The sequence below is a fragment of the Cupressus sempervirens genome, chromosome 10 (genome assembly GCF_028749045.1).
Source record: "Cupressus sempervirens isolate cs-2001-9-10 chromosome 10, ASM2874904v1, whole genome shotgun sequence".
NCBI classification, from domain to species: domain Eukaryota; kingdom Viridiplantae; phylum Streptophyta; class Pinopsida; order Cupressales; family Cupressaceae; genus Cupressus; species Cupressus sempervirens.
In genome coordinates, this window is record NC_143127.1 from 496798062 (window position 1) to 496870150 (window position 72089).

Genomic DNA, 72089 nt, shown 5'->3' on the forward strand with positions numbered 1-72089 from the left:
GAGTGAAAAGTACTCCCCATCCATACCCTTACCCCTAGGGTACTTAAATTTAGTGTTTTTAGGCCTTAAAGACTTAATAGGAACAATTAAAAGCTAGGAGAATAGTAAGACCAAGTAACAACCTTCAAAGAAAGATAATGCAAAGATAGCACAAAATTAACAAGTGGTTTAGTTCCATCCTTCCATTGGTTTTTCCCAACTAAATTTATTGCACACTCATTGCACACATCAATAGATCAAGAAATCACATGCATTTATGTAAACTACGTATCAAAAAAATCATACAAATTAAAGCATCCATTTTTCTAATAATCAATTGTTTATCTAATTCTACTCATATTTTTGACAATTAGAATTGCATAATCAAGGTGTTAGTTTGCATTCATTTACTTCATCATTACACATGTTCATAAAGCATTAAATGACAAAATCAAATAACTAAAGTAAAGCATCACACAACGTAAAATAGCATAATAATGTTCAGTTCATCAAATAATGTTCTGACATATCGAGTCATGAGTATCAAAATAATAATGTATCATCGATGCTAGGATGGTCTGGGCGAGGCCTCACAATTAAATACTTTGTTGGTGCCCCTACACCAACAAGGGATATTAATTTCAATTAACAAAGATGACTTGCAATATAAAAGATAAATATAGTACATTAATTGGTATTGGTACAAGGAAAAGAGGTAATTTATTTTAGTTGATTCATACTAAAATGGCATGTTTAGTTTCTAAGGTGGATGATAGTTGGTTATGGCATAAGAGATTTTTTCATATCAATTTTGATAATATTTTGAAGGTTAGGTTACATTTGTAGTTAGATATTTTTATAAGATTTTGAAACCTACTAACATGGTACGTAAGGAATGTGTAATAGAGAAATGGAAGAAAAGTTCATTTCCAAGAAATAAATTTACCACTTTAGAAAGTTGGAGATTGTGCAAACATATTTTAGTGATCCTACAAAGATGGACATTCTACAGTGAAAGTTATTTAATAATTATTGTTGATGATTTCACTATAATTATGTGGATAGAATTTCTAAGAGAAAAAATTGAAACTTTTGAGAAATTCAAGATATTTAAGAGTAGATTTGAGAATGAATCTAGTTTGAAGAATAGATGTTTGAGATCTAATAGAAGAGGAGAGGTTACTTCAAATGATTTTACCAATTTTTGTGAAGATAATGGTATAAAGAGATATCTTTCAACCCCTAAGACACATGAATAGAATGGTGCAATTCAAAAACAAGGAGAAAGATAACAGTAATAGAGGTAGCAAGAGAAATGGTGCTTGGAAATAATGTATCTAAGATCTTTTGGAGAGAAGTAGTAAATACAACAATATACACAATTAACATTGTACAAATCAGATAAGGCACTAGTAAGACACCTTATGTATTGAAAATTAGCTAAATGTGCTACATATTTGTTTTCATTAATGGCAACATATGATGTACATGTTGACAAGAAACCTTAGAAATAAAGATACATAGTGCTTGGTTATTAGAAAATTGTCTAAGTATAAAATTTGGTTTATAGTAATGTATTATTTTGCTTATAACATATTGATCTAGTGATCTGAGATCGAGCTAAAGATCAGAGATCAAACAAGGAAGGAAAATAATAGTAAATTACTTGTTTAAGCAGTGAGCTCTTCATGTAGTTGAAATTGCATGTTTGGGTAGTGGGCTCATCTTGCATAGATTATACCTCAACCTCTAACAAGGTTGGAATCTCCTAATAGGGATTTAAAGTCTCCTAACAGGGACTTCTTATACTAAATTTTCTCATTAACTCCTAATAGGGTCTATCCTCTAACAAGGAACTTATATATCAGTATATTATCTAGTGGGTATCATCCCCACTAGTGTTTTCCCTTGGCCAGGGTTTCCCTAGTCAACAAAATATGGTGTCATGAGCTATCTTTATGCATTGTTATTATTACTATTTAGAATTACTTTATTGCTTTGTTATGCATGGTTTAAAGCAAGTAATAATATCCAATTGGTGACTAAAGTTTGTAGATTACTGATTCACCCCCCCAGTAATCCCTATTTCTAACAATTGGTATTAGAGCATAGTTACTTTGAAGAGGCTTAACAGCTTAGGTAAGATCCCTATGGATATGGAAAATTTGATGAAGAACATTGAAGAAGCTCTTGAACAAATTGATCTCCTTACTAAAGAAATAGATAAGCTGAAGGATAGATATGAAGACTCCAAAGTATACATTGGTCAATTGAAGGAAAACATTTAACATCTAAAATCAAAGCCTGAATCTATTGAATCTGAAACTAGTGATGATGACTATTCAAAGTTGAAGACAGAGTACAAGATCTTGAAGCATGAATTGAAGATTAAAAATTTGAAGTTGACATTGAGAAAGGATCCTAGCAAAGTTGAATATGATTTGAAGACTAAAAATGAAAATTTGAGAGAAAGTCTAGTAAAGAAAACATCTGAGTTTGAAACATTGAAAGAGGATCATGAAGAACTCCATAAGAATAATACTATTGTGAAAGGTGAACTAACACAATGCAAACAGTACCTTGAGAAATTTTATTCTAGCAAAGAAAATCTTGATGATTCTATGTGTATACAGAGACCTTATGATAAGACTGGTCTTGGTTATCTAATTAACATGTCTGTGAAGAAACTTGAGATTAGACTAGATTGAAAAGAAAAAGACAAATCTGATAATAAGATTAAATCCAGTCAATCTTCTGAGAAGCCTAAAGAAGTTGAGCAAAACAAGAAATTTGAAATCTTGGATGAACCTAAGCAAGTGTAGAATCCCAAAACAACCAAGTATGAATTTAGAGGTAAGTGATTTTTATGTAATAAAATAGGTCATATGAAAAGAGATTGTACAATAAGTCATTTAATCATGTTAAGGACTTTTATTGTCATAATTGTCATGGTATGGGTTATAATGCAATTGATTGTAGGAAACTTAAGTATGATAATGATAGAAGGAATAGTAGAATATCTAGAAACACTAAACCTATAGATAGAAGATGATCTAATGAAAGGACATCGAAAGAAAAAAAATCATATGATGATAGAAGACATATCATGTGTTATAAGTATAACAACTTAGGACACATCAGTCATAATTATCATGCACCTGATAATCAGCAGAATCCTAGAAGCAGAGCACCTGTATTTCAGTTATGCAACAACTTTAGACATATAGCGAAGTATTGCAGAATGGATAGAAACTTTGGAGATAGAAGGAACAATGGAAGAAACTTTAGAAATAGAAGGAATGATAGAAGGAACCATTAAAGGAACTCCAGAACTAACAGTGAAGAATAAAGAAACATTGTGAGTAAACATCAAGAAGAACTTAATGAAGCATTCATGAAAGGAATAGATATCTAAAAGAAAATTTGATGATGATGAGACAATAAGAACGAATTTAGTTGTTGAGTTTGATTCAATTAAGTTGAATTAAACTTGTTTATAACATACAAATTTGAGAATTTTAGTCAAAGACTAGATTAGAGGTCGTGAAGTTGGGAAAAGGTGTATCCAATTATGTTTAGATGGTACCTAATAGCACTTGTGATTTGGAGCTCATCTAAACAAGTGATGATGAAATTTAGAGTTACTAGCATTGTAGTAAAGGGTGACTCTATAATAGAAGATGAAAAGTATATTTTTGTAGATAATTTCATGATGTGAAGTTTTGAGGATGTTTTCCATGATGGAAGGAGCTATAGTAAACCTCGGGTGGCATCTAAAGATCAAATGGATGAGTTTGAGAAGTTATCTGACTACAGAATGTAATTAATAGCTTTTTTCATATTTGTGAAGTATTCAATTAATGCAACTTCAAGTTGATGAATAAAAGGAGTACAAAATTGAATTTTACTTCATTGTGAACACATTAGAAGTGAAGTGCAACTAGAAGTGACTTATCAGAGTGATTTTGTAGCAAACCCTATTTTTGTAAAGAGGTATTTTATCATTTTTTTGCAAATATTCTCAATTAAAGATATTGTTTGATAAAGATCATGGATATGGTCATTGTTTATAGCGTTGAAAATGAGTATAGACTTGAGTTTAAGGTAGTTTCCATAAAACCTAGTGATGGAAACCCTAACTTTGCATTGTCTATCACTCTGAACAATGTAGTTTACCTTGAAGACATAGAAAATTATTTGAATTGCAAGTTTAAGTCAATTGGTAGTGAATTATGAATAAATATATGGAACTAGTCTTTAAGCACAACATGACTATGAACCTTGGATTTGATCACTTAATAGAATTTGATTTTTTTTAGTATCATTTCTACCATGAGTTAGATATAGATGAATAGACATAGATTATATTGAGTAGGGTTCATGATGTTAAATTGTGGATGCAAGATAATGTAGTAGACATTTCTATTGACCTTATACATGAGGTAACCAATCTTAGAAAACAAGGCAGTGTAGCCATAAGAGAGAAGATGGTTAAGAAGAAAGTAGAAAGTTACACTAACGTAGTATACAATGGGAAGGCTAAGGTAATCAGCTCCATCAAGTAGGATGATGTGAGATTTCTTAGCAGAATTATTGCTTATTTAGTTTGTGCAAGTTCTAAGATAGATGAAATTTTAGCAAGATTTATTTATGCATCTTATAAGAAGGTTGAGTCAATCATGAAGAAGGCATTATCTAAGGCCAAAATGATAGAGAGTGAATTTGAGTTCGTGAGATAGACAATGAAACAAGGTTTACTAAACATACAACCCTTGTTAGTTTCAATTGTTGGAACAACTTTGGAATAGAGCATTCCTTATGTGGCAGTGTCTGATGTTCATCCTAGTGAACATAAGAGAAAATAAAAAAGATTAGTTGAAGTAGTGTCAACAAAGATAGAGAGAGTCAAACATATGGCTACATGACCTGGTAAGAGGTAGAAAGAATTTTTGACAATTGAATCTAGTGATGATGAAGAGGTTGAGGAATAGGAAACTGAACAAGCTGAAAAGGTGACTCCACCTAAGCAAGCAGCAGGCAAAGCTCAGCAACCTTGGAAGTCAAAGATTGAGAAGATAAACGCAAAAATTACAAATGAGGGAAACTTTGTTCAGTTGAAAAAAATTTATGATCCCTAAAATAATTTTGAGAAGGATCAGATTGATATATCTACTATTAGACATATCATTGTAAATAATCTTAGTATGAAGGATATCAAAGGAGTAGTGAACCAAAAATTTTGTGAGAGATGCATAGATAAGAAGATTCATGCAAGGGCAGAAGACCTTGAAATTCAAAAGTCAATGCTAAGGACCATTTTCAAGACTAATAACGAAGATGAAAATAAGAGATTGTTGAATAACCTTGCACCATACTTGAGGAATAAGTTGAGACCATTCTTATTTATGGTTGGTGAGAAATATAAATTTTGATAGGAGACTGCAATAGCTATCAATAAGATGTTCTCAAAGACACAGGCAGCATCTCCTCCAACTCCTAGAACCTAGGAGTATCAATAAGTGGTGACACTATGAAGATTGATCAAACCAATGTTACTCTTAACATTGATGATACCAATCCATTTGGTGGATCTTAACCAAAAGTACTAGACATTGAGGATGTTGAAGAAAAGTTAAAAAAAATTGAGGAAGAGAAGAGGCTAATAGGAGTTGAAAAGAAGAATATAGAGGAAGCCAAGTAGAAATTACTTGAGGAAGAAAGGAAAAGAAAGGAAGATGAAGATAAGAGAAGGATTGTAGAAGAAGAAAATAGAGGAAGAAGAAAGGAAAATATTAGAAGAGAAGAAAGAAAGAGAGGAAAAGGAAAGGAAAGAAGAGGAAGAGAGGAAAACTAAACAAGCAGCAAAGAAATAGAGTGAGATAGTATACATGTTGGTGATGATGTGTATAACCTTGGAAGTTTGTATGTACTATAGAGAATAGAGTTAATCATGTTTGATGAAGCAAGACAGTAGAATTGAAGGAAAGAATTGTTTTGGTTGCAAAACAATTACTTTTCCAATCAGGGTTGAAATCCTATATGTTTACTCTAACTTGGAAAAGTGAATTGTGGTCTTAGCTGACCTAATAGTATTTTATGTAATGGCATGGTATTTATGCAAAGGACTTCTTGTGATAAGAAGCATGCAATCTTGGTGTATTAGTGTTATCTAGTAAGATTATGAAGTGAGCAAACTTTTGTGAAAGTGATATATGCAAAGTTTTATTTGGTGATCTGAGATTGAGCTAAAGATTAGAGATCAGACAAGGAAGGAAAATAATAGTAAATTATTTGTTTGAGTATAGAGCTCTTCATGTAGTTGAAATTTCATGTTTGGGTAGTGGGCTCATCTTGCATACATTATACCTCAACTCCTAACAGGGTTGGAATCTCCTAACATGGATTCAAAGTCTCCTAACAAGGACTTCTTATACTAAGTTTTCTCATTGACTCCTAACAAGAAACTTATGTATCAGTATATTATCTAGTGGATATCATCCCCACTGGGGTTTTCCCTTGGCTAGGGTTTTCCTAATTATCAAAATATGGTGTCATGAGTTATCTTTGTGCATTTTTACTATTACTATTCAACATTACTTTATTACTTTGTTATGCATGGTTGAAAGTAAGTGATAATATCTAGTTGGTGACTAAAGCTTGTAGATTACTAATTCACTCCCCCCCCCCCCCTTTGTCGTAATCCATATTTCTAACATTATGAACTTTGGTTTGGACATACACCATCTATTAAATATTTTGGAATCTTTGGAAGTAAATGATACACTAAAAGAAATGATGATATTGGAAAGTTTGACTCAAGAAGTGATGAAGGTATGTTTCTTGGATATTCATTGAAAGAAAGGCATATAGATATTCTAATTAAAGAACTAAAACTATTATAAAGAGTAAAAATGTGAGAGTTAATGAAAAGTTTAGAATTCAATAAATGATACTTGATTATAATTCTAATGAAGAGACTAATCCAAGGACTAACAAAGACAATATTGAGTGGGAATTATTTTATGAGACTGATACTGATTTGGAGAATGCAATTCAAATAGAAGTATGAAGAGAAGAGTAGAGATAATAACTTAGATCTAAACCTAGAAAAAAAATCAAAGTTGAAGTAGTGACACCTAACAAAAATTTGATAAAGAAACATCCTATTGAAAATACCATTGGAACTAAAGATAGAGGAGTTATGACAAGTAACAAGGTACAAGAAGAACTATGTTTAATTTCTCAAGTTGAACCTAAAAGTATTGATGAAGCTTATAAGGATGACTATTGGAATAAAGCTATGAATGAACTAGAGAAAATTGAGAACAATAAAACATGGGAATTGGTTCCTAGACCTAAGGATAAGAATTTTGTTGGCACTAAATGGGTATTTAGAAACAATATGAATGAATAAGGTGAGGTTGCAAGAAACAAAAAAATTCTATTATGTAAAGGTTATTTGCAACAACAAGGAATTGACATTGAAGAAAAAATTTCACCTACTACTAGATTAGAAGCAGTGAGAATATTTTTGGCATATTTAGCTGAAAAGATTTTTATATTTTATCAAATGGATGTCAAATCAGCTTTTCTAAATGGTGAGCTAGAAGAAGAGACATACATTGAGCAGCCTGATGGTTTTCCTTTAATAGATAACAAGGATATGGTTTGCAAATTTAAGAAGAAATTGTATGGATTGAAATAAGCACATAGAGTCTAGTATGCAAATTTGATAAGTATTTGACAAGTTTGGGATTTTTAAAAGGTAATGTTGATATTGATTTGTATTTGGGAAAGAATGATAGTGGCTTATTGATTGTTGAGGTATTTGTGGATGACATTATTTTTGGAGCTAATGATGAAGAAAGTAAGGTATTTTTAGAAGAAGTGAAGAAGCATTTTTTGGAAGATTGGAAAGATTTTTGGGATGGTTTATTACATTCATGATTGAATTTATCATTGATGTCAACATAGCATGATGTCTTCTTTGGCATCTGATAGAAGAACAACAAAAAGATCAAGTTGGTACGGACATCTAGTTGATCATGATAACCATCCAAAGTTATGAGAGATACTTCTAAGTATCTAGTATATGAAGTTAATGTTATAAGTAGAAAGGATAAGTCTAGAATAACTTATGTAAGTTTTGGTGATGTTTGTTTTGAGATAGAGTTTACAGAGGCATGTTTCGATAAAAATTTTATATCTCTTAGTAGAGTTGATATATTCATAATCAAGATTTAGGATATGAACAAAACATGTTGAAGATGAAATGGCTAAGCTCACTCATCATAATATTGCATGTACAAAAATTTATTCAAGTTACAAGGTAGATGATTAAGGTTATCGCTAAGTGTAACATGTTCTTAATGTGGTCCTATAATAATTAATTGAGAAGGACTAATAGTCAACTTAGGGAATTGTTTTATGGAATTGATATAAAGGAAGGACATTTTCCTTTATCATGGGATGTAAGTGACATGTTGATATGACTGGATGATTGATGCTAAGAAGCAAAGAGTGTGGAATGTGAAGTTAAGCAAAATAGTGCAAAAGTGAAGGAAACTTCATTGTCAAGGTTTTTCTAAGTGATTCAAGGTTTGGTGTTTGAATCTGAGGTTTGTGACCTAGTCTACAAGGTCTAATAGTGATTGGTTAGTTGATAGGATAGAGTAAAAGATAGAAGAAAGAAGAAGATACCAGTAAATTACTTGTTTGAGAAATGAACCCTTCTTGTAGTTGAAATTGCATGTTTGGGTGGTGGGCTTTTGTCACACACATTGTAGCACAACTCCTAACAAGGTTGGCACAACTCCTAACATGGTTGGAAGCTCCTAATAGGGATTCAAAGTCTCCTAATATGGACTCATTACACTAAATGTTGTAATATACTCCTAACAAGGTCCATCCTCTAACAAGGAATATTTATATTAGCACATCATCTTGTGGACATCATTCCCACCCAAGTTTTCCCTCTAATCAAGTGTTTCCCTAGTCAACATATTTGGTGTAATTGCCTATGTACATCTTACTATGGTTGTTGTTTACTTTGGTTGAATGGTTAAGTTTGTTTAAAGAAGATAATTTTTTTAATGGTGGACTATTATTTCTAACAATTGGTATTAGAGCATTAAGTCCTTGAAGAAAAAGTTTAACAGGTTTAGGAGATCCATTGCAAAAATGTTTAGGAAAGATAGTATGAAGTTTGATGGAATAATCTATGATAGCTAGAAGGAAAAGAAGAAGACACATTTATTGTGTATGAGTCTAAGATATTGGATCTTGACAAAATCAGAGAAGAAAATCATTGAAGAAAAGGAATTGGAAAGTTGCTCCGAAGTAAAAAGAGATCTTTTCATGTGTGACATGAGAGCTAGGGAAGCACTATTGACTGCACTTCTTGAAAAGGAGTACAATTAGGTACAATCACTATGCTACTTCAAATTTGACCTGGAAAGCTTTGGAAAATAGTTTTGAAGTGATGCACATTCTAAGAAGTTGAGGCTACAAAGTTGGATTTGTGCATTTCAAGATGTTAAGATGATGGAAGATGAATTTGTAAGAACATATATAGGCTGGATATCAAAAATTATTGTAGGTACTAAAGCTCAAGTAGAAAACAAAGAAGGTGATTAGGTCATATGAAAGATATTAAAGACTCTAACAACACCATTCGAGTCAATAGTTTAGATGATATAGTTGTTGACATCCTGTACCAAAGATTTCACAAAGGAGACATTGCTTAGAAGACTTGAAATAGTTGAGAATGAACTTAGATAATCTAGAGAATTGACCAGAACAAAGATAGTATTTAATGCCCTGAATATTTGACCTAACCTATCAAGGAGCACAAGTGCTAGATGAGATTTTGCTAGTAGCAGAAAATATGAGGAAGATAGAAATAATGATGAAGTAGTAGCCCTTCTAGTAAGAAGAGAAAAAGGAGTTAAGAAAATCTTTAAATGTTGGACTTGTGATGAATATGGTCATTAGGCATCTAAGTGTCCTAAAAGGGAGAAAAGGTATAAAGGAAATCACAATCCTAGAAAGGATAGAGATTATTTGTATGCAAATGAAGATTATGATTCTGATGAACAAGCATTAAGTGTTATTGATGTTGAAATTGGATTTGTGTCAATTAAGCAATAAATTCTAGAGAAGGTAACTTTGGTATCATAGGTTGAGAAGAAATCTAACTGGATAATTAATAATGGTTGTTCAAATCATATGATTGGTGACATGAACAAGTTTGTCAACTTCAAAATTTAGGATGGAGGAATTGCCAGAGTTGAAATAATGCAGGATGCCAAGTAAAAGGAATTGGATCTATAAATCTTGATGGTAAAACTAATGCTAAGGATGTACACCTTGTTGATGGTTTAAAGCACAATATTTTGAGTGTTGAACAACTAGTAAACAAAGGCTATTAGTTACAATCCATAGAAAATACATGTATGATCAGAGATAAAGATGGAAAGGTAATTGGAACAGGAAAGAAATCTAGAAGTAATGTATTTCAATTGAATCCTACTGATTTGGTTGCAAAGGTAGATGACAGTTGGTTATGGCATAAGAGATTTTTCATATAAAATTTGATAGTATTGTTGGGACAAGGAGAATGTTTGATGTTAGAGATTTTCCAAATATTGTAAAGCCTACTAACACAATTTGCAAGGAGTGTGTTTTGGCAAAGCATAACAAAACTTCTTTTCCCAACAAGAAGTTTACCACTACAACAAAGTTGGAGATTTTACACATAGATCTCAGTGGTCCTACAAAGACTAGAGGATTCTATGGTGAAACTTATTTTATGATTCTAGTTGATGATTTTTCTAGAATGATGTGGGTTGCATTTCTTAAAGAGAAATATGTTGTGAAGAAAATGGAATTAAGAGTTAGCTATCAACTATGAGAACCCCTGAATAGAATGGTATTGTAGAGAGAAGAAATAAGTTTGTTACAAAAGTTGTAAGAGCTATGTTAGCATAGAATGATGTATCCAAGACATTTTGGAGAGAAGCTATGAATACAGCAATCTACACTATGAATAGAGTGCAAATTAGGAAAGACACAAACAAGACACCTTATGAACTATGGTTTGGTCAATCACCTATAGTTAAGTATTTTAGAATATTTGGTAGTAAGTGTTACATAAAAAGAGGTGATGATATTGGTAAGTTTGATGCTAGAAGTGATGAAGGTATGTTTCTTGGTTATTCATTGAAAATAAAGGCTTATAGATGTTATAATCAAAGAACTAAGACTATCATGGAAAGTGAAAATGTGAGAATTGATGAGAAATTTAGAGTACAAGACAGAATAGTTGATTATCATTTAGACGATTATGTTTTTATTACTAAGCCAAGGAATGATGAGGTATTTCTTGAGACTAACAATGATCTGTAGAATGAAGGAGAGCAAAGGAAGGAACAAAGCTTGAAACCTTTAGTAGATTCAAGAATTGAGATAGCAACTCCTACTTTAGAAAAGAACATGATAAAGAATCACCCATCTGAATAGATCATCAAAAGCAAAGACAAAAGTGTGATGACAAGAAGTAGAGTGAATGAAGAACTGTGCTTGATATCTCAAGTTGAGCCTAAGAATGTAGGTGAAGCATGTAAAGATGAATATTGGAAACAAGCTATGAAAGAGGAATTAGATCATATGGAAAAGAATGAGACATAGGAATTGGTCCCCAAACCAACAAAAAAGAATGTGATAGGAACTAAATGGGTATTCAAGAACAAGATGAATGAGCAAGGAGAAGTTGTAAGAAACAAAGAAAGATTGTTATGTAAAGGTTACTCATAGTAAGAAGGAATATATTATGAGGAGACTTATGCTCTAGTGGCTAGAATAGAAGTTGTAAGATTATTCTTAGCCTATGCAGCACAGAAGAAATTTAGAGTATATCAGATGGATTTCAAGTCAACATTTCTAATTGGAGAACTTGAAGTAGAGGTATACATTGATCAGCCTGAAGGATGTCCTTCAATGGATAACAAGGACATAGTATGTAGATTGAGGAAAGCATTGTATAGATTGAAGCAAGCACCCAAAACCTGGTATGCCAGGTTGGACAAGCATTTGAAAAAGCTCAAATATAGAAAAGGTATGGTAGATAGCAATCTATATTGGAAAGAAATTGATGATGATTTGATGATTTTGGTAATATTTGTTGATGACATTATATTTGGAGGAAATGATGAAGAAAGTAATAAGTTTTTAGAAGAAATGAAGAAAGAATTTGAAATGAGTATTGATAGGAGAGATGAAATATTTCCTTAGATTGCAAGTAGTATAGAATAAAGAAGGAATCTTTATTTCTTAGACTAGGTAATTGAAGGATTTACATAAAAGGTTTGGTTTGGAAACATGTAAACCTATTGGAACACCTATGGTAACTAGACACAAGTTATCTACAAAGGATGGGACACCTACTATTGAGTAGAAGAAGTATAGATCTATGATTAGAGGTTTTAAATATCTAACTCACACAAAGCTAGATATAGAAAATGTAGTTGGAATTATTACAAGATTCTAGGTTGATCCCAGAGAAGCACATTACACAACAATGAAAAGGATATTTAGATATCTGATAGGAACATCTGATTTTGGATTATGGTATGATAGATCTAATGATTTTACTCTAAGTTCTTATACTAATGTAGATTGGGTAGGAAATATGGATGAAAAAAAGAGCACTAGTGGAGGAGATTTCTTTCTTAGAGGAAGATTGGTTTCTTGGTTAAGCAAGAAGTAGGATTGTACATTTCAAAGTACAGTAGAAGTAGAGTATGTGATAGTAGTAAATAATTGCAATCAAGTAATTTGGATGAAGTAGATATTGAAGGATATAAGGATAGAAATCAATGAACCTATTGTTATTCATTGTGATAGCACAAGCACAGTAAATATGTCTAAAAATCTAGTATTATATTTGAGGACAAAGCACATTTGGATTAAGTATCATATGTTGAGAGAAAAGTTGTAGAAAAGGAAATAAAATTAGAGTATGTGAGCACAAAAGAGAAGATTACAGATATATTTACTAAGCCTCTTCCTACATCAGAGTAGAAGATGCAAGAATGCATCAGTCTAGGGTAACAGAGCACCATTGTTTGTCTAGACTAGATGTTGATGCTTCTTGTATGGAGGAAGTATCCATGATGGACAATGTCATCTAGGACTATTGTTGATATTTTTTTGAATAGTGTCTTTTGACACTCGAGCTAAATAAGTATCAATTGTGGTAGAGATGCTGGTTGTAGAAACCTTTGACATTGATGTCTATGGGGGAGAGTTTGGCATGAAAACATCATATGATGGTGGAGAAGTTTGGCATCTTACTATGGGAAGAAGTATTGTAGGAAAAAATAATGCTAAGGAGAATTTTGGAAATATGTTGAGGAAGATTTTTGGCATAAGCACAGTATTTGTAATGATAGTTTGGTATAGAGAACATTGAGGTATATCAATGGGAGAGTATGATTGATGAAGTGGATTTGAAGACTGTCTATCTTTTGTTGGAATTCTTAGAACTATATGTTTTTCATCTATGTTGCTATCAATTCCAAAGGGGAAGATTTTTGGAATATTGGAGAGATCTTTGTAAGATTGGTTTGATGGTATGTTACATTCATGACTAAGTTTGTCATTGATGTCATACCACAGAAGAGCAGCAAAAAGATCAAGTTGGTAAGGATATCTAGTCAATTACAATAACCACCCAAGGTTATGAGAGATACTTATAAGTATCTAGTATATGAAGTTAACATTAGAAGTAGAAAGGATAAGTCTAGAAGAAGTTTTGTAAGTTTTGGTGATGTTTGTTTTGAGATAGAGTTTACAAAGGCATGTTCTAGTAAACTTGTTATATCTCTTAGTAGAGTTGATATCTTGATGATCGAGGTTGAGTACATGAAGAATACATGTTGAGGATGAAATGGCTAAGCTAATTCATCATAATATTGCATGTACAGAAAGTTATTCAAGTTGTAAGGTAGAAGATTAAGGTTATTACTAAATGTAACATGTTCTTCGTGTGGTCCTATTATATTTAATTGAGAAGGACTAACAGTCCACTTAGGGATTTTTTTTTTGGACTTGATATAAAGTAAGGACATTTTTCTTTATCATGGGATATAAATGATATGTTGATATGACTGAATGATTGACGATAAGTAGAAAAGAGTGCAGAATACGAAGTTGAGTAGAATAATGTGGAAGTGAAGGAAACTTCATTGCTGATGTTTTGCTGAGTGATCTGAGGTTTGGTATTTGGATCCAAGGTTCATGACCTAGTCTACAAGGTCTAACAATGATTGGTCTAGTTGATAGGATAGAGGAAAGGACAGAGGAAAGAAGAAGATACCAATAAATTAATTGTTTGAGCAATGAGCTCTTCTTGTAGTTGAAATTGCATATTTGGGCAGTGGGCTCATCTTGCATACAGGGTTGGCACAACTCCTAATAGGGTTGGAATCTCCTAATAGGGATTCAAAAGTCTCCTAATAGGGACTTATTGTACTAAATGTTGTAATAGACTCCTAATAGGGTCCATCCTCCAATAAGGAATATTTATACTTGTATATCATCTTGTGGGTATCATTCCCACCAAGGTTTTCCCTAGTCAACATATTTGGTATAATTGTCTATGTGCATCTTATTATGGTTTTTGTTTACTTTGGTTGAATGGTTGAGTTTTTTTAAAGAAGATAAATGTTTTAATTGTTGGATAACTGATTCACACCACCCACCCCCCTCTTAGTTATTTTGGTGGACTATTGTTTCTAACATGAGTTTGAGATGAGTATGATTGATGAGATGAAATATTTCTTAGGATTTCACATTGTATAGAACAAAGATGGTATTTTTATATCACAAGCTAAGTATCTTAAAGATTTATTGAAGAGATTTGGTTTGGAATGTTGTAAACCTATGGTAATTGGATGTAAATTGTCTAGCAAAGATGAATCCCCTACTTTTAAATAGAAAAAGTATAGATATATGATTGGTGGATTATATTATATGACACACACTATACCTAATATTGCTAACATACTTGGAATTGTGGCAAGATTTCTAGAAGATCTTAAAAAAACACATTCTATAGTAGTAAAAATAATTTTTAGATATTTAAAAGGCACACCTAATTGACTATGGTATGACATATCAAATTATTTCACCTTATGTGCATACACTAATGCAAATTGGGTGGTAATTGTAGATAATAGAAAAGGTACTAGTGGTGGATCTTTTTTCTTGGCAAGAAGATTGGAATCTTGGCTAAGTAAGAAATAGGATTGTATTTCACAAAGTATGGCAGAAACAAAGTACATAGAAACAAAAAGTAGTTGTAATTAGATTATTTGGATGAAGAAGATGTTGAAAGACATTTGGATTGAGTTTATCGAGCATGCTATCATACATTTTAATAAAACAAGTAAAGTGAGTATGTCCAAGAATCCAATATTACATTCAAAGAGAAATCATATATCTATTAAGTACTACTTTTTGAGAGAGAAAATTGCAGAGAAAGAGATTAGATTGAAGTATGTTAGCAAAAAGGAGAAAATAGTATACATATTTACAAAACCTTTGGAAAAGGACACATTTGAGTACTTGAGAGGCATGTTTTGGGTCATGCACCAACCTACTTTTGAGTAGTTGATGCAAAGATTGCATCACTCTAGTTGTAACATAGCACCATTTCCTTATATAGATTGGATGTTTGATGCTTCCTCTATGAGGAGTATCTATGTTTGAGTTGAACCATGAAGGACTCTTGGTAATTGGTATTTAATAGAATCTTTGGACACTTAAGCTTTTTGTAGATAATACTTAGAGAATTGACATCATGATACATTTGTCATTGATTTCAAAGGGGAGAGTAACATATGAAAAACATACTTTGATATGAATTTTTAGAGACATCTTATGAGGAGAGTAGAACATAAAAACATTCTAGGAGAGATATGTTTAAGGGAGATATTCATGTTGATTGATGGAGAGGATTTGAAGATTTTATTGATGAAGAGGATTTTAAGAGGATTTGTAAAGATTTTGATGTATGGGGGAGATTAACACTTTCCTTGTGTATATTGACTATAGTATAGATGAAATTCATGGACAACATGAATGGGGTATTACATGCAGCAGATATACATTTGGTATTCATGGAGCTTGGATTTTTTTAGTATTCATGGAACTTAGATATTTTTATCTATGTTTTCATCAATGCTAAAGGCGGACATTGTTAGTATTAATGATGGTGGTATTCTTATGGGAGAGTATCCTAGCAGTGTTGAAGACATAATTAGATAGTTGTATGTTGCATTCATGATAGACTTTTTTATTGATGTTAACATATTATTTATTCTTTGAAGACCAAGAGAGTAGCAGATAGAGTTTGGCTTTGCATAGTTTGAGGATGTATGGAAATATGAAGAGTGGATAGGGTTATTATGGATTTGGTCAATGTAGATTTTAGATAGAATTTTAGGAAAGTGGGTACTATTGTTTGGATTGTATCCCCTAACAGAGATAGAATCTGGTTAAGAGAGCTTAGAAAAAGGTGAAGACATGCTTAAGATGATTTGGTTAATCGGGCATGCTCAAATGTTCATTGTATGGAAAGTGATAAAGACTGAGAGCCAATATATTTCTTGTATTATGAAAAGATGTAATATTATAATGTAATGAGTAATATAATATCTTAAGTTGGTCCTATATTATTATTTTTAATTGGGAAAACCTCAAGGCCAACTCAATAGCTTAATTTAGGACTTGGTATAAAGGAAAGGCCATTTCCTTGGTTGTAATCATTAGTGAGATCATTTTTTTGTTATGTGAACTTGAGATTGATATCCAATCCAGATTATATGATGTTATGTATTGTGTGAGCTTACATGCAAATATCTTTTTGATCAGAGAAGTAATTGGTGTAGTTGAGGAATAATGACATTACAAGGAACTATATTTGGCAAGAGAAGTTGTTGTTGGGTATTTGTTGATGTATGCTTGTATTATTCAATGAGGATAGTATTGAAGTTGTTTGGACAATTGGTCCATCTACCTTCCTTTCAATTCCTAACAAGGATTCAAATTCTCTTAATAGGGACTCATATGTACTAATTGTATTTCATTGACTCTAAATAGGGTCCATCCTTTCACAAGGAACTTTTATATTGGTACACCATCTTGTGGAAACCATCCCAACCAAAGTTTTCTCTCTAATCAAGGGTTTACCTAGTTAATAGATATGGTTTTATTGTGTATGGTTATCTTTCTATGATTGTTGTATCTACTATTTATATGTTTTTGAATCAAATAAGATATTGAGAGTTGTTTAAATTGCATAACTGATTCACCCCCACCACCCCCACCCCCCACCCTCCCCCGCGCTCTTAGTTATCTTGTGGGACTTTACTTTATAACTATAGGTAAAGATTCATCATTAAAGAAATAAGGGGTCCACCTTTCTGATGTACAAAGTTTTAACCAATCATAAACAAGAATTCATTGGCCCAACTAAGTGCATAAAGGAACTAGAAACATGTAGAAATCTTGCAAGTTTGAAAACATTAATAACAACAACTTTATCCATGTAAAATCTTGTCCATTGTCCAATTAGATTGTGACCCTTGAAGAACTTAGGAGAGACTTCGTGGGACCAAGAAATATAGGTGGCACATTCTCAAAGACTCATAAGGATTAAAATACCAAGATGGAAAACAATGTGAGTATGTGATACATTAACATGTATAAGGCATGAGAATAGTTTAAAAAGGAACACTCAAAAAGATAAAGCATTCCAGAAGACTAAGGAATTTAGGAAAAATTAAAGATAACAATTAGGAGACATAAAAATAATAATGTGATAGTCATAAAGTAAAATAAAAAGGCCCCAATGTGTGACATAAAATCCATAACTTAAGTGAACTTAAAGTAATGATGAAACAAAATGTTAGAGGGTAATATAAGGGTTTGGTAGGTTTTTTACACTCTTAGGTAAATCTTTAAATACTTTTAACAATGTAAAACCCTAAACAATGAACATTGATGTAAATTTTGTCATTTTTCTCAAAAAAATTACATAATTGAAACACAAACCACCAAACCCTATGGGCCTTCCTTAGATAGGAAATTTTTCACCACGTAGGAAGCTTCTAGAATTTATCCCTAATATTTGAGATTAACCAATCCTAAAATTATCATATTTATTACATTAGAGTCAGCTCAAAATAATTACAAATCATATTTTCAAGTAGCCCAACTTTTGGAGGCCATAACTTTTTAATGTAGAACCAATTGGCTATTATAACCACTTTTTGAAAATTAAAACTCTTGATTTGCAATACCTAATCATACAAGCATCCTTTGATAGAGGTTTGACCTTATTTTAGAGCTTCTGAGGTCTTCAAAATTGAGCTCAATTTTTTATACCAAAAAACTTCAATAACTTCACCAATATATATGATATAGAAATGAAACTCAACTAGAAATTTTATATATCTAAGATCAATCTCCATCTATAAAATCATAGCATTTTGAGCTCATATGACCAAATTACTAAAAATACTAGGTTCTCACAACTAGAAACTCTATACTAAAACAACCCTTATTGAAAAGATTAAAAAAAAATATTTTTGGGTGATGCAAGATTTCCCTTACACCCAGTATTCTTTTACATCAAGTCTAGTGTAATGGGAAGCATATGAATAAGTGGTATAAGACAAAAACAGTGTTTCCTAGTGCTAATTTTTGATGAATACATTTTTGTACAAACTAGGAGCATAGTAGTATAGAAAATGTTTCCATAAATGCCAAAGGGGGATTTTTTTGCATAGTTTATGTTGTGATAGAAAGTGATGATAGTAATGTGATGGTACAAATTTTATTGTAAGATGGTCAATTATTGTGTTGTCATTGATGTCAACTATTGACCAAGTGCTACTTATATATTGAAAAGTATAAACATGATGAGAAAAGTGTTGCAGTGAATTTTATTGGTTATGATCATCAAGAGAGAATTGGATGTGTCTTTGAAGGTCTATGATATAACCTCTACTATTGAACTGAAGATATAGATGATCGTGTTAATTAACAATGCAATTGTTAGAAAAGTTAGTGGCAAGTAATAAGTGATTTTATTGGTTTTTCAAATCTATGATGAGTCAAGTGAAGTAATCTTAGGATGATGTAAATAGAATAGTCAAGCTAATATAGTTACAGCAATAACTAATTAGTATGATTAGTGAAATAGTGGTAGAATCATTGAAAGTTTCAAGAGTAATGAGTTCTCTACTGACAATCAAAAAATTGGTGACTGATGATCGGTGTTAAGGTTGTAATAGATATACATAAGTTATTCATGATCTACTAACATGGATACATGACCAAAGGTGATGCTCTAACATCACATTGTTTCACAATAATATGTGGAGAAGATTCTGGAGGAAGAAAGTGTTTGATCAAAACATGTTTGGCCTCTTTGAATAAAATTCTATGAATTATTCAGTGTGATCTTGTAAATATGTTTTCTAGTTTAAGATTTTTGTTATGTTAGTTGGATCTAAGAATTATATTTTAAATACATGTTGATTTCAAATTCTAGGTCTTGATTAAGGCAATGGACTTGAAAGTCCAATATATATTGGTAAAGGTTAAATAATTTGTTGTTAATGATCATGGCTAAGCTAATGAAATGAAGGGTGAAATGTGAAATAAAGATAGGGTAGAGTTTAGTATGTTTTGAAATGTGTTTGAGCTTTAGTGGATCTAGTCAAGAAGAGCTAGTTCTATTTCACAGATCATTCTTTATGTTGTTCCCTAATATTGATCGCTATCAAAATCTCTTAACTAAGTAGATACCAATAGGTCCTTTATTGCAAATCCTTTAATAGGGTAGCACTTTAATTAGTGGTTAAAATCCTTTAATTAGGCTACTCCTAATAAGGAAAAGATCATAATAGGGCTAGAGGTGAATCCCTTAGTAGGGTGGCACCTAAAAATGTCTTTATAACTCCTAATAGGGTTAAGCATCTCATAGAGTGTACTTCAAAAGACTACACAATTTGTGGATACTAATTCCCATTGTGGTTTTCACCCAAGTTGGTTTTCCATGATACCAAAATTTATGTGTCAATCATGTGGATATTCTTATGTGTTGAATACTATTATGTGCTACTATTAAGTTGATTCCTGAGATAAAGGTTTAAAGGTTGAAAAGTTAGGGAATGATAGGGATTGATACATTATGTATACATCAACAAAAAGGGACTATGACTCCATCACTCATCATATCAGCCACATAAAACATGCATGTCATCCATACACATGTAGGTATGGGGTTAGTGACATAAAAGTACATAAAATCATCACATGAGGGATATTACATATAGAATCTTAGATTAAAACTACCCATAGAATAATAGGCTAGTTTTCCCTCCTCAACTTGGTTATACTCTATATTTCCCACATCTTCCCACAAAAGAATTATTCAAACAAATGGCACCAGCCCATCGGGGGTAGGGAGGAATTCTATACGTAACAATTATTGTCATATGGCTAATATGATATAAATCAAATAATAAAATAATTAATATTCTACATCATCAAAAGATATTGTTATAACATCAAAACATCACCGAATGTATTTGATGATCTAAAATACACATAAAAGTGGTCTAAAAAGAGGTTGACATCCTAAACTAAAATACTAGTAGACAGGTGGGTATACAAGGATATTATGGAATTTCTCTAACATTTATTCTTTTCCTATTTAGATTTTCAATTGAATAATTATATGGAATCTTATATGGTTCTCAAGGACAGTTATATTGTATATGTGGCCATCCACTTTGAGTACATATGCTTTTTCCATGTTCCTAGATAATGGAACAAGGGGGAAGACTACTTGGCCAAATAGGCCTATGAAGGGATAACTATCTTGAATGACACTAACTAGGGTGAGGGAAATTGTTGGAAACTTACAATTGGAACAATTGTTGTTTTGTCATTGATGTCAAATCTACTAATAAGACATGTTACTACTTAATCTAAATGTCATATCTATTTGATTGATGAAGAGGATTTGAGAGATTTATAAAATGAAAATTTGATTAGTTAAACTTTGATAGGACAAAGTGATTATTTATATCAAGAATCTAAAGCTAAGACAAGAAATAGAGTAAAAGATTAAGGAATGTTGAGTGATGCTAGTGCCAATCGAACCATAGTAAGTGTCAGGAAAATCTAGTGTTAACCGAGCATTAGTATCAACCAAGCAATTTATTTGATGCCAAGGTAAAGAGTTCTACAGTGACTACTTGATTAAGTGATGACCAAGTGTCAAAACTTAGTGATTGCTGAGTAATAGTATTTTGAATATGTTTGAGGAAATCATGATTTCCAGCCAATTCAATTGATTTCTTAGGATATGTAAACCGCATCAAAGATAATATTTATGAATTAGATCATTAGACTCAAGAAGAGGATTAGGTATAATACCTATTATTGAATTTGAAGAATGAGTAGTTTATAGAAAAGAGGGAAGATGAATAGATATAATGAATCTGATGAACCAATTTGTAAACCATAAGATCTATGGTAATTATGGAAAATGGAAAAGAAAGAATTACCTATTTAAGGAGGTATTGAGTCAAACTAAGGAGAGAGAAAGGATACGCATAGAGAAAGGTGGAATAGAAATGCACAAAGAAGAACACAAGAGTGAATGTGAGGATGAAGCAAAAGGAATTTCTTGCACATATATTGTTGATGTTGATAAGTGAATCTGAGTAGAAGGTTTAAGTTTTAATGTGAAGGGGGATGACTGCTTGAAGAGTTCTTGAGGGAGTTAAGGAACAGAGTTGACAAGGTGGATCTTATCAATGAATTAGCACATGAACTGAATAGTGATATGAACCTACAAAAGGGAGTTGTAATCACATAGATCAAAACCTATTATTTTATTTCTAATCATTGTAAGTAGTTTGTATTGAAATATTTTTAATAGAGTTTGACTTAATAGTCATTTGAAGGACTTAATAGTCTATGTAAATCCTTTTGCAAGGTGACATTCTAAATGGAATGATCAAAGTTCACTAACAAGGCCACTCCTGATAGGGTGATTAAATCCTCTAACCAGGTCACATTTAATAGATGTATTGTGACCTTTAATAGGGTTGGCTCCTAACAGAGCTCACTTTGAAAGAGTGAAAAAGTGGTGACATATTGTTGGTGGTTTTTCCCAAATTGGATTAACACATAAATCCCATTGTCAAACCTGTGTTGAATGTTTTATATGCTTTACATCTGATGAATTTTATATTCATCAAACTATATTATGTTTAGGACGGTAATTTTTTTATCAGTACAGTAGAGACCAAGCAATAGTAGGATAAGCATAATAGTGAATTTTTTGATGTTCAATTTTTCAAATGGTACTTATGGACCTATGGTAACTAATTCAACCCCGCCTTCCCCCCTCTCAATTATTCTAAATATTTCTAAAAATTTGGTCCATGGTAAACAATATAAGCTTCACAATCTTATGGATAATGACCAAGATAACTAAAGTTATCTTACTAGGATTGGGTTGGAATTCGATTGTAATGTGTTATTTTTCTATAGATGCTAATTTCTACATGCCAAGATCTTGCAGTGTATCCTCCTATTATATTTTTTGATAGTGTCAATCATCTAGAAAACCTTATGTTGATATTCTTATCCAGCCTTCTTAAATAGATTTTATTTTTTTCCAAAAAGGATCCCCTTTCTATTCATTGATAAATCATTTTCAGACCCTCAACAATATGTCCTATCAAGAATTGCAATTAATATAATTTTTAAATTTGATAAAATATTATTTCACATTATAATTAAACTATTTATATCAGTGTAAATTAGAGTAGCAAAAACTTATTTCCATATTTTTGTTGATGGCTAGTGGTGATATATAACAATATTCTTGGGATGACATCAAGAAAATATGTCTTAACTACTCAAGGTCGACTGTAAAGAAAGGTAGAGGATACCGATTCACAACCACTAAAGAGATCAGCCAGGGTACTTCAAAGCTTGAGATATCTAATTTACTCTTAGATTTCAAGTAGGACATCATAAATGATGTTGCTACACATCTCGACACCATGACCACAAAGAAGAAGTATGCAGAATCTAAATCATGATTGGCAAAGTACTCTCCTCATTGCCATAAACAAAAACAAGACTACACATGTAAGCTAGTAGCCAAACTAGAGAATCAACAACTACCAAAAAAGTACATGAATATAGATAAGGACAATGGTCAAGTGTTCTTCATTGCTCAACATCAACCATGGGCTTCAAGACAAGGTATGCCTCAAGATCCTCTACAATTTTCAAATCCTTACAATAATCAATGGCAAAACCAAAGTTATCAGAATCCTTTTCAGTACTCCTAACCTCCTTGGAAAAACTAGCAAAATAACTAGAGGCCTAATTAGAAAAATAATGAATAGAAAACTAGCAAAACAACTAGTAGCCCAATCAGCAAAATAACTAGTGGCAAAAGCAACAGAATCAATGGAAACTACTGCAAGGAAATTGGCAGCAAAATAACTAATGGAGGGGACCTCCATAATGGCCTAAACAAAATTTGGCAACCCACAACTACCACCTCTAGTGCAACAACCTAAAATAATGCCACTTCCTACCACAAATAATACTAATCCTAAGCCAACCTAATTTCCTACTCAATCTCAGCCAAATCCAAACAACAAGCAACAACAACAAAAAATAGACACTAACGATACTTAGTAGTGCCTTACATATTCACTAGAGATATTTGATGTCCATTTGAGATCAGGTACAACTCTACCTACACAATAATACCCTATTATCATCAAAGTTGCAGACACTCCTACAACACCACTTCTAGAAGCTACACTACCAAATACCAACCCGCCAACTGATGTACCTAGTAGGACTACTGACCATACCTCAATGAATCCTCCCTTTCCACATAGGATAAACAAATAGAAATCTATATCCCAAGAGGAAGAGACATTTGATATTGTTGAGTAGTTGAAAAACATGCACATCCAAATTCCTCCATTCCAAGCTATCAAGGATGTCACTCTTTACAGAAAGGATATTAAGGAAGCATGGCTTAAGAAGCTAGGGTAGAAGAAGAAAGATGCTAAAATAGTCCATGTTTTTGAGCAATTAGTAGATATCATGTTAGGGAAGGTAGTGATACAAAAGTATTCAAATCCTAGTAGTCTAGTAGTTAATCTAATCATAAATGGACAGGCTATGAAAAATGCTTTAGTTGATTTGGGAGCAACAATTAATGTGATGAGTAGAGATACAATGCATATGTTGTGTATGGAAGGCTTGAGGAAAACTCCCATAGAGTTACAACTTGTTGATAGTTCAACTGTCACTCCAGATGGTCTCATAGAAGATGTGATAGTGACTTTAGATTCATGGGAATACCTTGCTGATTTTCTTATCCTATCACCTAAATTAAAACTTTCTATCTATATTTTCATATTAGGGAGACCCTAGTTAGCCACCACTGATGCTAAAATTAGTTGTAGATTAGGCAGTATGACAATTTCAAATGGTTAAACCATAGGGAAGCTAGCGCTATATCCACTCGCCCAACCCCAACCAGACTTGGAAGAACCTATTTGGCCAGATTTAGGGGATGAAAAGGAAGAGTTGAATTATATAGCCCATATTATGATGTTACATAGGCACTCTTTTCTAAAAATATAGGGGGAAGATGATGTAGTATAAAGCATTCTTACCAATAAATGTACAATGGCCAGAGATATTGTTGAGAGTTCTACCTGAAAGTTATGTACCTATGAAGACTGTATCTACCCAACAAGCCCTGAGATAATTGATCAACTACTACCAAGTGAAGTAGCTATAAGTCTAGTACTAGAAGTGTCAATGGTAGAATCAAAAACCACTATGGAACTTTCTCCTGGTCAAATCTCCATGTAAACAACAAGTTGTCCCAATCACAATTGGAATTGTTAACCAAACTCCTCAATTAGCATGAAAAAGCCTTTACTTGGGATTATAAGGATATGGTAGGATTGAGCCCTAAACTCTACACCTATAGGATCTACATCAATGATGGAAGCTTGTTAGTCCATTAGCCTCAGAGGATCCAACATTGCACAAAATAGTTAAGACTAAGTTATAGAAGTTGTTGGATGTTGGATTCATTTATCCAATCCCTGATATCAAATGGGTATCACCATTAGTTATTGTACCTAAGAAAGGAGGTAAGTGGTGGATATGTGTAGATTATAGAGAATTAAATAATGCCACAAAGAAGGATCACTTTCCTTTTCCCTTTATTGATCAAGTTTTGGATACTTTGTCTGGAAAGAAGTACTTCTCATTTCTAGATGGGTAAAGTGGATACAATCAGATAATTATTACTCTAGAAGATTAAGAGAAGACCACATTTATGTAGTGTCTGCCCCTAGTTCGCATTTCTGTTATCATTGTCAAATTCCTTAGGCTGATTTTATGCATTGATTAGTTTAGAGATATTGGATTTACAATATTATGATATTATTTCATGATTTTGATTACAAATGTATCAGTTATAATTGCTTAGTTGATTTCATTCATGTTTTGTTAATGATATTTTGATGATCCTAGTTAGTAAATATGATTTCTTTTATAAAAATGTTAACATGATGTCTTTAATGATGATTATGTTGTATTGATAGAGATGCATTATTATATGTACGCATTTGATGTTAGACTTGTGATTTCTATGATACTTACCCCATACTTGCATGTGTATGGTGTGTGTGTTTATTTTATCTTTTTGTCTGACGTGTTTGATGTGGTTAAGGGAGGGAGTCGTAGTCACCTGCTAGTCAGGATCTACACGATGAACCACTCCTCGCCATTGTCTGTTTAGTTTAGATATATTATATACATGTACATGCTCGTCTTTTATGCAAGATGCAGGTACCGGGCATCGACTTCCCTGAATTGCCAGGATGAGCGTGCCCTATTACATATACTCAAATGGTGAGAATGGGAAGATAATGATCAGGTCCAATCCTAGCCTTAAGCCTATAATACTTGTCCTACAAGGAGGACTCATAACAGACTGTCTACCCTTTTTAAACCCATGAGTATTTTGTGTGTATGTTGTTTTGTGAGTCTTTGATGAATTTCTATTAATTAAGTCTAATTAATAGATTAAATTAATAATTTAATTTAATGGAGAATTATTATGATATTATGAATATTTAATTATATTTAATTAATTGAGAAATTAATTAAATATAAAGAATTAAATTGAAGATAAAAGTTTTAAGATTTAATTTAGAACATGATAATATTTATTTAATTTAATAATAATATATTTAGAGTTCATTTTTAAATAAATGCTAAATATTATTGTTATTTAAGTTAATAAATATTTATCAAATTAAACATTCTAAATATATTAAAAAGTTAAATAAAGTTTAAATTTAGAATGTGATTATATTTATTTAATTTAATAATAATATATTTAAAGTGCATTTTTAAATAAATGCTAAATATTGTTTTTATTTAAGTTAATAAATATTTTATCAATTAAGTTTCTAAAAAAATGAAATTTAAAAGTGAAAAGATATTTAATTATCATAAAGATTATAGTTCGCATGATTTATGCATGAGTTGAAAATAAAAGAAATTAATTGAAAAGATTAAACATGTAAAATTAATAAAGATATTTAATCGCATTAAGTGCGCATGAGATTTATAAGTTATAAATTGATTAAAATAGAAGTCAAGTGGCAAGTTAAATAAAGTAATTTAACAATTCACTTAAAGTGCATGAAGGAAAAATAAAAGAATATTTTATTTAAAAAGAAAATTAATTGTGCATGAATGAATTAATTAAATAAATTAATTATTCTAATTTAGATTTGTGGGGACAGAAACCCTAAAGGTAATTAGATTCTATATTAGAGCAATTTGAGGGTTCATTTTTGGAGGGGAGAGAAGTTTTTCACACACAGGTTTCAAGGAACACACTTTTGGAAAGGGGAACAAGGAAATCTTTGGAAGCTTGGAAGGGTTCGGATTAGCAAGGGTTTCACCAAATTGTTAGCATCAGATCAAGGTAGGGTTTGTGAACCATTGTAGAAATATTTTTGGATCTCTGTCTTCTTCGTGCTTGTTGAAAATTGATTTCTCAAATTCCGTTGTATGAATCTTGCCACCCTTCGTTCTACATCTTTTGCTTTTTGATTCCATCTGTGAATCCGGATTGAAAAACTATTTAAATAACCTCATTCTGCAATTGAAAGAAATTGGAAATAAATCGGGATCTGGGCTTTTGAATTAAATTGGGATTTAGAAATTTAAATTTAGAAAGGGTTTGTTGGTGGAAATGAAAATCTTATATTGAAAATTTGAAGGGTTCGATTTATTTATTTATCTTCCTATCAGGCTAATATCGTAAACGTTCTTAAAATATATATATAAGAATTATTTAATAAAATAAACCAAACTCTTTATATAAAGTTTATATAATCATAAATTTTATAAAATAAACCAAACTCTTTATATAAAAAAAAAAAAAAAAAGAGAATGTTTTACAAAACTTTTTAATAAAAAATAAATAAATAAATAAATTTTAAAAATATATATAAGTTATAATATGTGGGGGGGGGGGGGGGGGGGGGTTTGACCACCCCACCACCTTACCTGTCTGCCATGCGTGCGCAGGTTGACTGCAAGCCTACAGTCACGCAGGCAGCCGCACGACTCTTGGCCGACGGCTTTATAAAAAAACACTGCAGTGATTTAAATTCGCTTGCAAGTTGTTTTGCATTTATAAAGTTTTAATCATAGTTTTTATTAAATATATATATTTGTTAATTAGCATTAGTATATGTTATATAATAAATTTTAAATGTTATTTAATAGGTATTAAATAATTAGTTTTTTATGTATAAAAATGTTAATGATTTATTATTATTAATAATTTAAATTATGTTGTAATAAATTATTATTATAAATATAATTGAGTGATTTAAATTATAATAATATTTAATTTAAGTCTTAATTTAATTATTAATAAAGTAATGAATTTAGAATTGGAATGAATATTTTATATAGATAATTTTATAATTTTAATTGTTTGTAATTAAAATTAGTTCAATTAAGTGTAATAACAAAGATTATCAGTTATTGTGTTACTATTATGGGTTTAAATAAAGAGGGAGGTAATTATTTTATTTAAAAAAAAAATCATTAGGTATTATTTTGATAATTAAATAAATAATTACCCTTTCTAGTTATATTGATTTATTTGGCTTAACATCAAAATTAGGGTAGTTGTACTTTTTATTCGAATATAAAATGGGTTAATTGTAAGGGTTAATTGCGAAAAACTTATTACTTGAACACAAACACTGAAAACTGAAACCTTATTGTTTAACTCAAACTTTGTGTTTTTGATTCAAACCCAAACTATGAAACTGTACTGTTTTGCTTATATTGTTTATGCTTTGAGATTTTGGTGTCGACCAGTCTAGGATGTACACCAGAGGTTCTGTGAAAATTCTTTGATACTATTTTGTGGTTGGATGTCATGTTATGTCTGGTAATTGGAAATTATATTTATGAGGTTTACTCTATGGAACATTTATGTGTACTTGGGTTTGGAGAACCAAATTGCTTTCAGGTTGCCTGTTAAGGAACCGAGTTTGATCTTTATGGGTGTTGTGGTATGGGACACAACTGTGTTTTTATGTGCTTAGGAGAGGTTGTCTAGGCACGTGACTTGGGAGTGGCTTGCATACGGGTCCGGGACCCAAAGTGGTAAGTACCAGGGTAACCTAATGCAAGTTATGTTATAAGTGATAATCTAGTAAGTAAAATTTATGGGGGGTAAACACACTAAAAAGATAAGTTAGAGATATTTGATCTACCCATGCCTTTAGTGCTTGTATAGACTAAAGATGGGAATGGGATGAGTGCCTCGTCTTCTTGAGAGGGCTTTCTAGTTTCCATATGTGTGATGTTGAGGGTCTGGGGTTCATAGTAACCAGTCCAGGGTAACTCAACGCTTGAGGGTTCGAGGTCTATTAAGAGATCAGTCCAGGGTAACTCAAGAAGCCATGTGATGACACTCCCTAGTATGTAGCCTGAGTCACCTCTGTAGATATTTGTGGATTTTGTGTACCTCTGATGGTGTACTCATTGTTGGTAGTGTAGCTATTGTCAGATGTGTTTATTATGGTGATTTACTTTCATGGATGAAGATTGGTGATTCATGGATGATGTATTTTTGACATGTGGCCTTTGACTTGAGGTGATTGTCTTTTGTTGACTTTATCTTGTGATTTTGGTATTTGGTTTATACTTGGTTTATGATTGATGTTTGATTATGAGGTGTCGGTATTGGATTGAGTGTTCTTTCTCTTTGAACTATTTTATCTTCTTGAGTAGCATGTGTTACCTTTGAGGTAGTTTTGGCTATTAGGGGTACCTGGCCTAGGAATGTTTTATGTTTGATTATCCGTATGTGGATCATTCATTATCTTCCCTACACGGTGGGAGTGGAAGCCTGACTAGGTAACCACGCGGTCGGGAGGTAGTGTCTTCTTACCATTTGGGTTCCCCCTTCACATTGCCAGTTGTTGGATGTTCGTTGCAGAAGATGTACCTTTATCATTCTTATTTCTTATCTTACAGACTTCTTTTCAGATGATGTATATATGCTATCACGTATCCTGGTGTATTGTATCTATTTTCACATACCCTACGACATGTGCAGTGGATGTTATTAATTGGATGTACTTTCATTGTATTGTTTATACTTATGCATTTGCTTATGCGAATGTGTATCTGTTATTCCTTTTTGATGATCATGAGACATTGTACTTGGAACTTAAACTAATTAATTTAAAATTAGTAAATGTGACTCAACGTAAAGGAACCTTTGAGGAATTGAAACTATATCTGTAGTTGCAAATGTGTATTTGTTGTGTATGTTCATATTGCTTCCGCATTAATGTTATCTTGATGTTGTTTAAACTTCAAAAAAAAAAAAAAAGTTCAGTAAACATTGTAACATGTTAGGTTTATTTCTCTTGGGTTCCCAAGCAGGGCATTACAATTTACATGTCCTTGGGGTAACTATGCCTATTTTGTATTACCATTTGGCTTATGCAATTAACCTGCTACTTTTCAAAGACTTGTAATCGACATCTTTGCTGACATATCACATGATTGCATGAAAATATACATGGATGGCTTCACTACATTTGGTGTCACATTTGAGGAAGCCCTAAATAACTTGGAGAAAGTACTAATCTAATGTAAAGAACATAGCCTATCTCTCAATAATGAGAAATTCATTTTGATGATGCAGGAAGGCATGGTCTTGGGACATTTTATCATTGAAGCTAGAATCCAGGTAGACCCTAACAAAGTAGAGGTCATTCTCAAATCCCTACTCCCACAAAGAAAAAAGAAGTTAGATCTTTCCTAGGACATGTTGGCTATTATAGGAGGTTTATCAAAAAAATTAGTCAGATAGCTAGTCCTCTATATACTTTTCTTACCAAAGAAGCTGAATTTTCCTAGGCAAAGGAATGTGATGACTCTTTTTGGTAACTCAAGTCAATGTTGACAACTGCACCAATACTTAGGGGTCTTAATTGGGCTTTTCCTTTTCAAATACATAAAGATGCTTTTGACTATGCCATAGGTGCATTCTTAGGAAAAAAATCTCAATACCTTAAAAATGCAATCTACTATATCAGTAAGAGCCTTCATGGACCATAGTTAAAATATACAATGATTGAAAAGGAACTATTAGTAGTAGTTTATGCTCTAAACAAATTTTGGCATTATGTAACTAGTTATCCCATATTTTTTCATATTGACCATGCAACAATTAAGTATCTCGTGAACAAACCTACCATTATAGGCAGTTTAGCAAGATGGTTACTTCTTTTGTAGGAATTTGATATCACAATTATTGAAAAACTTGGGAAAGCAAATGTGGTAGCTGATTATCTATCCAAAATCCATCATGACAAAAAAGATACTACTTTGATAGATGATATATTTCTAGATGAGAATTTGTTTCATATTTTTGTCCAAACCCCATTTGGGGGCACTTTACAACAAAAAGAATAGTGTTGAAGATTTTAACAACTAGTTACTATTGGCCTACACTTCATAAAGATGTAGCTAGTTATACATGAAAGTGTGATAAATGTCAAAGGATGGTCTAACCAAAAAGATCAAATGAAATGCCTCTCAATCCATAAGTGGTGGTAATAGCATATGACAAATGGGGCATTGACTTCATTGGTCCAATTGATCCTCCATCTAATGGAAAATTCTACATCCTCATATGCACTGACTACTTGAAAAAATGGGTTAAATTCAAAGCCATGAAGCATGCCCGCAACCATAAAGTTGTCAAAAAAATTTATGAAGAAAAATTTACTTGATATGGCATACCCAAAGAACTTGTTACTAACCAAGGTGCTCAATTCACTTCTGATTTGATCACAAAACTCATGAAGGATTATAATATAATACATCAAAAATCAAGCCCCTATCATCCTCAAACTAATGGACAAGTAGAAGTTACAAATTGAGAGATAGAAGCCATCTTGACAAAGATAGTTTATTTGCACCATAGAGATTGGAGCAAAAGACTACTAGAAGTTTTCTAGGCATACAAAATCAATATGGAAGACCACCACATGTTCACACCATTCAAATTGTTGTATGGAAAAGCAGTAATGCTACCCATTGAATTTGAAAACAAAACTTTAAGAATAGCACTAGAGTTAAAGACTAATCTTCCTACTACATAGAGAGAGCACTTGTTGCATCTTAATTCTTTGGAAGAAATGTACAAGTTTTCCCTAGAATGCACATAAATCATATAGAAGCAAAGGAAACAATAGCTCAACTCCCACATTAAGAGTACACAATTTCAAATTGGATATTAGGCATTTCTTTATGATTCTAGATTTAAAGACATAACAGGCAAGTTGCAGACATGATGGTTGGGTCCCTATGAAATAAGCCATGTATTTGCAAATGGAGCAGTCTAGTTAACCACGATTGATCCAATACACTTCAATTTATTAGTCAATGGACATCGGCTAAAGTTGTATCACTAGCCCCAATTGAAAGAAGACTTCCTGTAGCAATTTCAATAGCCAATTTCCAACGAACAATAGGTAACACTGCATATAGCAGAAGGTGTCAACCTTCTTCCTGCAGCTCTTTAATAAGAAATTTTTGAGCATGCACATAATAAAAACTTTATCTTTACATAAAGTTCAATTCTCCATTCACTTTCTAAATTCTTCTTTTTCAACTCATCTCATTTCTTTCTCTACCACCCACCCACTTTCCACATCATCATTTTTCTATGCTTTCAATAATATGGCGAGTTCACTGACATATATTGTCACTATCATTCTTCTACTCTCACCACCTTTATTTGGCACGTGTAATGATCAAATTGATAGGTATAAAATTTTCAAATGTTATTCATTTTTAGCGTATAGATTTCATTTGTTATATATACTACTGCATTAAATATATCATTGCGGCATTATGCTAGTTTTGTACCTCATGCCAAGTATGATGAGGACACTTGTCCATGTTTCATAGGGGGTAGGGAAGGTTACTAATTCCCAATGAAATTTCTATTTATTCATTAAAGATCCTCAAATCTATACTCTCTCTTTGTTTGATTAAAATCCAATTGCCATAGTATGCAAGTGTCAAGTGTCATACCTTTATTCTTGAATAATCCCTCATTGTCAAACTAATATATGACCCAAATTAAATTAGATGTGACCTGAATCAAATTTTGAAGCAAATCTCACATATCTATGATTTCTTCTCATTAAAACCACATTATTATAGTTCATAACGGAAATTCACAAAAAAGAATGTGAAAAGGGTTCATGGTTTTATAAAGAAAAAGTCTAAGATTCATAGAAGGGAAGTAGGTAATTGTTGCAAACAAAGAAAAGGTTGAGATTAGTGATGCATGTGCAAATTGCTTTTGTTTTTGTATATTCTTTATAACTTTTTTCTTGTCTTAAGCCTGTCTAAACCCCTATTGTGCCATTAATAAGGAATATAATGCATTTAATAAAGTCTTAAGGTTTGAAATATTTCTTGAAAGAGTGGATGTTTAATGCATAAATATTGATATATTGTGATCTACTTTGCTACATGAACTAAAGATGTGAGAATATGGAGTCGGCCATTTAGTTAGAAGAATAGTTTTGAAGTTGTCATTTTGTTAAATTAAGTAAATAGTTTTGAATGGCTCAGTTTTGGCCATATGTTATTTTAGCTAAATTGTTTTGAAAATTGTTATGTATGGCCAGTGGCCAAAACAAACCTTTACCCATGCTTAGGAAACAGATCAATGGCCATTACAGTTAATTATCAAAATGGTTTAACATTTTAGGCTATATAAGTAAATGTGAATCAAAAGACATATCATATATATAATCTATGAAAATACTATGTTCCATATTATCTTTGAAGTTTTAAAACATAGTTTTTAAGTAGCAATTGGTGTTTAGAATATCTCTCACCTAGCAAACTAGAGGAGGGCCCCCTCTCAAGAAACTTGGTGAGATTTCTATAGATTGCTTTGTAAATATTTCAATATTATCAATTTCATGTGTTCCTTTCAGATTCACTTGTGTGCATTTATAAGAAGTTTTCTATATATATATATATATATATATATATATATATATATATATATATGTATGTATGTATGTATGTATGTATGTATGTATGTATGTATGTATGTATGTATGTATGTATGTATGTATGTATGTATGTATGTATGTGTTTTCTAATCAAATCCATACAGAGCTTGTTGATTAATCATGAATTTAATTGTTTGATCGAATCATTGGCTATGATAGTCTTATAAAGGAATTGTTCATTATTCTGTTAGTACATTAATCTATTACATAATACTATTCACTCTATTCTTCCTACCATTTCCATTCAGCCCTAGTATTCATAATATTATTTTTTGTATTCTTCCTATCGTATCCTTTCAATCATTGAGCCATAATACTCACAACTTTTTGTTGCCATCTATAATACCCCTTATCACCCGTTACCATACTTCCTGCCGCATCCTATATTTTGAACCAGCCTATTGAAAACAACTTCCTATCGTAGTCTAAGCAGACTACATTAGACAAAAACTTTGCAATAAGCATTCATTGAGATTAATTATTTAGAAGAGCATGATCAATTGTTTAAGAGGTGTGTTAATAGCATTCATAGCATTCATAAATGTATTGTGTTTAATTTTTTAAGGATGTGCACTTTAGATTACAACTCATTTGGAGAATTAATCCTAGATGTGTGGTAATTTAGAAAAGTTCAATTTATTAGCAAGTAGTAATTTGCATTCATAAATCTCTTGATTTATTATCTTCACCCCATGAGCAAACAGCCGTCATATCTCTTGCAAGTCTATGATTCTCGAATTGACATTCTTAGGGTAATTTTGATTCAACTATATCCATATAAAGGCCATCCAATTGAACTTTAGTTTTACCCAACAATTAGTAAGCACAAACGAGAGGTCAGTTGCAGTAATGTGAACCAGTAGAACATAGTGTTTTACTTTATGATGTAGAAGTAGTAAGAAGATTTAATACATGTGGTTCGTTGTGATATTTCTTGAAATTAATAGAGCTTGATGAAGTAGCTACTAAATTTACAAATACATTTGAGGAAGGGGAAGCAACTATATGGGATCAATAGTCATTTCCATAGAGGAACAAATAGGAAAAGTAACTGGGTTGCTAGCAACCGGGGAACACTACCCTAATGCGCATGATGCCAGATTAGCTAGGGCCCGGTTTTTCCTACCAGGTGACCCTCCATTGGATATTACTAAGTAGGTGATGCAAGAGCATTCAATGGTGTAAGGGAAATCCTATATCACCAAAAAATATGCTTAGAGATAGTTTCTATTTGTAATCACCTAAAAATGGTCATCTAGACTATTAGCCCCCTTTTCAACATTTTGGCTAAATTAATTTAATCACTTACCTAAGCCAAATTGCTAATAATCAATTTATTTGATTATAACCTATAGTTTGACTATGCTATCCTAAGTTCATTATTTGATTAAAAGAACATGTCCCCTTTTAATTAAATAAAACACCCCATTCTTCTAACCCACTTAAAGTGCACACATAAAGTCTTTTTTCTATTTTGCAATTAAAAGAAAAGGCTTTGTGACTTTTGTCTTATATGACAAGTCAACTTATATTCTATTGGTTGATTTGTGTGTGCACATGGATCACTCCTCTTTTCAAATTCCATCGTCGATCATCCACCATCTTCATCTTGATCTCTACCATCCATACATCTTTAAAAGGGAGAGAGCTTTCCCCCTCAATCCATCCTCATTTTGAATATTGTTATGCTACAGGTTTTCTAACATGTTTCTTTGGAGCTTTGTGGAGAACTTCTATTTCTTGTCTACATTCTCTCATACCATAGCATCTTAGCTTAGCTTTCATTTTTACATGTAGCTTAATCTCACATAGCTTAATAATGGTATTGTAACACTCTCATACATGTTTTAGCATAGCTGCATTTGACATTCTCATTCTAGCTTAATCTTCATTTGCATTGCATCCTTGAGGAACTCCTTGGGACATTTGCATTCTTGCATCTTGTCTTTGGAACCTCCCATTGCATGGTTTACTAGCAAGAAGAGTATCTCTAAGGCTCATCTGAGAGCCTTTTTATTCTTGAAATATACTCTCTTGCACTTCGTGGATAGGGAGCTCTAAGCCGGCATCCAAGCATTCCAAACTCATGGAATTGTTTGGATAGAAGGGTTTAGAGTGGGAAACTTTCAAGTGTACACTATTTAATGTGTTTTCATTTTTGGATACCCATTTGGGTCAAATAAAAGTTCCAACTCTCACAGTTTCACTATTAGTTTTCTAGGTTAGAGTTTTATTAGTTTTTAAGCATTTTGTGTTATGTGTAAATGTAGAGAATGGATTATTTTGTAATTGAGCCAAAATTATGATGATTTAGAGGGTGTAATTTGGAGGGATGATTATTCTTTTAATTTAAAGTGCTCTTGAAAAAGAATTAGGTCAAAAGACTTTACGGTTAGAAAGTTATTGTAGTTTTAATTTTCCTAGAGAGCTCCTAAGAGTGCTTCAAAGTCATATTTGGGGCACTAAATGGCCTTGTATAGGGCCAAAAAATGGTGGATGAGCCAAGCTCCTCCATAGGGCTATAGAGTGCTTTGAGCGCTTTCCAAAAATGTAAACGGTTCATCAATCAGAGTCGCGATTCAAAAGTTATGCCTTCTGGAAGTTGGACTACCACTTTTGGATTCTTCTAATTTTACACCAACTTCTAACGTGACTTTTGGAACCTTCTAATTTGGCAGTGGATGACAACGGGCATATTCTAGAATGTATTCCTAACCCTACATGAATTGGGGTCTATTTAAGAACATTTCTAGTAATTCTCGGTTGGAGTTGGAGAGAAGGTATTGTGTGGAGGATTTCTTTCTCCAAAATCATACTATTGTAAGCCCATAGGGCATTTTTTATTGATAATAATATTTTCTCTTTTCTTGTGTGTTATTCTATTCTTTGGTTGTGTCTCCATCAAGTGGTATCAGAGCAGGTTTTCTTGAGTGTGTAGATAGAGCGCCTATTGTGAGGTAGTTTGCACTAGGACTATGAGGTTGTGGGTTTGAGACAAGAAGATGCCTCCATGAAGGGAATCTGGTGGAAGGGCCAGATTTGTTACTCTTGAGGTCAGAGCCCTCCAAAGAAAAGTTCAAGCATTGTAAAAGGAGATCCACAGAGGATTGAATGTTGTCATAGGCAATGAAAGTGATGAAGAAAATGAAGAAGAAGAAAATATTGGACAGGAAGAGGAAGTCTTAAATTAGGCAAAGGAGAGGCTTTTTAGGGCCATTTCTAAGCTTGGAAAAATACCTAAAATTGATGTGGATATTTTTTCAAGAAATCTAAACCCAGATGAGTTGATCGACTAGATCAATGAACTAGAAGAGTATTTTGAGTATGAGGATATTAGGGATCTAGTTAGGGTTAAGTTTGAAAAGGCCAAAATGAAAGGCCATGCCAAAATTTGGTGGCAAGAGATTTAGCTAGAAAGAAATAGAAGAGGAAAGGAGAAAATCACAAGATGGGATGGCATGGTGGAAAAGCTAAAGAAGTAGTTCATTCCTGTTGATTACAAGCTTGATTTGTTCAAGAGAATGCAAGGATTAGAGCAAGTAGTAAAATCTATCCAAGCATATATAGAGGAATTTTATCGACTTCTTATTAGGGTAGGGCGTGTAGAAGAAAATAAGGAGAAGATTTTCTATTACCTTAGTGGGTTATGACCTAGCATTCAGGAGGAGTTAAGTCTAGTTAGAATGACTAGCATTGAATAGGCATACCAATTTGCCCTGCAAGTTGAAGAGAAGCTAAATAAAAAGTTTCAAGGAAGGCAAACAGGATGTGGTCAAGGAGGAAGGGGTGGTGGTAGGTCATTTGGAGGCCAAAATGAGACCCAAAAGAAAATTGAAGATCTGGGTACTAGTAGCTACCAGAGGAATGAGGGTTTCAACTACTCCTGTGATCAAAACTTTGGATATCAAAGAGGAAGAGGTAGAGGACATGGACAAGGATCGAGAAGAGGAGGCTTTTGAGGTACCTATTTTCATTGTAATGAAGAAGGTCATTGTGCCTTTGAATTCCCTCAACGACAAGGAAGGATAGATAGGAGAGCTGATGGTCAAGCAAGGGTTGCTCATGTGGATGAGGATGCACAATCATCACATTCAAAGGATGTAGAAAGAGAAGAAATTCTCATAAATGAAAGGGTCTTACTAAGTGGTGAGACTGAACCTGGACAAAGGAGGAGTTTTTTTTGTACTAGGTGCAAGTGTGAGCATAAGTGTTGTGATGTGATTGTTGATGTTGGTAGCACAGACAACTTGGTATCTGAGGAGATGGTATCTAAGCTAAAGATCAAGAGGAAGAAACTCCCCCAACCCTATCGGATAGCTTGGGTGAAGGATGATCATAAGGTCCTAGTCAGTGAACAAAGTTTGGTGAAGTTCAAGATTGGGAATTACCATGATAAAGGTCTCTATGACATTATTCCAAGGGATGTCCACCATTTATTTTTGGGAAGACTTTAGCAATTTTGTAGACATGTTATACATGATGGTCATACAAATACATACTCTCTAACAAAGGATGGAGTTCACCAAAAACTAAAGTCCTTGGTGAAGGAAGGTGAAAAGGTATGTAGTAGTGCTAGGATATGTCTTGTTGATGGAAGAAAAATTTTGGATGGTATGAAACATCAGCATATGTGTTATGCTTTAATTCCTAGAAAAGACAAGGAAGGTAGTAGTGAAATTCCACCTTAAGTTTCAGGCCTACTAAGTGAGTATGGAGATGTCATCTCTAATAATGTTCCAGAAGGGTTGCCACCAGTGCACAGAATAACTATAAATAGAATAACCATCAAGTATTAGTTTCCTTTGCCAAGAATGGACAATCTTATGGACTACTTGATTGGGGTTTAGTACTTCACAAAGATAGATCTCAAGAGTGGCTATCACCAGATATGAATACAAGAGGGAGATGAGTGGAAGACTACATTCAAGACCAAGGAGGGACTCTATGAGTGGTTAGTCATGCCCTTTGGACTGACCAACACGGCAAGCACCTTCATGTGGCTTATGAATGAGATACTAAAGAAATTCTTGGAAAAATTTGTTATTGTCCATTTGGATGATATTTTAATTTTCAGCAAGACTTTGGATGAACATTTATTGAACATTCATAGAGTCCTTGAAAGGTTGAGGGAAGAGAAAATGTTGATTAATTTGAAGAAATGTAGCTTTCTAAAAAAAGAGTTAGTCTACTTGGGTTTTGTTGTATCATTTGAAGGTCTCAAAATGGATCCAGAGAAGGTAAAGGCCATCTTGGAATGGCCTACTCCAAGGTCTTCTACTGAGGTGAGATCATTTCATGGTTTGGTTGGTTTCTATAGGAATTTCATTAAGAATTTCAATGGCATATGTGCACCCCTAATTGAAACAATAAGGGGGGATAGGAAAGAGTTCAAGTGGACTATAGCAGCTACAAGGAGTTTTGAACTATTGAAGAAGAAGGTGATAGAACAACTTGTGTTGGCACTTCCAAATTTTAGTAAAGTATTCCAGGTAGATTTTGATGCTAGTGGCAGTGCTATTGGGGTTCTATTGAGCCAAGAAGGTAAGCCTATTGCATATTTTAGTGAAAAATTGAATGATGCAACAAAGAAGTATTTTGTTTATGATGAGGAGTTATATGCAATCATTTAGACCTTAAAGAAATGGAGGCATTATTTATTTCCAAAAGAATTTTTCTTGTATACTGATCACTAGGCATTGTAGTACCTAAATAGCCAAGGTAAATTGAACCAGAGACATATGAAGTGGGTAGAGTTCATGCAGAGCTATACATTTGTGTTGCAACATAGAAGTGGAAGGTCTAATAGGGTTGCAGATGCATTAAGTAGGAGATAGTTATTGTTGGCAGTAATGTAGGTTGAAGTGGTTGGGTTTGATGAACTCAAGAATCTATACCCTAAGGATCCTGATTTTGCTAAAGTGTGAAAGGCTTGTGAAGAACTTGTTACTATAGACAGAGCTAGGTGTCTAGATTATTTGATTTAGGATGGTATGTTGTTCAAGGGTAGTCAATTGTGCATTCCAAGGACTTCCATGAGGGAAAATTTGGTCAAGGAGAAACATAGTGGGGGAATGGCAAGACACTTTGGTTGAGATAAGACCATTGCCATTCTTAGAGAACATTTTTTTTGGCCTTAAATGTCACAGGATGTGAAGAATTTTATATAGAGTTGTCAAGTATGTCAAGTAGCCAAGGGATTTATTCACAATACTAGATTCTACTAGCCACTGCATGTTCCATTCAAGCCATGGGAGGACATAAGTATGGATTTTGTTCTTAGATTGTCAAGGACACAAAGGGGTAATGACTCAGTATTTGTGGTGGTTGATAGGTTCTCCAAGATGGCACATTTCATCCCATGCCACAAGACTCATGATGCTATACATATTGCATATTTTTTATTCAAAGAGGTAGTGAGACTACATGGTCTCCCAAAGAGTATTGTTTCCGCTAGAGATACTAAATTTGTGGGGTATTTCTAGAGGACTTTATGGAAGAAGTTGAGGATGAAATTGAAGTTCAGTTCTACACACCATCCACAGACTGATGGACAAACAAAATTGGTAAATAGAAGTCTAGGCAATTTACTGAGGTGTTTAGTGGGAGATAAGCCCAAGGGATGAGATTTGATTCTACCAAGGGCAGAATTTTCTTACAATAATTTTGTAAATAGGAGTACTGGTAGATCACCATTCCAAATTGTGTATGGTAGTAGCTTAAGGATTGCACCAGAATTAAGGAAGATGGAGCAAGGGGAGAGAACAAGTGCCAAGGAAGAAGAATTTGTTGAACATGTCAAGAGCCTACATGAGGAGGTCCATGCACACATTACCAAGATGAATCAATAGTATAAAGCTAGGGCAGATCAAAGGAGGAGACATAAGGAATTCCAAATAGGGGATCAAATTATGGTACACTTATGAAAAGAATGGTTTCCAGTGGGTACTTACAACAAGCAGAAGATGAAGAAATTTGGCCCCTGCAAAATTTTGAAGAAAGATGACTTGGGAAATGCATATGAGGTGGAGTTCCAGACGGGATTCACATTTCTCCTATCATCAACATTGCAAACTTAATAGAATATCATGATGATGATGTAGATGAGGGTTTGATGCTAGAGCCATGTCCAATTCCTACTTCTAAGAAGGAGGAGATAGAAGAGATTCTGGATAGTCATGTGGGTAGGAGTACCAGAAATAGGTAGTATGAAGAGTACCTAGTGAAGTGGAAAAGACAACCAATAGAGGACTCAACTTAGATATCAACACCAGAGGTTTCCCATTTGTGTTTTCCTCTACCATAAAGTGACAAGGTCACTTTTCAATCTACCCTGGGTGTCTGATATAGGAGCATCTAGTGGTGTAAGGGCATTCCTATATCACCCAAAAATATTCTTAGATATAGTTTCTATTTAATGTGTTTTCATTTCTAGATACCCATTTTGGTCAAATAAAGGTTCTAACTCTCACAGTTCCACTATTAGTTTTCTGGGTTAGAGTTTTATTAGTTTATTAGCACCTTGGGATACGTGTAAATGTAGAAAATGGATTATTTTGTAATTGAGCCAAAATTATGATGAGTTAGAGGGTGTAATTTGGAGGGATGTTTATTCTTGTAATTTAAAGCACTCCAAAAAAGAATTGGGTCAAAAGACTTTACAGTTAGAAATTTATTGCAATTTTAATTTTCTTGGAGACCTCCTAAGAGCACTTCAAAGTCAAATTTAAGGAAATAAATGGCCTCGTACGGGGCCAAAAAATGGGCGACCAGAAAAGCTCATCCATATGGTTGTAGAGAACTTCGAGAGCTTTCTAGAAATGTAAATGGTTCATCAATCAAAGTCATAGTTCAAAAGTTATGACTTACAGAAGTTGGACTACCATTTCTAGATTCTTCTAATTTTACACCAACTTCTAATGCAACTTTTGGAACCTTATGCTAGAATGTATTCCTAACCCTAAATGAATTGGGGTCTATTTAAGAACATTTCTGGCAGTTCTCAGTGGGAGTTGGAGAGAAGGTACTATGTGGAGAATTTCTTTCTCCAGAATCATACTATTGTAAGCCCATAGGGCATTTTTCATTGATAATAATATTTTCCCTTTTCCTATGTGTTATTCTAGTCTTTGGTTGTGTCTCCATTAGTAGGGATACAAAAAAATGTCTCTTTTGTTTTGGTATAATGATTTGGCCATGCATATTATCAGGTATTTTACCTATGAAGGAAGGTTTTCTAATTTGCATGCAAATCATTTTAATTTACTTAGTTATGTAAGGCATAATTTTCTAGTAAATGTCACCAATTTCATGTTCAATATGTTATGCCTAGTGCTAAGGAAACCCAAAAAGGAAATGAAAATTGTGTTACTCAGCATGTCCTAATTAAATTGCTCATAGAAAGATCTCTTAGGGATGTCTCTCCTATGTCATGGGTAGAATTTTGTCTAGCATAAAACCTTGCAGCCTCAAATTGCCCCTAATCTGCAACCTAGCCAAGATAATGCAGTCCTCATTGACAAAACTATTGAGCAAGGTACCCAAGGTGTGGAAACTAAAAATGTGCAAGAAAATGTGCCTTCACCTACTCAAATGAGAAATGTACCTACTTCTTCTCGAGAAAAGAGAAAATGAAAGTTGCAAGAAGAAACTTTGATTTTGGCAGTAGAAAAACAAAACCCTACAATCTCAAAACAAAAGAAAATAAAGTTAGTTCTTGTAGCATCTACTCTTGTAGCAGAGACACTGAAGAGAGTTAGCAAGAAAAAGGTTGTGGTGCTTGAAGAAACTCCTATGCAAAGAAGCCCTAGAATGAGAGGACAAATTCCTAAAGTTCCCTTGGAAACCCAGTCCACTTCACCTAAATAATCTAATGAAGAGACTCTAGTACAATTTATCCCACATGATTCACCCAATCAACCTCAAGTTCTAAACATTCCTCATAATCCTAATGAGAAATGTAAGCTAAAATGAATGAATGCCAAAATGATTTCCAAGAAAGCCAAAAGGATACCCCCCACCATGAAGAAGAAGAAGACCCAAGGATGCACTAGTTAGCTTGTTCAAAAACTTCCCTAGTTTCCTATAAGAAAACATGGTTCACAAACTTCTTGAAATGGTCATGGAGGGAACAGAGGAAGAAAAATAAGTAGGATGAGGGAAGTGGCCCAATTACCTTACAAATACTTCTTTTTAAGTTATATAATAAACATGTGTTAACAACAACCCCATGGAAAGAAGAAAAAAAGAAAATGAAGAAGGTAATAATAGACCAAGGTAAAGAAATTGTAGAATTAAAAGAGAAAATGGCAAAACAAAAGCAAAAGATGGATCATGCCCTTAAGCTAGTTGTCCAAATAATTATTTGTAGGCTACCACCTAGGATCTATGCCATCTGTTTAAAACAAAAATTCCTTTTAACATTTGATGATGACCCTCAAAGATAAAAATACAAAATTTAGGTCAGCTCAGGAATTCTATGGTTTGTACTAGACCCTTCCATCATGGCAGCAAAATTTGCTCTGTGAATTGTATGTGCATACTTTCATTATCCCTATAGAAACTCAATGGAACCCTCTACTTTATATAGGGGATATACAACTTAGGGCCCTAATGTCTTGGATGCACAATGATGCCAACTATGATAGAATTTGAACAATTATAGAGACTAGGAGAGAACATAACCCCTATCATTAAGAGAAGAAAGCAATAAAACAAAAGAAATCCTTAAGGATTGGTTTAGGCTGACCTATGGAGACATTCACAAGGAAATAAGAAAACAAATCTTCAAGGGTAGAAAAAAAGTGTATTAGAGTATGACAACATGCCTTAATTTTTCTTTCAAAGATCCATGGCCGATGTCAAAAATAGATGGGGTAGACTGCCTAAGGGAGTCAGAGAGTCAAAACCACATAGCCCTATCAACCTAGAGGCAACTCTTCACCGAGAACAAAAATACATGTAGCTGGGAAGGAAAATTAGACCAAAACTTTGGTGTCCATTAATGATGCAACCAACTATGATCCTTTGGCCCTTGTATGACATCAACTCTGAATGACTTGATAGGTTGCAGAAGGATCACAGGAGGCAAGTCTAGGAAAGAACAAGAGGATTCTACTACACTTTCAGGAGTAACAGGCGAGGGAGGACTGAGGTTGGAGACTTTCAATCAATGGTCAAAAGATGCAATACTTGAGGACAAGCATTAAACTTACCAGGGGGCAGATGATGAGGCCAATTATTACCTTTATTTTATATTAATTTTAATATTCTATTTTTAATACTGCCAAGTCATTTGTGAGCTTGTAACTAGTTGAACTTATGATAAAGTCCATGTAGAACCGTTAAACCATGGGTAGATAATTATGTCATTTTTTTCCAATATTATGCATATAATGTAGTATTTCATATAACCATCGAAATGTGTGTTCTAATATTTGGATTTAATTTGATTATGCTTATTTGCATAAATATTTTGACATCACAACTAACTTGTTAAGAAAGGAAGAATTTGGAGAAGGGTCGATATCATTCAAGGAGGAGCATCAAGGCCTAGTTGTGGTGTAGGAATCATGATGGCACCAAAAGACATAGCTACTACAAAGGAGGAGCTATTATTCCAAGAATGTAGGGATGATGTGTTTTTATATTCCCTTTATGTTTACTATTGTGCTAAATTGGTCACCCAAACTTTATTGCTTATACCACGAGCTATTATATTTCCTTCTTCTTCTCTAGTGGATTTTCAGTCAATTTTTTTTCTTTATTGTTTTAGAATAAGTCTTGATTCTCTATTTATATGGACGGGATCAATATTTTTAGAGGTTGGAAAAGTTTATGGGAAAACATTGTTGACTCTTTTAGTGAGTTATCTAAAATTTATGTATTGTTCTTATGTAAGGAGTCTTTGAAATATAATGAAGTAATTTTTGGTTTACATTATGTGTTAGTAGATAAGAAGAAGCCAACCAAGGGGGCCCACTTGGGAGGTGGATTAGATTAGATTAGTGTAGATTTACTTCCAACATTTCCAATATTTTAGATAGAAGTTATAGTTTCTTCCTGTAGCATCATACATTGTGAATGTTCCTAGAGCATCTACAAGAGTAGTTATAGTGGATGGTTTGGGTTAACATATAGGTTATCATAGAGTTGTATTTCCAGAATTTATTTCAATAAGGAGTTAAGTGTTTTATTTTCTTGCAACACTAGTGTAGGTTCTCTGTATGTGTTTTACTTCTCTGCACCATAAGCATAATAACTCTTTAAGAAACCTAGTGCACATATCATGCCAACCATTTCAAGTATATGTCCCTAGGTTGAAAAATTAAATGCACCTCATGGTGGGAGAAGTAATCCTTAGATTGAACAAATTATTCCTAAGTAACACCTTGGGCATGATTATCACACACTTATTGTGAGGTGGACCAATCAAAATGCTATCATTTGATTGATTGGTGAAGAGGATTTGAAAAGAGAGGATAATTAGAGTACCTAAAGAAAGGTTGAGTTACATGATGTATAAAAAGAGCACTAAGACCAAGTAAGACTTTGATGATATAGTGTATTGTTTATCTACTTAAGGCTATAATGAAAGGATACAAAAGCAAAGACAAGAAGAAGGCTATACTATAAGAATGTTTTTACCAAGTCTGACTGAACAAATAGTGTAAGCTAAGTATTTAGTTCAGGCCAAGCAAAAAGATGGTTATCATCGAGTAAAGAAAATTTCTGTATGTGTCGAGCATCAAAAAATGGTAGTATTGACTGAGAAAGATTTAGTTTATGCCAAGCAACCTAGTGTTGACCAAGCATCAAAACTCAGTTATTGTTGAGTGACAATATAAAGAGTTTGAATGAAGATTTGACAAATCTAAGCTGACATAAGTTGATTTCTTGAATTATGTGAATCATGTTGATGATAAGCTTGATGAGGTGGTTGCGTAGAATTCAATATAAATGTTTTGAAGCCAAATTTGATGAGGATTGTAAGAGAATTTTCTAGAGGGAACATAATGGAAATAAGTAACCCTAGGATGGAAAATTGTGATTAAGAAAAATAATATCAAAATTATCTATTTAAGGAGATACAAGACTAGAAGAAAGTTTCAAAGTCCAAGTCTAATTCTAGAATCTGAAGGTCTTATTGTTAGAATATATTATCCACCAATATAACTGAGAGGGGGGGTGAATCAGTTATCCAACTAATATCACAATTATCAACCTTATTAAACTTTAACCATATGAGAAATATAATCAAAAACTACAACAAGATACTCATACACAATAACACCAGATATGTTAGCTAGAAAAATCATTGATCAAAGGGAAAACCCCAGTGGGGATGGTATCCACAAGATGATGTACTAAAATAAATATTTTTTTTTAGAGGATGGACCCTATTAGGAGTCCATGAATACATTTAGTACATATGAGTCCCTATTAGGAGACTTTGAATCCCTATTAGGAGATTCTAAGCCTATTAGGAGTTGTGGAAGACAGTTGGACCCACTACCCAAATAGCTTCAAGGGCAAGACCAATGATCTCATTGTCCAAATTATCTCTATATTATTCCTTTTAGAATAATATAAATGAAATGTACTTCCTTCCTCTTCTTTTTTCTTGTCAAGTGGACCTCTTCTCCCTCTAATCTTGTAACCAGATCACAAAACTTGCATCCAATAATCCCTTGGATCACTTACTCACATTCCTTAACCACTTTTCTCCTTTTTGCACTTTGCACTTGATATCACAATCACATACTTTATAAAAAAGGAAAAAAACTTTCCTTTATTCCATATCTTAAAAGTAGTTCCTTGAGTCAACTTTGAGGCTTTTCCAATTAATTATAATAAGATAAATAAATAGTTTCAATTGCAATAGTATTGTCTGCTCACTATTTATACAAAGCTTTACATGTGCAATACTAGGGCTTGCGAACTCACTAACATCACCAACAAACTATCCTCTATCACTACCTAAATTACCTAATTACATATCTTCTTATTACATTTCAAATGAAATGTAGTGAACAAACATCAAGAACTTCTTTTCCAATACTTTATCTCTCAACTACTATCTATAAATCAAGTATAACTTTTGTACATATTTGACTTAAACTCTGTGCACTTGACCACATTAGGAAATAGTATAGAACATATCCATGACTATGCATCACCAAAAAATCAAAACATTATCCATACCATTAAGATCTTTGTATGCTACTCAGCTAGTCTTTACAAAAATCATGCTATGTTGACATCAAAGACAAACATAGTCATGAATGCAACATGTCAATATTCTCCAAGGCTTAAGATACTCATCCAAAGTAGTATCATTAGTATTCATGCTAACAATTTCTTCATATGGTGGCTGAAGGAATGAACCTAAAGTTAGCATACTAAACAAGAAGGCTTAGGAGGTGAAGGCTTGAAGGGTGAACAAGAAATCAAAGATGAAGGGGAATGAATGCCTAGCAGAATGAAGAGTTGAATGAGACATCTAAAATTTGCAAGTGATTTGTTTTGTTATTAGATCAATTCCTATTGTTACACTCTAATAATTATATTATTTTGGATAAATCCTTTGGATTAAGGTTGACCTAACAATCATGAGTAAATCCTTTAACTGGGTGATATTCTAATCGAATGTTTTAAAGTCCTCTAAAAAGGCTCAATTTTAATAGGGTGATTTAAATCCTTTAATCAAGGTCACATTTAATAGTGTGCATTTTAACCTTTAACAGGGTTGGATCCTCACAAGGCTCACTTCAGAAGAGTAAAAATTGGTAGTGTGTTACTGGTGGTTTTTCCCAAATTGGGTTTCCACAATAAATCCTTGTGTCAAAATGTGTGATTGAATTTGTGATATTTCATGCTTATATTTCTACAAATTTCATTTGACCTAGGACACTAATATACGAAGCTTTGAGATATTAGATGATCTAATCAATTCATGCACATATATTTACTAAGTACTGAAAAGTTTTATCTATACATTTGGACCTTGGATAACTAAGTTAACCCCTCTTAGTTATTCTAAATTATTCCAACAATTGGTATCAGAGCTTTTGGAGCTTATGAGAAAAATAGTTTGAAGGTACTTGAAGCTAAAGATCAAGATGTATAGAAAAGAGGTGCTCAAGCTAAACAAGGAAAAATTTCCTACATCAAAAAGTTTGATGAAGCTGCATCTAGGTGGACTTAGAGATTTTGCATAGTTAATTGTGACCACTGAATATCTAGAAGCAATTGGAGCCCCTGCTACTCAACAACTAAAAGAAAAGAAAGAACACAATCAAGAAATATTGGAGATTGCATCTTCCCTAAGCTATTTAGAGTTTGATGACATCAAAGAATGTACTAATGCTAAATAATTGTGAGATGCTCCATAGAAAATCTATGGAGGAGACAAGAATGCATTGAGAGTAAAGGCAAAAAGTATAAAAGAAAAAATAAGATGATATGAAAATGCAAGAAGGTAAAACTATAGTTCAATGTTGTGGAAGAATCAAAGATGTTGTAAATGCAATTAGAGGATCAAATGGAAAGATTAAGATGAAATTGTGATAAGAAAAGTATTAAGAACCCTACTACCTATTTATGCTATAGAGTCTCTACTATATAAGAACTAAGGTGTACTCTTGGTAGTGATCTAACCCTTTAAGGACTAGTTGGTAGACTTACCACTTTTGAAGTTTCAAATTTTGACAATTTCAAATCTAAGAATATTGACTCCGCTTTTAAAGCTAAACTGACACTCAAAGAATCTAAAGATAAGAGAAAGAAAAACGTCAAACATGTTTCTCATGACAGTGAAACAGATGATGAAGATCTTGAAGAATTGGAAGCACTATTGGATAGGATATTTCATAGAGGCAAAGGAAAATACAAAGGTAAGTTACTTGTCATATATTTTAATTGTAATGAAGTTGGTCATATTGTAGCAAGATGCCTTGAGAAGGAAAAAAATAGAAATGAAGAAAAATATAGAAGTAGAAAAGATGCGAGTGACAAAGACTATAAAGACAAGGGAAAGAAATCTTGGTACATTATTGAAGAAGAATCTAATGGTGAATCAGATGATAATGATGAAGAAGTTATCTATGCTGCTATGAAAGATTATTCTGATGAAGATGAAGCAACTACATTAGTATCTTATGTGACCAAAAGTGAAAAATGGATCATTGACAGTGGATATTCTCATCACATGACTAGTGAAAAAAATAAGTCTTTATCCCTTGAGTATTATAATGGAAATAATGTTAGATTTGGTAATGATGCATCCCATCTACTAAAAGGTAAAGGATCAATAAGATTGATAACCAAGTCATGTGTGACAATGCTTACTATATGGAAGGACTTAATTATAATATGTTGAGTGTGTCACAATTGAATAGTTCAAGATGCAAAGTTGAATTTGAAAATAAGAAGTCCAAGATCTATGATATCAATGGAAAATTTATTGAAAGTGGTGATTAGACAAGAGGTAATCTATTTTATCTTGACATGACTAAAGAAACCTATTTAGTTGTATAATTTGATGATTTGTGGCTATGGCACAAAAGATTATATCATGTAAATCTTGACAACTTGGTTAGTATCAGTAAGATGAAAAGAGTTAGAGGTTTGCCAAAACTAAAGAAACGTGATAATGTGATTTGCGAAAATGTCAATTAGGCAAGATGAAAAGTCTAGTTTTAAGAGTAAGACTCATACTTCAAATGAAATTTTGGAATTAGTTCATACTTATCTATGTGGACCAATTGATGTACAAAGATACAAAGGTGACAAGTATTTTATTCTATTTGACTTAATTACTCTAGAATGATGACACTGATGTTCTTGAGAGAAAAATTTGATGCTTTTAAAATGTTTAAGTAGTATCTAGCAAGAGTTGAAAAGGAAATTGGTAAAATCTTAAAATATCTAAGATCTAACAGAGGTGGAGAGTTTACACCCAATGAATTCAATAATTTTTGCAATGACAAAGGAGTTAAAAGATAAACTTTTGCACCGAGGACCCCTCCATAAAATGGGATAGTTGTCAAAAGGAGAAATATATCTTTGATGGATTGTACAAGAACACTGATGATGGAGAAGAATGTTGCTTTGAAATATTGAAGAGAAGTTGTTATTACAACTATCTATACCTTGAACCGAGTACAAGTCAAGAAAGGTGCAATTTTCACACCTTTTGAAACATGGTATGGATAATCACCCAATGTCAAATATTTTAAATTATTTGGAAGAAAGTGTTACCTTCTAAAGGAAAATAGAAAAAGTAAACTTGATGCTAAAAATGATGAAGGTATATTCCTAGGATATTCCACAAAAAGTAAAGCTTATAAGTGTTTATATACTAATACTAACAAAGTTGTGGAAAGTGCAAATGTAAAAATTGATGAATATACATAAATGCATGAAGATGAACAAAAGAAGGAACCTAAAAATTAGAAAACCTTTATGTACTACTATGAAGGCATGTCTTCTAATGCTGATGATTCTAAGATTAACCAAGTTTCTAATCAACAAGAATCAGTGACTATCGAGTCACATACAATGGATGTCGAGTTACAATCAGAAGCCAAGGTACATTTTGATGTCAAGATTAGTTTATAGGAAAGGAATCTTGAGTTATCTGATAGAGTAGTACACAGTGAACCTAAGATTGAATTGCATGAACAATCTATTGTTGAAGAAAGAAGAACAGAGCCAAGATTATCAAAATATATCAAAAGACACATCCTACTAAAAAAATCATTAAAGAAAAAGAGGATGGAACAATGACAAGGAATAGATTAATAAATGAAACATGTTTATGTTAGTCTAAAAATGGTTTTGACACTTGAGTGCCAACACACTTAACCACTTTCTACATTGAAGTCGAGTACATTGTGTATGTCGAACCACAGTGTGTGCCAAGTCAGGAAATTCATCAGGTGCTGAGCAGTCTTCAGGTGCCGAGTGACTGCAAGTACCGAGCATGATCTAAGTACCAAGAAATATACAAGAGCTGAGTTACATAAAGGATGTTGAGCATATATAGGAGCTCGAGTTATAGAAGGTTCCGAGCATCAAGAAGCAGTAAGTGTCGAGTAACTCAGAATCAGCATATGAGTTTGAGACTTCACAAACTCAGATGAAAACCATTTTCATAGACGACATATGATGAATCTTGGATTTAAGTGATAAGATCAAATCATTTATATTTCCTATGCAATCTTCATGCAGCCAATAAGAAAAATGGAGAAGGCATGCAACCAATGATAAAAGTGCAAGGAATAAGTGGGAAATAGAGATTCAATATGGATCATAGATCCATAACTAACCCTAAGTCTTCAAGTGTCTTTATAAGGAAGACAAAAATCTTACTGCATGGAAGTGGATGGATAAGGGTGTGTAAGGAAAACTAATTTTTAAAGAAAAGAGTATCAAATCATAAAGGATCAAGATTAGAGAAAGTAGATCAAGTGCCTATATTCATCAATCAAAGGATTGTAAGCTATCAGGTTTATTATACCTAATACTCTCCAGCAATTGTATTAGAAAGAAAACCCTATGGTGATAGGTTAGCTTAGCTGCTATTTTGTAGATCCTTTAAATAGGTGACTAAATCCTTTGACAGGGTAACACTTCATGTAAAGTGTTTGTAAATCCTTTAACCAGGTCACTATTGATATAGTGTAAAGCCTTTGACAGGGCAGGCCTTTAACAAGGCAGACCATTAGAAGTGGTCAAACATTATTACTATAGTGATTTTATGGGTATCATCTCCACCCTAGTTTTACCTTCTTATTTTTGGAGGATTTTTGGGTTACCAAAATCTCAAGTGTTATGTGGTGATGCATATTTGTTTCTCCTGATTGCTTAATTTTTATATGCATGCATGTTCATTTCAAAGATATGTTATTAAGGATTTGAAACTATTAGAAAGCTAGTACTTTTGATTCACCCCCCCCCCTCTCAAAAGAATTCTTTCCAATAAGATATTCCAACAATTGGTATCAAAGCCCAATTTCTCTCAAAAAGGAGCCTAACAGCTTGGAGGAAAAGATCTAAAGATGGAAGTTTTCAAACTTGGAAAGATCATTGAAAACTAGTTGATAGATATGCATCTCACTCTACAAAAAGTAGAAGAAGTTAGAGTGGAATTAAGAAAATCTTTGAAAAGAACAAAGGAGTTAGCCATAGCTGAAAATGACATACACTACAAGGAGATTGATACCAAACAAGTATTTGCCAATGGAAACACTAAAGAATTTGATGCAGCAATAATAGAACTGATGGAGAAAAACAAAGTTCAAGCAAAAGAAATAAGATCTCTCAATATGGAACATGAATCACAAGCCATAATGTTATGTGAAATCACTGAACAAAAGAAAAGAGTAGTTGAGGAAACAATCGTGATGGAAGATAACAAAAGAAATCTTGCAATCAGACAAGAAGAAAAATGTATTGAATTAACAAGAGTCTCAAACATGCAGATGGATACACTTGCTCAAATGATGAATCTTCATCATGAACTTAATATGAAAGATATTGAGATCTCTACTTTGAGGATGCAGAATAAACAATTGCAGAATGAATTGAACAAAGAAAAATAGACAGCAGAGAATCTCAACAAGTCAAGCGAAGCCATAAAATACTTTGAACAATTCCTGAAATTCCCAAGATCAGCCCATGATACATCAGGACTCGGATACAATAGCGCTAAAGTTGGTGAATCATCAAAGAGTGTCGAGCAAAGAAGTGACAAAGGTAAGAATTCTAAACCCACTTGTCATTATTGTAATAAAAAGGGACATACTGCTAATATTTGCAGAAGTAGAAAAATCAATTAGCCAAATACACACAAAAGCAAGAGCTACTATCACAAGTGCAACATGCAAGGACATATGACACAAGATTGCAGATACAAAATCCCAAGAACACAAAGATTTGATGGAAATTTTCATAATTGCAAAAAATATGGACATAGGGCATTTGAATGCAGATCAAAGCCTATGTGCATATCAAATCAACCAGCAAAAGGGAATGAAGGTCACTACCATTGGGATTATAACACCAGGTACAGTTGTCACTATTGTCAGGAATATGGACATATACCCCAGAATTGCATAAGAACACATTTCAAGGGGAACTATAAAAGATGGTTGAGTCAAACCACATGTTTCAGTTGCTTAAAAATTGATCATACCAGCAAAAATTGTCCTACAAGGTCCAAAGCACCAAATATTGAAGCCAACAAAGGAAAAGAAAAGATTGATGTCATAAGAGGACAAATGAATAAAACTTGGAAGAAGAAAGATGAGTGCAGTACATCAAGCAAAGGAATCACTTCACCTAACAGGTCAAGTGATCACACTTCATCAATCTAAGCATAAGAGAGAGATATATGGGACTGATATACAAAGTTGTATCATACATCAGTCCCAAGACAAAGAAGCACTGAAAAGAAGAAATAAGCATAAGATAAGATGCTAAGACTAAACTTGAACAATGATACCAAGTTGTTTTTGGATGCTAAGTGAAACTACTTTGGATGCTGAGTTATCAATAAAGTAAGTAGATGTCGAGTATAGCTACTGAGTGGAAGCTGAGTTGAAAAACATTTGAAAGCTGAGTGATAGGTGTAGGTACTAAAATGCATTAAATGAAAAAGTTTCTTTTGCCGCTTAAAAGTAAAAAATTGATTCATTCTTGAGCCATTAAAATGAAGAGCGATTTCCTTGAGCACGACTGAACAACTTTCAAGCTTTCAACCAGTGATTTGTAGGAATTCAGCATCTACCCAAGTGATTTAAGTATCTATCTAGGTATTTCCTTCAAGTGCCGAGTTTTTCAATTTGATAAATTTACTTTAATCATTAAAACCCTAGTTTAAATATAAATGGCATCTAGTTCAAAAATGACCCAAGAGAAAATGAGCCATGAAATTCAACTTGTCAGCAACAAAGTAAAGCAACCTGAGTTTAGACCTATACCAGAGGTTGCATACAAAAATGACCCCACTGGTGCCCTATCCGCCATCCCTAAAAAATTTGTTATGGTTCAAGATGTGCAAAAATGTTATAATTGTAAAATAGGAGCCATAGGAGATTTGGAAATCTTTAATGCCTATGACAAACTCTGTGAAAATGGTATTCTGAAAGATGAGTTTTATGTCATAGAAAAGAAGAGTTTAACCAAAGCCCTAGTTTTTTCAATCGTATTTAAAAATGAGTGGATATGCATTATACTCAGCAGAATCCATGATGGATCATTCTGGTTAGAACAAGGGCAAGTCAAGATTACTAAGAAGATGGTTCATAGGGTTACTGGTTTTCCAACCCTAGATTGGCCAAAGACTTTTAGAAGTGAAAAGAAGGAAACAATTGAGAATAACATAGGTGCAAAGTGGAACAATAGAGGCATGACTATAGACACCATAACTAATCCCCTTCTAGACTTTGTTGTAAGGATCATATCACATAAGTTTACCAATCTAGCAGGTTAAACAATGTACCCTGCATAGTAGTAGATGTGGCACATAAACTTGTAAAGAAAGACCACACTTATGACCTTGCAAAGCTCTTGTTGCAACAGATCAATGAAAATCTTGGAGCTATTAGAAAGTCCAAGGGAGCATAGTGTAAATTTGGTTCAGTGTTGGTTTGTATGTTCTTCTATATAATGAAGGAATTCCCTTCATTTGGAAAAGTCAACTGGAGTCAGAATAAAACCATTGTTGATCAAATTAATGATTTCATTGCACAAATGGGAGATAGATTTGATGATCAAATGTCTATCTATTTTGAGGATTTCAAAAATGAAATGTAGAACAGAATGAGAATACCAGTTTCACTGGTAGAAAAGCATATAAATGACATATATTTTCTTTTTGATATTGATTACACTTACATTCAAGTAGTCCTTCCAAGAACAAGATGGCTTAGATCATTGGGATATGAACTTGATGTTGATCAAGCTTCTGTAGCCATCACAGCTTTACTTGCAGAGGAAATGGACAAATCTACCAAGGCATTTGGAACATATGACACTATAAAATCAAGAGTTGTTATAGAACTCAAGACAGCCTCAGCAGTGAAGAAAAAGGACAAGTTGGTAAAGCAAATAAAGAAGAAATTTGGTGTTGGAGAATCAAGTGCAGTAGATAAAGAAGAAGAGATTAGTGAAGGAGAAGAATAAGGTGAGCCAATACAAGAGCCACTTGAGAAAGATAAGAGTGCTGAGGAAGCACAAACCAAGGAAGCACTCATCAAAGGCAGAATCATCAAAAGGAAAACAAAGACACCTCCTGCTTCTCAGCCTTCACCAAAGAAAGCTATCGTGCAAATGCCTAAGAAGCCAACAACCAGAGCTACAACAAGGGCCTCTCCTCAAAAGACTAAAGAGGAAGCCAAAAAGAAGAAAAACATAAAGGCATAGGAAGAGCCAAAGAAAAGGAAAAGATATATGGCCCAACCTGATATTGATGAAGAAGATCAGACTTAAAAGGTAAGTCCTCCTAAATCTTCAATTGATACATTATGTAAGAAGATTAGGAATGGAGACTTAAATGAAATGAAAAATATTGATTTCAATAAGTTCAATAAAGAAGAACAAAATATCATAGAAGAGTAAGTCTATGCATTAATGGCACAGTTCAAGTATACACCTCTTGAACTAGATGGACAATTGCCAAAGGAATTGTCTAAAACTATAGAAGACAGATGGCATTTTTTTCTAAAGATGAAGAAAGAGATGAGGGAATCAACCCTAGAAAACCTATTGCTTGATTTAACAAAAGAACAAGTACCTCAAGTAGTCAAAAGGAATAGCAAAAGGTTTACACCTAAATATAGGGCATTCTCCATCTTGCAAAATAAAATTGAAGAAGTTGTGTAGAGAACAACAAGAGTTTGGAAAAACTTGTACAAGACATTTGAAGATGTTCTTTAAGAGGTATACAAAGAGGAAGCTACTGCTAAACCTAAAGAAAGAAGGAAGAGGAGAGAAGAGAAAATAGAAGAAGAGAAAAAGGTTGAAGAAGAGGAAAATAAGAAAGAAAGAGAGGAGGAAGGAAAAGATGAAGACAAAGGAACTGGTGAACAACAAAGTGTGCAAGACACACATCCTTAACCTCCTAGCCCACCTCTCTCACCTACCACACCTATAGAAATCATAAAGATTAAGGATGTTGTTGACACCACATGTCAAAACATCAATCCATTAACTGTAGTGGATCTTACTAAGATCCTTGACCAAAAAACTTTACAACCACAATTGTGTACAAGTCCTATATTGGTCAATGTGGATAATCTTCAAAAGTCAGTAGATAAACTCAAAGAAGCCAAGGTGTTACCACAAGAACCACCTCAAATCATTCAAACTACTGGGCTTACATTTCTACCACCTCAGTCACCACCAAGATTATCTACTCAAACTCATTAGGAGCCGAGTGCAACAATAGAGGTAGTCATAGGAACAACAGTTCAGACAGCAAGTACCCCTCCAGCAGCAGTGACACAAGAAGAAGAAGACAAGCAAGAAGAAGAGGATAAGGAAGAAACTCAAAATCAAGAGGAGTCTACAATACAAACTTTGGTTGAATTACCTAAAACAAGAACTCCCTCCAAACCCAGTAATAAGCAGAGTACTAAAACAATGACCTTACATGTCAATACACCAAGTTCAAGTTCTACTAGGGTAGCCAGGAGCATCCATTATGGTATTCCTGAGCTTGATGAAGAAATCAAAATATCCTATTATGATTCAAGCACTCTAAATGAGGAAAAGATGAATGAAATACAGAGTGCATTAGATAAGAGAAGGAGACAAGAGGAAATGAGAAAAGACTACAAATACAAATAGGCAATGAATGAAATAAAACATATATTCATGAATGCATTTAGTCTTCAACCTCCAGATGCAAACAGGCCAATACCTGAGCAATTATCTAATATAATTGACCAAGTAAATAATGAAGACCATGATACTAATGTAAAACTAATGGAATGGTTAGAAAAGAAGTTTGTAGGCAAAGTCAATTAGAAAATAGCTAATAACATAATTTTGGGACAGGTTGACCTAGCCAAGAAATTGGAAAATGTAAAAAGTGTATTAGGGAACATGTTTTCCCTTTATAGCAAATTGTGTGATTTTTCCAAGTTCACACAAGAAATAAATCAAAAAAAATTGAAACTTGAGAGTAAATTAAAGCTCTTTAGCACACAACTACCCTTTGACCCTACATAGAGTGAAAAGCAATTTTCTCAAACATTACACACTCAAAGGGAATTAGTTGCATTATCAGCAGAAGAGGCCACTATAAAAGAAAAGTTGATGCAAATTCAAGCCTCCATTACTCCTCACTTAGAAATATTGCACAAGGAGCAAATGTGTGTAGAAATAGTCCTAAAGAAGGATCCAAATATTTATACACATGAAGGACTTGTTTATCTCACAACAGAGCTTGCAATCCAACAAAATTCATTGGATATTGCCTTAAATAACTAGGATGCAACTCTCCAAATACTCCTTGAGGTAAACAAGACATTTTTGGCCAAGCATGGCATTACTATTTAGGACCTAGCTTTGACATCAGTATCAAAAAGGGGGAGTTATAGGCATGATCAACTCAGGGTGAGTTATAAGAGTTATAATAATTTTAAGGTATATATATTGTAAGCTACAAAGTTACAAATTTTTTGTTAAACCTCTGTATATATACCAAGCAAATTAGTAAATGTACTCATAAGATCAGATAAATATTGCTTAGTTAAGTATTTTTGACACTCATGTCAAAGGGGGAGATTTTTAGTCTAAAAATGGTTTTGACACTTGAGTGCCAACACACTTAACCACTTTCTACATTGAAGCCGAGTACACTGTGTATAAAAGCCACAGCGTGTGCCGAGTCAAGAAATTCATTAGGTGTCGAGCAGTCTTCAGGTGCCGAGTGAAGATCAAGTGCCGAGTGATTACAGGTACCGAGCATGATCTAAGTACCAAGCAATATACAAGAGCCGAGTTACATAAAGGATGCCGAGCATATACAGGAGCTGAGTTACAGAAGGTGTCGAGCATCAAGAAGTAGTAAGTGTCGAGTAACTCAGAATCAGCGTATGAGTTTGAGACTTCACAAACTCAGATGAAAACTATTTTCATAGTTGACATATGACAAATCTCAGAGGATTTAAGTGATAAGATCAAATCATTTATATTTCCTATGAAATCTTCATGCAGCCAATAAGAAAAATGGAGAAGGCATGCAACCAATGATAAAAGTGCAAGGAATAAGCAGGAAATAGAGATTCAATATGGATCGTAGATCCATAACTAACCCTAAGTCTTTGAGTGTCTTTATAAGGAAGAAAAAAATCTCATTGCATGGAAGTGGATGGACAAGGGTGTGTACAAAAAACTAATTTTCAGAGAAAAGAGTATCAGATCATAAAGGATCAAGATCAGAGAAAGCAGATCAAGTGCCTATATTCAGCAATTGAAGGATTGTAAGCTATCAGGTTTATTATACCTACTACTCTCTAGCAATTGTATTAGAAAGGAAACCCTATGGTGATAGGTTAGCTTAGCCGCTATTTTGTAGATCCTTTAACTAGGTGACTAAATCCTTTAACAGGGTAACACTTCATGTAAAGTGTTTATAAATCCTTTAGCTAGGTCACTATTGATAGAGTGTAAAGCCTTTGACAGGGTAGACCATCAGAAGTGGTCAAACATTATTACTACAGTGATTTTGTGGGTATCATCTCCACCTCAGTTTTACCTTCTTATTTCTGGAGGGTTTCTGGGTTACCAAAATCTCAAGTGTTATGTGGTGATGCATATTTTTTTCTCATGATTGCTTAATTTTTATATGCATGCATGTTCATTTCAAAGATATGTTATTAAGGATTTGAAACTATTAGAAAGCTAGTACTTTTGATTCACCCCCCCCCCCCCCCTCTCAAAAGCATTCTTTCCAATAAGATATTCCAATAGTTTATTAAGCATACACAAACTTGAAATAGTGAAGGATGCACAAGAGATGAAGATTGGATTCAAGCCATGAATGAAAAAATTCATTAGAATGAGAAGAACAAAACCTAGACACTAGTATCGAGACTAGGGGACAAGAATGTTATTGGAACAAAGTGGGTATATAGAAACAAATTAGATGAGAACGGTGAGGAACAAGGAATAATGCAAGAATAGTTTGAAAAGGTTAGATAGAAGAAGAGGGAATTTATTATGGAGAGACATTTCCTCCAGTTGCAAGATTGGAAGGAGTAAGAATTTTGGTTGTTTATTCTTCTTATAAAGGATTCAAAGTTTATCAAAAGGATGCTAAGTTAGCATTTTTGAATGGTATAAGGGAAGAGGAGGTTTACATTGAACAACTTGAAGGATTTTTTTATCCAACCAATAAAAACATGGTGTATAAATTACACAAAGCTTTATGTGGTTTAAAGCAAGCTCCCAAAGCATGGTATGAAAGACAGGACAAATATCTTGTGAAGATTGGTTTTGAGAAGACTGATGATAACAACAATCTATACTTAAAGATAGAAGGAGGTAAAGTGATTTTACTAGCTAAAATATTTGTTGATGATATCATATTTGGAGGACAAAATACATTATATAAGACATTTGCAAATGAAATGATGAAATAATTTGAGATGTCTATGTTTGGAGAAATAAAGTTCTTTGTAGGATTACAAGTATATTAGTTGAAATATGATGTTTATGTTACTCAGTCCAAGTATGTAAAGGAAGTCTTGAAGACTTTTGGTATGGAAGATTCAAGACCAGTTAGTATTTCAATGGTGATAGGACATAAATAATCCAAAATTGATGATTCCACTAAGGTAAATCAAACATTATATAGGTCTATGCTTGGAAAGTTGCAATATGTAGTTCATAAAAGACTTGATATTGCACTAGTTGTTGGGATTGTTGCAAGATTTTTTGCAAATCCTAAGGAGAATCACTTAATGTTTGTTAAAAGGATTATGAGATAATTAAAAGGTACATAAGACTATTATCTATACTACAAGAATAATGACAAGTTTGACTTGGCAGCCTATACAGATGATGATTGGGTTGCAAACACTGATGATAGGAAAAGCACAAGTTGTGGAGCAATTTTCTTAGGAAAAAGATTAATTTCTTGGACTAGCAAGAAACAAAATTGTATCTCAAAATCTACTACTGAAGTTGAATATGTGATTGTTGCAGTGAATTGTACAAATGTGGTATGGATCAAATAGTTACTCAAAGGAATAAAGGAAGAAATAACTGAACTATGGTAATCTACTATGACAATATAAGTGCTATAAACATATATAAGAATCATGTGATGCACACAAAGACAAAACACATTGCAATCAAGCATCATTATTTGTGAGAATTGGTTTAGGACAAAGAAGTGAGAGTGGAATATGTGAATATAAAGGAACAGATAGTTGACATATTCATAAAGGCTTTACCTAAAGATGCACATGAATATCTCAAAGATAAGCTAGGGGTGATACTCCTATCTCAAGCTACTTAAAGGAGTAATAGCAGTGCTTTATATCAACCAAGTTGAATGGTATACTTTACAAGTTGATGCAGTGGATCTTACTTTAGAAACTGCCTAAATTAGGGAAGGAACTAAAATAGAAGATTTATAACCACAAGCAAGGTGACAAAGAGAGAATCTTATCAAGAAAAACTAAATTATTGATATATGCATCAATAGATTGCAAATATTTGGCATTTTTGTCAACGAGGGAGAGTTTTATCAAAAAAAAGGATGAGTTTACACTGAATATCTTGAAGAGAGATTTTATCAGAAGAAGAAGAAAGATTGCAAAGAAAATAGTAACCTCTACAAAGGAAGGATAGATACTGATAGAGGGAGAGATTTCACTAAAAGGTATTAAGTTTCTTTTTGGTATTATTTTTGGTATTGGTTTTCCATCAATGCCAAAGAGGTAGATTAATGAAGTATAGACACCTATCATAAGAACAATCATTATTTTGTCATTGATGTCAAACCTGCTACTTTTTTGTAAGAAAATTGCTAACTTTGGTTAGAATGCTATCATTTGATTGATTGATGAAGAGGATTTGAAAAGAAATGATAACTAGAGTACCTAGAGAAAGGTTGAGTTATATGGTGTATAAAAGGAGCACTAAGACCACATAAGACTTTGATGATATAGTGTATTATTTATCTTCTTAAGCATACAATAAAATGATACTAGAGTAAACACAAGAAGAAAACTATACAATAGGAACGTGTTTGCCAAGCCTGACCAAATAAATAGTGTAAGCCAAGCATTTAGTTTAGGTCAAGTAGAAAGATGGTTATGATTGATAAAAGAAAAATTCAATATGTGTTGAGCATCATAAAATGGCAGTATTGACTAGGCAAGATTTAGTTTATGGCAAGCAACCTAGTGTTGATCGAGCATTAGAAGGTAGTTATTATCGAGCGACAACATAAAGAGTTTGAATTAAGATTTGATGAATCTAAACCCACATAAGTTGATTTTTTGAATTAACTGAATCATGCTGATGATAAGCTTGATGTCTAGTGGCACATAACTCAAGATAAATTATTTGAAGATGAATTTGATGAGGATTGTAAGAGAAGTTTCTAGAGGGAACATAATGGAAATAAGTAACCCTAGGATGGATGATTGTGATTAAGTTGTAAAATATCAAAATTCTCTATTTAAGGAGATACAAGGCCAAAAGAAAGTGTTGAAGTCCAAGATTAAGTCTAGAATCTGGAGGTGTTGCTTCATATGGTGGCCAAAGTAATGAACCTATAATTGGCATAATAAGAAATAAGGCTTAAGGAGATGAAGGCTTGAAGGGTGAACAAGTAATTAGAGATGAAGGGCAATGAATGTCAAGTAGAATGGAGAGCTAAATGAGAGATCTAAAATTTGCAAGTGAGTTTCTTTGTTATCAAATCAATTCCTAATATTACACTCTAACATTTATATCAATTTGGATAAATCCTTTGGATTAAGGTTGACCTAATAGTCATGAGTAAATCCTTTGATCGCATGACATTCTAATGGAATGTTATAAAGTACTCTAACAAGGCTCACTTTTAATAGGGTGATTGAAATCATTAAATTAAGGTCGCATTTAATAGTGTACATTATAACCTTTAACATGGTTGGCTCCTCACAAAGGTCACTTCAGAAGAGTGAAAATTGGTAGCATGTTACTGGTGGTTTTTTCCAAATTGGGTGTCCACATTAAATCCTTATTTCAAATTGTGTGATTGAATTTGTGATATTTCATGTTTACATTTCTACAAAGTTCATTTGACCTGGGATAGTAATATATAAAGGTTTGAGACATTGGATGATCTAATCAATGCATGCACATATTTTATTAGTACTAAAGAATTTTATCTGTACATTTGGACCTTGGATAACTAATTCACCCCCCCCCCCCCCCCCCCTCAATTATTCCAAATTATTCTAAAGGTTTAACCATGGAGGAAACTTCATAGTTAAGCATGCTCTAGCTGGAGTAGTACTAGGATGGATGACCTCCTAGGAAATCTTGGTGCTTCACCTCTATGAGCATCACCTAGATCCAATGAGTGCTAATTATTTCAATTATTCTCATGAGATATAGATTCATGTTGATGTTGGTATCTCTAACCATTTTTTTCTATTAGTGTTGACTGCTTAGTCATTTACAAGGTAGAGTTAGACAATCATCATTGTGGCTAAGCTACTCTATATAGGTTGAGTCATGTACATAAGAAAGTATGTACTGAGCTCTACAAGATCCAAGTAAGTTAATGGTCACCAAGTATTTTCTATATGAGCTGAGCTCAATAGTACCAAAAAAGTTTCATTCATACAAGTATCGAGTTACATAGTGTGTGCCAAGCACACTATAGGTCAAGAAACAATAATGTTGAGTGTTAGAAACAGTAAAGTCAAGCAATGCAGATTTTACACAAAACTCAAAAATGGAATAGACTAAGAAGCATAAGGTTTTTTGAGCCAACCTAGAAGGAACATTTAATGCATACATAGTTTGTTACAAAATATTTAACATCTATAGATGTCGTTAAAGAGTTTTACACTCTATGACTATAGGACCAGAAAATGGGCTAATGTCTAACATACTATGAGTAAATCACAAACCCAATAAGCATATATTGACACCCTCTAGTCTACCATGAAAGCCAAATAAACTAAGAAAGCAACACAATGTTAAAAACCCCCTCTTTCATTTGTAGCTCCCATGTCCTTCTTTCTTCTCCATGTGAAATAGCTCTAGTTGCCTATAGTGCACATAGTTTGGAAGGAAAGCCTATGTTAATGATAATGCTATGAGAATACTAGAAGATGTGATTTAAGCTTGAGAGATAGATCAAAAGACTAAGAAGCTAGGAGACTTGAAGGACTTAAGAATTAGGAACTGGAAATGAGAGGAAGAATGCTCATTTTATAATCAATTCACAAGATGAGAGCATTGGAATTATCACCTTGGATATGTGACTTGGCAAGAGACTCCTTTGAGAATCCCTGATACATATGACACAAGATGCCAAATGTAGGATTGTATGATTCTTTGCAATTCAAACGTGGCTATAAATGGAAGAGGATCTATGACATGTCATATGACACATCAAACCCACTTAAGGCCAAGAATCTATGACAATGGAAGTCAAATATACATATGAATAAGGAAATAAGAATATATGGATTATGACATATCGTATCCAAGTGTAAATGGAGAATCCACAATGTGTCATGCCCATGTGTCACGGTTATGTTAATATCATGTAGAATATTTGGATTAAAAAATCCCTTATTCCACACAAATAGAAATTGGTAAAAATGGAATTACTAGTTGAAAATATGACTTAGGAAATTGAAAATTTCCATGGTTTGTGAATGATGAATCAATTAATTAATTGAGAAGGTTAGTTAAGAAGAATAATTAGTGAAATGACATTGGATTAAATTATGGGTTGTTTAATCCTATACAAAAAATTAGTAGATGATTGGCCAATTTGATTAAATAAGTGTGGCAGTATCCTTTGATGAAATGTGATGATAGTGCATATTGATTGAGATGATGAAGAGTAGACCAAAGCCACAGAAAAATTTATTGATCAATGAGAAATGATAACATGCCAAGGATACATGACATGAACTAAGGACACATAACATTTAACTGACATTGTAAAATGCTACAAGATCGAGACTAGTTGATTAATAACATTGAAAGACACTATCAATATTATTAAATGGTTGAAAATTCTATGATCCAACACTAAGAGACTTGACAATGTCATCAGATGATGTGAATGACAATTTGACCTAGTACTAAGAGTGATGATAGTACTAAGGTCAAATTGATAAAAAAAATTAGATTGATAAGTTTCCAAGGCACTGAAAGCCAAAAAAATGCCTAGGATTGGACAAATGATGCTAGATTTGGGATGCTTGACACACTCTAGGTTGATTAAGACAAATTCTGGGTGATTCTAGGTTGATTTGGGGTGATTCCAAGTTGATTTAATATGATTTCAAGTTGATTTGAAATGGTTTTGAAATGATATGAAATTCATGTAAAAGAGAATACAAATGATGACAGATACTATTGAGATATGATCAAGTTGGCCAAAAGATCAGAGTTAGTGGAATGAGAAAATGGAATGAGTTAATATGAAAATTGGATGAAGCCATAGATGTGAACCATTTTTGAGCATCTACAATGACATGGACTACATATTGCTATGTTGTGAGATTAATGACTAAGATGGAGAGGCTATTTTGGAATGATCTAGAAAACTCTTTATGAAACTCTTTAAATAGATATTATCTTAACCTAGATCAGAGTTGAAGAGTGGGAGAGTGAGCGACAGATACTAAGTATGCATGCAAACAAGGAGTGATATGCAAGTGAAGGATTGAGAGTAGATTAAAAGTCAATAAAAGGGTTATGTTATCATCTAATAGAGAAAGTGACCTATTCAATGTAGTGAAGTGAAAAGGAAGGACAATTTTATTAGATCAGAGGAGAGGATTAGTTATTAAGGAGGAGACTCAAATTCAACTTATAGAGAAAACTCAGAGCTAGTTACTAAATTAGTTCCAACCGACTTGCATTAGGGTAAATCTATTAACAAAGTGGTCTTAACATATCTTTATAAATCTCCTAATAGAGTCCTTACTTTTTTGTAAGTGTTAAATCCTCTAACAATGTGAGACCTAGTAGTCTCTTAAACTTTTAACAAGAAAGAACCCTCAAAGGGTGGATCCTATTTTATGATAAAACATTGTAACCATAATAGGTTAACTTTATTACTACAATAGTGAAGGTTTTTGAGTTTCACCCCACCATAATTTTACCTTCACCTTAGAGGGTTTCTGGGTAAAAAATATTATGTTATGTATTTATTTTCATTTCTATGATAGATCAGTTTTACATGTTATAGAAATTTTACATTACAAATTTTGCATGCACAAATTTATAGGTAGATGTAGATGAATTGGTGAAAATTTTAAAGTGTTTAAAATTCTAATTCACCCACCCCCCCTCCCCCCCCCTTTAGTATCTAGTTTATCTTATTTATACCTCCATCAGTCAAGAACTAGTATTTGAGCATTTATTCTCTAAAAGAAGCTTAATAGCTTGTATATTAGAACTTGGAGATGGAGGCTTTCAAACTAGATAAGGTTATTGACAATCAGGTGATTAATATCCAACTCATACTATAGAAACTTGACAAAGTAAGACAAGATGTGAAGGATTCTCTAAAAAGTGGAAAGGAAATTGCCATCTAGATAAAACAATTTTCTTATGAGGAAGTTGAAACTAATGGACTATTTGAATTAATCAATCCAAATGACAAAGAATCTATTGATCTACTTGAGAAGATCAAACTCCTAAATGAAGAAGTAAGAGGACTGAAAAGAGAACATGAAATCCAATTAGTAAGGTTATGTGAAGTGACTAAACAAAAGAAGAATACTAAAGAAGATAGGACTATGGTTGAAGAAGAAAAAAAGGTTATGGCTACAAGACTTGAAGAAAGTATATCAAATGTGCAGAAGCTCACAAACATACAACTAGACATGATGAATCAACTTATGCTTGCAAATCAATAATTGAATCACAAGGATGTGGAAATTGAAAATCTCAAATCATAGAAGGGCATATTGAAGAATGAATTAAAAACTAAGAGAGAATTCATGGAGAGATTCAAAAAACCTAAAGAGGCAATGAATTACTTTGAAGAACTCATGAAGTCATCTAGTTGTTTTGATGAGTTAGGACATTCATGCACTCAGCAAGGAGAATCATCTAGGAATGGAGAGTTGAGGAATGCAAAGTCAAAGGACAAGCCAACATACTATCACTATGGAAAACTTGGTCATACTACAAATATTTGTCAAAGAAAACATGGTATGAAAAACCCTAGCTAAACCTATGTTTATTGGTTACTATATTTCCTGTAAGAAACAAGGACATCAAATACATGAGTGTAGATCAAGAATGTGGAATGCAATCTACTACACCTAGATTTGAAGGATACTTCTATAACTATCAAAAGTATGGACATAGAGAATTTAAATGTAGATCAAAGACAAAACCTTACTAGACAAATCAAAAGAAAATTTATGCACCTAACAATGCATGTTCCAATTGTCACAAGTTTGTACATCTAAGCAAGAATTGTAGGACTCAAGTACATTCAAAAAATTTAGAAAAAAGATAAAGGAAAAGGAAAAGTAGACATTGAGAAAATTAGGAAGAAAATTAATCAAAAATGGAAAAAGAGAGCAAAATATGGAACTAGTGGAGAAAATGGAGCTGAGGTCACCCAAACCAATCGAGAAGGTCATCATGTCATCTCAAACTAAGAAAGAGAAGTATGTATAGAACTATATACTTAATTTATATATCATACATTAGTTCCTTACATGTCAATGTGCCAAAGTTCATATATGAAGATGCATAAGAACAAATTTTTAAAAGGTTATTGAGCATCAGTAAAATTGTTTATATTGACCAAGCATTACAACATAGACTGAGCACTTTAGAAGAGAAATGGTAGAGACCAAATGAAATAGTAAAGACCAAATGATATGGAAGAGACCAATCTGCAAAGTAAAGACCTAGCAAAAAGGCATCAATATCAACCAAGATAGTTGGCTTCACCTACCTGAGTACAAAGCATTAATGGAGACCCTAAATTGATAAAAAGAAGGTATATATCAAAATTTGAAGACATTATCTCATACCTTGCATACACATTTTTGAGAGCACAAAGTGATTTGGTGATTAGAGTGATGAGTAAACAAATTTCAAGAGTGATTCAAACTATAAACTTGAAAAAGTGGAGATCTAAATTGTGCCAAGTAATCTAGAGTAGAAAGAACTTCAAACCCTAACAATGAGAATAGAAACATCATCAACTTTTGGAATTAGTGAATAGGTTATTAGAATTCAATTGGTGAAGAGTGGGGCTTGTCCTCCACCAAAGTTTTGTGCTATTCTATAAATTGTGATGAAAGGAGATTCTATGGGTGCATTATCCTTGATACCACCTAAGGTAATTATGATCTATGATGTTAGAAGTTGTTACATGTGTAAAATTAGAGAAGTGGGAGATTACAAAATCAAGGAAGCTAATAAGAATTTGTGCAATGGAAGAATCTTGAAGGATGAATTCAAAATTGTTGAGAGGAAAGGGTTAGTTTGTGTCCTAGAATTCTAGAAGAATTTCAAGATTGAATGGATGAAAGTTGTTTTGAGAAGAATTCATGACATGAAGTACTGGTTACAAAATGGACCTATGGAGATCATAAAGAAAATGATTCATAGAGTGATAGGTTATATAACCCTAGACAAGAAGATGATCATGCAATGCCTAAGTCATGAAGAAGTTGAGGCTAACACTAGAGCCGAGTGGAATAGACATGGTCTGTCCATTGCAAACATTTTTGATCCACTTATTAATTTTTTAGTGAGATTTATTGCTCACAAATTCTACCAATCAAGTAGATTAAATAGTGTGTCATGTATGGCCATGGATCAAGTATGGAAGATAGTGATGAAGGATCATGAATATGATCTTGTCGAGCTATAGAAACTACAACTTATAGAGAATTTTTCATCTATAAGGAAAGAAAAGAATTCAATGTGTAAGTTTGGATCCCTCAATGTATGTATTTTCTTTATATCCAGAAGTATTTTCTTGGTGTTGGTAATGTTGTTTGAGAACAAGACAAACTAGTGACAAGATAGATTAATGAGTGCATTACTCAATTAGGAGAAAATTTTGAGAATGTTATGGATACTAATTTTGATGAATTTAAGAAAAGGATGAAAATGGGGATGAGGATACCTATAGAATTTGTCACAAGGTACTATACTGACATATGTTTTCTTGTAGAAATGGATAACACTTTTGTGGAGGTAGTGAAGCCAAGGAAGGCTTGGCCACAAATTTTTGAATATGAAATAAATAGTAATGTAGAGAGTGCAAGCACTGAAGAATTATTGAAATAAGAGATAGACAGTAAGGCTAAAATTTTTGGGAGATATGTAGAAACTAAGGAGATGTGTAGAAACTAAAGCAAGAATAACTATAAATATCAAGATTGCTTCTAAGGAGAAGAAAAGAAAGAGAATGATTGAAGATCTAGAAGAAAAACTAGGCACCCTAGGCAATAGAAAGGAACCATTATAGTTGACACAAGGTCTTGGATAAGATGAAGACAAAGATAGTGCTCATGAGGGAGAGGGAGATGAAGAAGGAGACAAGGGTAAATTCATAGTTGTTGTCACAATACCAAGAAAGAAGGCTCAAGAAACAAAGAAGAAGCCAGTAGTGACCCCCCTCTCTCCTCCATCACCAAACAAGCCAAGGACTAGGGTAGCTACTAGGGTCAAGAAATTTGTAAAGATGAGAGTAGTAGAAGCTATAGAGACCAATTCTCCCAAGACAAAGAGAAAGACATTAGTTAGAGGCCCACTAGAATATAATCAAAGTTTATTGATAAGATTGAAGATAAGATGGTAGTAGGAAGAATAAGTAGAGAAAAAAAAGGACTAACTCATTAGTTAGAGTTATGCCTGATATGTCCCAGGATCAACAGGACATATTTTTGGAGAAGTATAGGAGTGGATTTTTTCCTAAGTACATAATGTTTTTGATATTACAAAATAAGATGGAAGTTGTAGCATAGGGAGATGAGTTTCTTTGGAAAAGAATTTTTGGATTACCAACTAAGGTAGAAGAGATAGACACTATAAAAATTGAAGATGATTATAGTAGTGGAGAGATCTTAAGTGTGTTGAGTCTACAAGGAAACCTATCCCCAATACATGCTGACACCCCTAACACTCTAGAGGCTGAACAGTCAAGGCTCATAGGTATAGAGGCAGATGGTGAAGAGAAAGAAAAAAGTGTAGATAATAAGATTGTTTTAGCACCTCATATTGAAGATAATAAAGAGTTAAATAAATCTGAACTGAGTGTGATTATTTTTGTCTCAAGAATAGATGCACAAGCATGATCAAGTGGTGAAACTCCACCAACACTCAAGTAGTGTCAAGTGGTAGCACTACTTCACCAATTAAAAGGAGAACAATAAAAGATGTTTTACCAAATATTGAAGTTAGTCTGGATGAAATCATTGAGATTTCATAATTAGATATGGAAAATCTCACCTTAGAGAAAACTATTTTGCTACAAGAAGAAAAGGAAGGAAGAGCTAAAGAGGGAGCTCAATCAAAAGAAGGTTCTATATGATGTAAAGGACATTTTTGTTGATGCTTTTTACATTCATAATTTTGATGAAGAAACTCCAATCATCAACTAGCTTATAAATATAGTTGATCAAGTCAATGTTGGTAATATGGAATCAAATGAGAAATTGATGAATTGGTCTATGAGAAGATTTGAAAACAAGGTTGTGGACAAAGTCTCCATAACCATTTCTTAAGTAGAAAGTATAGTTACAAGAGAAAGTATAGGTTATGATAGAACTAATATAGAAGGTACAACATTTGTACAATATTCTATCAGATGTGCCAAGATTTACTACTGACATTCAGGCACAAATAAATCAAATTCAGGTTGAGATGAAGATATCTAGCAATATTATTTTAGAGTCTGTAGGATTAAGTATTGATCATTATAATAATCTACTAAATGCTCAAGGTACATTGGCCAAGCTCCAGTTAGCTAAAAGAAATATGAGATCCAAATTGATCTTTATTCAGGCAATGATGATACCTCATTTGGAGTTCATGTAGAGAGAGCTCAAAATAGCCCAGGATCTTATCATAGAATATCATAATCTTTTAGTGGTTGAAAATCTAATTGACTTAACTATAAAATTACTGTTGTAGAATCAAATTTTGGAAGTAGAAAGAACCACATAGGATCATGCTCTATACATGATTACCAAAGTTAGACATTCATTGAAAAATATGGATTGCTTCCACCCATTCAACCCTAGCAGCAATGACATAAAGTGTTCAAAAACAAGTGGGAAATTAAGGTAAAAGGGGGAAATGATTTGTAATAGGAAATAGATTTGAATAAGGGAGTAATGAATTTTTTATTCATTATTCACTAAGTCATAAGACTTGGGGGAGAATTTTATGTTAGATTGTATTTGTAACAATGTAAATATGACAGTATTTTTTCCACTAATATCAAAGGGGGAGATTATTGGTATCTCTAATTGTTGTTGTCTATTATTGTCAACCACTTAGTAATTTACAAGGTAGAGTCATACGGTCATCATTGCAATTGGGCTACTCTATCTAGGTTGAGTCATGTACATAAGCAAGTATGTACCAAGCTCTATAGGAGCCAAGTAAGTTAATGGTCACTAAGTATTTTATATACAAGCCAAGCTCAATAGAGACCAAGAAAGTTTCAAGCATATAAGTAATGAGTTACGTATTACGTGTCAAGCACAATATAGGTTGAGAAACAGCAATGTCGAGTGTCAAAAAATAGTAAAGGCTAAGAAATGTAGAGTTTACATAAAAGTCAAAAATGGAATAGACTGTGAGGTAAAACATTTTTTTAGGTGACTTGGAAGGAACATTTAATACATGTAGAGGTTGTTATAGAACATTTAATGCTTGTAGAGGTCGTTAAATATTTTTACATGTTATGACATGGATTACATACCCCTATGTTGTGTGATCAATGACTTAGATGGAGAGACTATTTTGGAAGGATCTAGAAAACTCTTTATGAAACTCTTTATATAAAGATGGTTTTAATCTAGATCAAAGTTGAAGAGTGGGAGAGAGAGTGAGAGATATTGAGTATGCATGTGAACAAGGAGTAATATGCAAGGGAATGATCAAGATCAGATAAAAAGTTAGTAAAAGGGTTTTGTTATCATCTAATAGAGAAAGTGACCTATTTAATGCAGTGAAGTGAAAAGGAAGGACAATTTTATCATACCAAAGGATAGGAACATTTACTAAGGAGGAGACTCAAAATTAACTTATAGAGAAAATTAAGAGTCGGATACTAAATCAGTTCTAAGTGACTTGAATTAGGGAAAATATCTTAATAGAGTGGTCTTAACAGATCTTTGTAAATCTCTTAACATAGTCCTTACTTTTTTGTAAGTGTTAAATCCTCTAACAAGCTTAGACCTAGTAGTCTCTTAAGCTTCTAATAGGGTAGACCCCTCGTAGGGTAGATCATATTTTATGATCAACATGATAACCATAATAGGTTAACTTTATTACTACAGTAGTGAAGATTTGTGGGTATCATTGATGTAGGAGCATCTTGCATTAGAAAACAAAGAGAGAGAGAGAAAAAAATTTAAAAATTGGAGGAGAGAGAAAGTGATGAAAATTAGAAGTAAAATATTTGTTTTAAAGAGAAAAGGAGTAAAGAAAAATTTATATTTTCAAGGTGCATAGTTGGTGTAAATAGAAAAATAAATAAATATGGTTGTCATTCCATTTATTGAGGTGTGTGGAATTCTAGAAGTTTGTTGAAATTTCCTTTAATCGTGCATTTAATATATGTTGGGCCACATGGTAGTGCTTAGTTATATTTGGGTGGGAATTAAATATTTGTTGTAAGGTATTTATATTTATCAATTATCCTACATTGGTTGTGTTTGTAATATCTTGGATGGTAAGTTCCTATTTAAGCAAGGCACATGAGCATTTGTAATCAAGCTTCAAGGTGTGATCTCTTCTTAGTAGAAGCTTGGAGAGAGGAGGAAGTAGAGGATCAAAGTTTTCAAGAGTTTGTAGATAGAGCATCGAATGTGAGGT